Here is a 72,089-nt window from a genome sequence, read left to right as displayed (position 1 = left end):
TGGAAAAGCATTAAAAAGTTATAAGACTTACCAACAGGGTGCAGCACTATATTTTTTTGCATTTATGAAAACAGCTAATTTGAACTAAGCAGCAACAAAAAACTGTGATTCGCAAAGAGAACCGTCAAAGTAGGATTGTTTACAGTTATGTATTTCATTTCATGAATAATTTGTGATATTTTGCGAATTATTGATAATTTATTTTTCTCTATTGTTTAGGTGAAGTGGTAGAACATTATGGCTATGGTAGATGTGTAATACTATAGAATACTATAAATTAAAAAAAAAAACAAATTTTATCAAACTGTGTCCTCCCTCATTGCAAACGCAAAGCTTGAGTATAACTGCAATAAGCATTTTATACTTATATTCCAACCCCGTACGAAGGACGGGTACTCTGCTAGTTATTTCTAAATATTTCTTCACATAACCTTAAAGTTGAAGTTGTGTTGACTGTTATTGTGCAATGTGCATATTATATACATTTTCTCAATTTTGTATAGTGTGAGGGGAAATAGTGTTTGTACCATGGGCCGAAAGGGTTTTGGAGCTCTCGATCGTTTTAAATGATATGATTTTAAATGATCGAGCCGGCATAATGTAGTTAGTGAAATTGGTATTTTATGTATTATAACTGCTGCTATAAATCACTGCTGCTGGTAGCTGTTTAAACTTGCTAATATAGCCTAGTTTTCTTGCAACCATTTCAACTTGCAGCATTTTACCAAACAAGAAGTAGTGACATCTCTTAACGGCTGGTAACTCTGAAAGTTTATGCAGATCAAGCCGGTTCAAACTGGCCAAACAAGCAAAGTTTAGGCGTTTACATTGTTAACAATCCAATTACCTACCACAGTAAAACGTATTAAGCTAATGGCAGAAAAAGTATTAGTATATGTAAAACATATATTTAAGATGGACGAACGTCATCAATTAATTACAACGTCTAGTGTTTATACTCATATGTCATGAAGTATTTTTATAATCAACAATATAATAATAAGTTGTAAAACAGTGTATTTGTTTAAATACACTTATGTACTTAGTTCTAACATAATACTAATGTAATAATTATGTAATTTTGCTAAATTAGAGAAAGTATTATAAACAGTAAAACAAAATAATATGCTACAATGATCATCGTTATAATTGTATGTAAATATTCATAATTAATTATGAGTACCATCAAATATCACAACTTAAACAAAATAATACACAAACCAGTAACAAAATGTTATTGACGAAACTATTTAGGTCAAACGGATTCCCCTAAAGGTCGATCTATTTTATACAGATTTCAATCTAACTTTAATAAGACAATGTAAACGTATGGCAGGAAAATCTTAATGTTAATATTGAAGTTGGAAGGTATAATAGAGATGTCATAATGTATCAAGCTGTTATACAAAACCTAAAAAGTATTAGTAGAGTATAGTGAGCCCATCCCATTTATTTAGTAAAAATACCCCCACCAGGGCAAACCTGCAGACTAAGCTAATTTCCATTTCCCTGAATTGATTTTAAATTAAATTTATAAAAAATTACATTAAGCTCTTTAAAATGGTTTAAGAGAGAAATTGGAAAATTTTTTGGGGGGTAAAAATGAGAAAACCCTATTTTTACCCCATAAAACCACGGTGTGTTCCCGTAGTCCGATCATGCTGGTTAGCGAACCCATTCAAGCTTATCCTGCTTTACACCTTCAAACCAAATTTGACAAAAATTACTCAAGTTATCGCGTTCGCGGACGTATACATACATAAAATATTGAACGAATAGTGTTTTTGGCCTCTAGGGACTTAAAAATCAAAAAGTATATCGGTCCCGGCTCCAGGTCTTCCTACGGTAATAGCTACTTTCCTATAGGGAAATTCGCTAATATAAAAACGATAGAGATTTTCAATACAATGTCACCAAGTTGTAGAATTCTTAAACGGTTAAGCAAAAACATTCGTCCATGCGTTTTACATCCGCTTAGTTATGATGTCAAACACGAGGAAATTGACTCAATCAATATTATCTATCTATATCTATATAAGGCAATGTTTTTTGAAAACCTTTTTTCTCAGCTCGTCTGCATCGTAGGGAAAATCTACACATAACGTTAGAAAGAAATTTTCTTGTAGATGTGCAGAATCCCGTTATAAATTGAAATAGGCTCAAAATAAGCACAGAAAATGAATTTAGATTTTTTTTTTAAACATGGGACTTATGGGTTGCCATGATGGTGACAAAATAACAAAAGAATATAAACAGGATACCAAAACAAATGGAAGAAATTCAAGCTTGGGGTGAAATTAGAGATGTCTGTGCGTCTGTACATTAAATATTTTTGGTCGAGTTTTCGACCACTGGACGACCTCTAGTCTATACTATTATACAGAAGAGGTAGCGTATGTGTGTGTGTTTTTAAACAATAAACGCAAAAACTACCGAAACAACTGGGCTCAATTGGACAAAAAATTAAGCGACATCTCCGAGGATACATTTAGAACTATTCCCGCATATATATTGACCTAGGACTCTGCCCCGCAGGCTTTCAAAGTTTTAAGGTGAAAGTTTTGAAAGTAAATATTGATTGATGGTATCCAATGGTAACCAAGAACAAACCCACAGAGTTTAGATGTAAACAAGTGTCAAATGTATTTTGATTTCACAATTCCACACAGATGGTTCAAACATATTACATACTGCACGAATATTAGAACAGAAACTTATATGGATAATCTATACAGGGTGACAATTAAGTCTTAGGGCGAATTTATAACTTTAGAATGGAAAGGGATATCACAACCAAATTTGGCATATCATTACTGGTAACAGTAATGCGTTTTATAGTTACGGCATATGCAAGGAACCAATTGTCTCTTCTGCATATTGCAAGGCACGGGTATAGAGTTTAGTGTTTGATAATTGGAGTAATTGGAAAATATGTATATGTATCCTCATAAAATATGCACCGGTGTATGTATATGAACAGTTTTGTTCATGTACAGGAAACTACTTAAATAGGTCATGTCTGAACGGTTACTGATTACTGTGAAAGACCATACAAGAATTAATTAATATTTAACCGTCATAAACACGATGTTCCAAATGTGGTATTAAGATTTTATCAATATGATATTGTCATTTCATTCCTTCGAAACATCTTATAACAATGTACGAAATAAATTTACTACGAAATAATTTTTTTTAAATATTATTTTACAAAACCTAGCAGTTTCAATGTTATAACAACTAGGAGTTTACACAACACATGTCAATAGAATACTATTTTCAAATAGTCAGATAGTTTATGCATGTTCAAACCATACCTGGATACAAATAACAAAATTACTTTAATTTGAGGTTTAAACGAGTTAAAAATATACCCTCCTTCAAAATCTATGTTTACAAAGATGACATTTCCACAACAAGTAAAACTTCTGTCGTCTATCGAATTAATGAATATCTTGGAAAGATGAATTAGGTAATTTGTTGCTTTAGATTGGTTTGAAACTAGAAATTGATCGCAGGAGTCATGCGTGTGATTGAGTATTGATAACATGCCAGAACATGTTCATCAGAAGATGCTGTCAGCGTTAAATGTAAAGTTAGTCTCAGTTTAGTCCTCAAATAATCATAATGCAGAGTTATTAATTGCTTTTATTGGCGTATTTGTTATATTTTTCATACACATATAAGTATTACAAATTCGCAATTTATTGCGGGAACATCTAACTCTTAATAATATACGTGTGTAACTTTACTCGAATGCAATATTATTTGTAGGTGCTATTATTTGTGTGCACAAAATGATATGAGTGCATTATTATTTGGATTTGTGAGCATTATTGTAAGAATTCAGTGTTATTTGTGTATGGTATTATTTGTGTGTAGTGCTGTTTAAGTGTAATAAGCATTAAAATAATGTGTATAAATAATCAAACATGATAAATAGTAGGTAGTACCACGACTAGAATAAAACGTACTTTTGACCAATGTAAAAATACAAAGAATAAAACTACTAATTTCCAAAAATAATAATGTGTCTATTGAAGATCCATACCGAATAGAGTGATTTGACAACCTCAATCATGATACATTTACCAATAAAAATTCCTTTTTGATGCCTATATTGTCAATCTTCAATACACCGATTGATTGATAAAATAATAATATTAATTAATTTGTATAAACATTTCCACCACAGCTCTGTCTCTTGCTTGTAGTGGATGACATAGGTTTCGGCTTCTGTCAAGCCATAATATTATCCATAAGCTTAAACCCAGGCCATCTACAACAAGTCAGGATAAGATAAAATACCCCCGCCGCAGCAAACCTGCAGACTAAGCGAATTTCCATTTGACTGATTGGATTTACACTGAAATGTCTACTTAAAAATATAACATTTATTCTCGATTTAAATAGAATTAGTTTAACAAGTACTTAGGTTTGCTGCATCAGGGAGAATAAAACTGTTTTTTTTTTTATAAAATGTGAATAGTTAGTAAGAAATAAAAACATTTTCTAAATTTGATCAAAATATGTTCATAAACAAGCAAACTACAACCGTTTACTTATTCTCTATAAGAATAACATGGGAATTTTAAATTTACATTTTTTAGGAATTTTCTCCGTAACCATTAGGTGCATAATAACGCTTCAATATACTAAATTATTTGTTTTTTTAAGCTCTACAAAATGGTTTGGGAAGAAATTGCTAAATTTTATGTTTTTTGGGTCAAAAATGGGAAAAACCTATTTTTACCCCATAAAACCCCCCGTAAACCCCCGTTCCCATGGTCCGTTCATGCTGGATCGCGAACTCGTTCGAATAGACGTAGGTTTACACGTTTGTACCAAATTTCATCAAAATCGGATCATTTTTGCTCGAGTTATCGTGCTGACGGACACACACACACACACACACACATATATATATATATATATATAGATATATATATATGAATTTGAACGGATGGTGTTTTTGGCCTCTAGGGACCTCAAAACGAAAAAAAAATCGGTCCCGCGTCCAGGTCTTACCACGAGTACTACGGTAATAGCTTTACCGTATTATTCCCTATATGGGAAATTCGCTAAAAGTTCTTCAATATTTCAAAAAATACTCTGGTGACCAATCAAAATGCATAATAGTGACGATCTGGTAAGGAAAGCCATTGTTGTTAATCATGAGAAATCTGTTAGCAAACTAGTTTTATGAAAATAGTGTTATATTTACTACGTAATATTTTTCTAGTGCAGTACTTTTTACGGTATTGCATTGTTGATTGTATCAACTGTGCAGTAAATACTACGGTGTTATCTGGCAAAATGGCACCACGCCTGTATTGCTGTTGTTGCGTCGGAAAGATGTCACGGCACTCCATGGGTTAGTTAATACTAGATTCAATATTTTAGATTAGAAAAATCCATACAGGGTGAAAATTAAGTCCATAACTACTTTATAACTTTAAATTGGAGAGGGATATCACAACCAAATTTGGCATATCTATACTGGTAATATAGTAAACTACTTTTTTGTGTACATTGATCGGATGTCACATATGGGGAACGGCCCAAGTTGAAAATTGTAATCGTAAAGGTAGGTATAGGTTAACATTAAAAGTATTGTTGAACTAAAAACAATGCCACAATGGTTGAATAAGCTGGAAGCAAACAGCTGTTTTCTAGACTCAATCCTTTTGCGTGGGAAGTTCATTAAAACAGAGTACTGTAGTTCGGCGTAACAGTATTAATCTGTACTAGTGCAAGCTGTCTGGTAGCTGCTTATAAAGGACTTATTACAAACTAACATTACAATTTAAGACAAATGCCGACAAAAACATAATACAATATGCCTAATTTACTTTAATTGTTTATTGTGAAATGGCGATCACAGTCACACGAATGTAGGTATTTTAAGCTACTACTACACCCATTATTACTTATATCGGTATTGATTAGTAATGGAAGAGCTTTTATTAAACTAATGTTCAAGTATTTTTTGCTTGGAGTGTATGCCTGCCAATATTTTTTTACTACACGAGTTTGGGGTGATTTTAAAATCCAACTATTTCCTTAAATTCATTTATGAATAAGTATTTAGTGGAAAATATCTTTTAAAAAATCAACCATTTTATATTTTATCTCAGGTTTGTGAAAGGAGGAGGTGAAACCTTAAACAAAAACTGGAAGAAAAGTAGATACAATCACAGATAATATAACCCCTACTAGGGTTATATTATCTGTGATACAATGCTGTCTCCTGTCACTCCTGATTTTACAAATGGAGACATTGGAAACCTTTCTCACAAGATATATTGAATTTCGTTTTTTGTTTAGACTGTTTTATACACCAAAGTACATTATGCTATTGAATGCAATTAGCATGAATAAATATGACATGTTTACATTAAAATACTGTCCGCGAGAGTAAAGAAGTCCCTTGAGCCAGAGCGATACGCAGCTATGTTTGGAGGGTATCGCGCACTATTTGCAGGCGCTAAGCATCTAAATGCCTCGCCTCGATGTCTGTCTGTAAACATAATTACTCATATCTTTGTTTTGGTAAGTGGATTATCATCATGTGGTAAACAGAAACACATCATGTGGTTTGTTATTTTTCAGTGCAGTCTCGTATGATTGCGTATTGGAGTTCTGTTTTGTTTTGGACAGTCCTTGCAGCTATGGATTTATCAAAATGTGGTGCTACTATACTGTATATATTGTGGAGAGAGGGATTTAATTAGACGGGTGATTTAGTGTTGTGACAATGAATGTAAAGACAAAAAGTGATCAGTGCCGACAGAAAAGGCAACAGAACGTGCCGCAAACTATTGTAAAATGTCATAAAAAACTATTAAACGAATTAGAAAAGCCTGCAAACATACTCCGGAAAACTTTGTACACTCGGGAAAAAACGCAAGAAGGCTGATCATTATTTATAGACCCACTTTCACTCGTGTTTTTAACGTTACTTTCAGAAAATTTAAACAGTTGATAAAGCAATACCAAATATTGGTTTGTTTATGTAGGCAAAATCTAAAAAAGATGGTTAACACTCTTTTGCCGTGGTAAATAACGTAATGATGGATTTTCGCAGTTGATAAACATGGAACGAAAACAGGTTATTTCACAGTAGTGTAGCGAAAAAAAACTATTATCTGTTTTGAGAGAAAGGATTAATTTTAAATGGTACGAATGGGCACTTTGGCGTCTTTTCAAAGATATAGGGTTAAAGTGGAAGAAATGCGATTCCAAAAGAAAATGTTTGATTGAAAGGCCTGACATTATTAATTGGAGGTTTAAGTATTTGCGAGAGATGAGGAAGCTAAGGGAACAAAATAAGAAAATGTTCTATCTGAACGAAACTTGGATGGGCAATAATTTAACGTTCCAGAAATGTTGGCAAAGTGTAGACGTCGATGGTGTGTTACCTGATATGAACGCGTCATACCGCGTGAAGAGTGAAGACGGCTCTAATTGTCCCGCGAAACGTTCAAGCGTAACGCCTTCAAACTACGAATAGGCCGGAGCTCAGGGGACTTCTTTACTCTCGCGGACAGTATATTACCATATAAATGTCATATTCCATTAAACAATTGTTAATTATCTTTTAAAATCATTGCTGCTGAGTTGCTATTTTTAAATGTACAAATGCAATGATCAATTTATCTTAATCTCACTTCAAAACTATACTGTGTGTAATATCATGGGGAAATAATTTTAAACATGTTCTTTCTAAACTTATCTCAAGAATATACTAAGTTATATTGAAATAATTGTGCTTATTAAAAAAAATATATGGTTCTATATCTCCTCCAGAGGACTAACACATTCCAAATTGGTCAAAATTGTGGAAGTTCAAGTTCCTTTAAAGAGGCATACAAGAATTACCGTAGCCTGCTAAAACCCTAAACATCTTGGCTTGGCATGATGGTTATTCCCTGGTGTAGAATAACGTCTAATGAGTACTACAAATATCCGCAGTACTATTCTGAAAATTAGACCAATTCGTATCGTATATACCAATGCGAGGGTTAAGCTCTTGGGTTGGAGAATCTATCATGTATGTTATCTTAAGTAATGAGTGCCTTAAAGCTCCATTTACTCAATTTGCGTCTCGGGTTAAATTACGACCCCGCAGCTACGCAAGATGGAACAGGTAATTACACACACATATTGTGACAAGAGAAATAAAATTGTAAGTTTAAGGTTTTAAATCCAATATTATCATAACTTATGCATATATACAAAAAAAAACTTCTGCAAAACTCATGACTGCTAGCCTGACCACACTACTGGACCGAATTACACGCGGGTTGCAGCATAAGAAAGGTAATCGGTCCTATATGTGCATGTTTTATTTTTATTTTGAAAATATTCCTATCAATAGGCAAGCATGTTTTTTTAAACCTTTTTTCTCAGCTCCAGTGCATCACAGGGAAAATCTACGCATACTATTATTAGAAAGATATTTGCCTGTAGATGTGTAGAATTTCTTTATAAATTGAAATAGGCACAAAAAAGCACAAAAATGAATTAAAAATGTTAAAAAGGTTAACATGGGCCTTATGGGTTGCTGTGTTGGTGACGAAATAACATCAAAATATAAACAGAAAATCAAAACAATAAATGGAAGAAATTCAAATCACATGTTTTTTTAGCGTGAGGTGAAAATAGAGAAGTTTGTACAATACAATAGTTGAGTTTTCAAACACGGGGCTCTTTTTATTATTAAATTTCAAATAAAATGAAGAAAACTTGAAGTAGGATACCGGTGTATTCTTTCTTTCTATCAAATTCACTCAATTACATTAAAAAATAATACAAAAATATAGGATACAAGTTTATGTAGGGCGTAGGGTAGGTACTGTTATCTTTATGAACCCTGATTACTTCATATTGATTTTCTTAACATTTGTTGAAAACAAATTTTAAACTCAAATTAATTTTGGTGGGTGCTCAACCTTTCTCTACATCATCAAACACATATTTGTTTTTTGTTTTCATTTTAATATACTAGAACAAAAATGCTATCACTGCTGTATCATAAAACAAAACAATTGCATTCAATTTTATCTTGATATTTAATTAGAATCTACACCCTCTGATACTATGACAGTTTTGCAGTCAATGATTACTTTAACAACTCTTTGTATTGTTGGAATAACAACTTTCATCATTAAGAAAGATCCTCTCATCTTTAGACTTCAAATATCTGACTTTTCCGTTTTTTATAGTGGGAGACATAACAAAAGCCTTTTTATCTGTGGTCAAAAGTCTCAGGCTAATTAGAATTTACAGACTTCATTAATGTTACTTTGATGTTGATCCTTGATTCAATTTTATTGTTTTTTATGCCATTATCATTGAAAAAAACTTTTGTTTAAGGATGGTCCAGAAAGTAGTCTTGGATAACAATAGCATTAATTTATATATTGATGGAACTTATTATCATGAGTAATATAATGATGAATGATGAAATGATAATGATGAACAAAATCCAGAATCAAACCTACTTGGATTCCAACCAGCAACCTTTAGATTTAAAAGCAAACACTAATATTTGAACTGTGCATAGTCAATGCTATAAGTACTCAAATAACCAGACCATTGTTAAGTTAACATTAGAAAACAAATAATGTTATTCTTACGATATATACTTTTCCAACACTTCTTGTGAAATTTGTTTCACAACCATTAAAGACTTTTTCTTTTGATTAAGTTACCGTTAGAGAATCCTTCTGTAAAAAATGAGAAAAGGGTAAAATACGACCATAGTATATTTCACTAATAGTCACGAAAGTGACCCATTTCGTGGAGTATTGAGCGATACGTTTTTATCACAATGAAAAACTACTTCATCAAACTTATAAAATATCTGATATTTTATAATCTATTCATTTTTCTTATCTAAACACACTAAAAACTGGGACGGGTGGCGTTGTCCTGTAATACAGCTACTAAGAGGTTACGAAATGTGAATATTTATAGGCATGGCATGCACTGTGGATGCGATACTCCCTGGTGTAGAATAACGTCTAATGAGTACTACAAATATCCGCAGTACTATTCTGAAAATTAGACCAATTCGTATCGTATATACCAATGCAAAAATGTGGTTCGGATTCCACCATAAACTGTAGGTCCCTTAGTTGCCATTAGCTGTAGGGCTATTAATAATTAACAGCTGAATAAATCAACCTTAGTCACTAACCAGACTTGGGTACAAGATTGTGCCAGTCATTCTACACTCATCTCCATTCATACTTGGCTTAAAATACCTACTTTGTATGGTCCCCATTTCATGGAAAAGTATTAAAAGTATTAAAGTATTAATACAGCTGTACAATTAATTTTAGTGTAAAATTTAGCTGATTGAACATCAACAAACAAATGAATCACAATGGTTTGTTAACATGTTTCAAAGAATGTCTAACCAGCCAGATTGATTCTCCAAAAAGCGTTAGATGTTCCCGGGAACTTCATAGTTGTAACTTTCTTGATGTCTAGCAAAGTATTGTTTATTTAAATGCCAGGAAAATGGAAATTGACGATTTGCGAAGATCTCAGCTGTATTGAAATGGGCTATTTTAGAATACAGAGTGATGGAAAAATACTTTAGTAACAGTTTGATTAATGATTAAATGTGTATCAATAATGAAAAGGGTGGGACTGTTTACTTGACAAAAGTTAATAACTCATGTACTATAAAAACACAAACTAAACAATCCACTTTGTTGTAACCTTTCAATCATTATTGTATTAGCGTCATGTTTTGTCAAGAGTTGACTATCGACAGATGGTTCTAGACCTTTCCAACTTCTACAACAGGTTGTCCGCAGAAAGTTTGTGATGTAAATTCATCCCCAAGTCAGGTTATACAACCTTTGCCTTAGTTGAGGGAAGGTTCTGCAAATGGTTCTGGACCTTTCCAACAAAGTTTGGAGACAAGTTTGTTGTGAATTCTATGCAGTTCAAGTTGGTAGGATACAAAAGTTAGTCAAGCTGAATTTAGATACTTCTAGAGGTTACCTTTTATTCACAGCTCCATTTTGGCATGCAATATGTTTATTAAAATGTAATCAATGTTTACTTTATTTTTTGCAATTGTCAAATACACTTGAGTATTTTGTTATGAAAAATATGTTTTGACACGGTGACTTAATAATATCTTGTGTAGTAATGTTACACAAAGTAAATGCCACCTGTTAGAAGATTCGGTCTTAACTTGATTTGATGGAATTTTAACCATAAGTGTTAGTTTTTTAGTTTTTTTTCCAATTTATCAACCGATAAATCAGCATTACATTGCTATACAGGTTAGGTATAATATAAGAAACAAAATAAGATTATTAATTACATTAACGTAGGTAGAGGTCAGCTATGGCTAGCCCCTCAGGCACTTATTGTCACTGTTTTAGACTGTAAAGGGGCTGTCCACCAATGAAACAAAAATGAAAAAAAGTTGGTTTTTGATTTGTATTTTATAAAACAACGCTTTTATACTGTCAGGCCAGGCTTTTGAAGTTTCACAATAATTGTCACCAATAAAAGACAGAATCGTTGTACACAGTACTACTACGCTAGAGTGGCTGAGCGATTGTAGAATTACAAAGAATCTACTCATCTTGTGTTGCCTACTATTCTGGTCTATTCCAACTTCTTAGTTGCACACCAGACCTTGTTTAGACAGTTGAAAGCCGTTGATCAGACCAAATGATCTTTGAAACTAATAACACTGGTAATCTCAAACTTAAGTTAGTTGTTTCAAACTATACTCTCAGGATGTTTTTCAACTGGAAAGGCATATTCTTGGAGACGATACGCTTTAAGATGGGTTAAGATTGGTGGGATTGGGTGCCTGGGTTCATCCCACGACACATCCACTTAACATGCTTAATGGGTTTGGACCGCTTTCCCTTAAAAGCATTTGACTTAACTTCATTACAAAAATGCCCCCTGGCGTAAAGTCGAGCAAAATAAAAAATGTTTTTCTACCAAGCACCAAATCTTTGGGTAGTTTTAAGCTATCCACCAACATCAGCTTAGTTTAGGTGACTAAGGCTCCTTGTTTACTCTGCGGCCCGCCACACGCCGCTACGACTTGCAGCTTGGTAAGTGCATTGGGTTAAATGAGAGCCTTTATACTATAATAAGCATTGAGTTATATGGGAGCTTTTACTCTACGACTCCCCCCAGCTCACTGTCAAGTTCTGCCAACAAGATAATATTTCTCTTCAATGGAGAAGTTGATTCCTTGCAGTAATGCAAGAACAATGAGAAGAAACGCGTAAACTTCCTCCCAAACTATGAAAAAAGCTCATTAAACCTTATAATGGACCAAATAAAATAGCTGTGGAACTTGTATCATCCCACAAAAGTTAAAATATGTTTCAGAATGCATCATAGTTAGATCTCGATAGATTTGTCATGTAAAAAAATCAGTGTCTTTTTGTCTTTAGCTTCAACATCATATGCCACAGCACCTGGATTAGAAGCTCTGTCATTTCTAACTCATTTAAAAATCCCTATCCTTCTCATGGAGAGTAGAATTGCTAAGGTAAGTAGTTCTAACGACCCCACCACTGCCACAGCCGTTGCAAAAACAAGCATCATCCGCCATTGGTAGCAGGGGTGTGCCAAGATTGTAAATGAGCTTAATCATCATGGTTTTTAAATTTTTTAAGCTTTGAATAGAATGTTTGTCAAAGCTTGACCGTCTAGAAATGTTAAACTTGAATCAGCCTCTGAGGGGAAACCACGTTTAAGAATATTTAACTTAAATATATAATTTTGCACAATCTTAATTAAATTAAACATTTATATCAAGTATCCCCCTAGACAAAATCTGATCACTATGTTTTTTAACAAGTCCTAGGGTTAAGCAAATATAATATTTATGACCATCATTGGATTAGAGGTATAAGCTCCTGTGAATAGCAAACTGATTTCATAAATAACACGGAATGCACCACATTTAGAAATAGAGGACATTCTGTGAAATAGGATAAATTGGTTTACCGGTATGTAAAGAACTGACACGAGTTTCACTAATAATTTAATCTTACAATCTATGAGGATGAATTTTACACATACAAAAATAAGAACCCGTTCATTTCACAAATGCAATTCTTCACTATAGGGTACTGAATGTCTATGGGAGGATTTGTTCACTAGATTCTGCTCCAACATCTGCTCCAATGGTTGTCACAGCAGTGTTGGCATCCAATAGTAGCGGAGTTGACGTCAAGCTGTGGAGCTGAGTCGTATACACCCCTACAACCTGTCAACCAAACATCACCGTCAGTGGCGTCATTTCACCAAATCCTTGGGGGGGGGGGCAAACACCTGGGGGAATGGGGGGTATAGAATACCCCCCAGCAAACGAGGGGGGTCCGGGGGTTTTGCAGTTTTGAAACAAAAAAGAGGGGTTTCAGCTTATTTTAATTGTCAAAAACACTTCAAATGAAAAAAATTATGAGTAAAATTTATTTAAGTTTAGGCAGAAAATTAATGAAACTAAGAATTATTGACAACAGACAGAAACACATTAATTTTATGTTGGTAAGTTAGTCATCTAAGAAACGTGATCAATAGTTCCATGATGTATTAATATTATGTTTGTTATTATATTCATGACCAATTTCTCTTGTACAACATTTAGCAATGAATACGGTTGTTCATAGCCTATAACAATTCATAGTTTATGACAGTTTATTTTTTTTATTTTTATAAAATACAAGTATTTAAGAACTTAAAAGCAAATCAAATTTTATCACCAATAAAATAATTTGACACAAAAGTACAAAAGGTTCTATTTAACTATATTAAATTGGTACTCTACAATGTTTAAAAAAATTAAGTAAAATTTAAAACACATGTATAATGTTAATGCTTGAATAATTCATAAAAGTAAATGACAAAGCGATGTTTCTAAAAAATCTGAATTTTTATGTATAGGCCTACTCTATATAAACTATAAGTACCTAAGTGGTTTATCGTACAGCACCAAACAGAAAAAGTAAATGAATAACAAAACTACTAATTTATGTAAACTCAAAATGTGCTATCTAAGACAATAAAACAATAATAATTTTTGTTTCAAATTACTGTACAAGAATATACAGATTTTTGTCTGCTGTGCTTTTTAGGATTGGACAGGAGAAAATATTTGATTATTGGCTAGTACAGCATATTTTTTTCTCTAGCCCAGGATCCAGGGGGGGGGCAAATGCCCCCCCCCTGCCCCCCCAAATGACGCCCCTGATCACCGTTGAAATATGGGTCTTCTTAATGCTACAAATTTACATCTAGGCTGGATAAAGGTGTAAAGACTTTCATTCCAACACCCCTTTATATATCACAACAGATATACACTAGCTAAATTACAATTCTAAATCCAATCGTAAGACAGAAATATGGAGCTTATTCACTATATGGAAAATTCGCTAAAACTAAAAACAAAAACAAAACCACATTCACATGCTCTATTTGAACAAATTCAAATAATTAGTCCAGTCCAATAATCACAGCTTCAAAATCAATTCTAGAAACTACACAACAGCTAAAAATATAAACTATATTCTACAGAACATAAAATCCAAACACCCACCTTGCCTTCTAAGTCGACTGGAATGTTAAGTCTACAATGTCTATCTACAACGTTAAGTAACATTAAGTAACAGACAGGACCTGAACGGTTCCTCCAGCCGTGGAGACAAGATCGCTGGGAGTGAGCGAGACGCTTTGTGGAGGGACTAGAGGATCTTCTGTCAGCATCTGATAGTTACATGGCTGAGAACAAAAGCTGCGGTTAGCTGGTAGAAATGTTAAATGTTTTCTTAACAAACTAAACTACAGGAAATAAGAGGAGTAATCCACAAACAAAAATTATATTTATATCTTACTAGCTGTGTGCCTGTTCTACGGACGAGATCTTGCAGTCAGTTTAAACCTATTTTATATTCAAAATACCCCCGCTGCAGCAAACCTGCCGACTAAGCAAATTTCCATTTGTCTGAATTGATTTTCAGTTAAATATATTTTAATAACATTAGGTTTAACGAGTATCTAGGTTTTTGTTACAAGGAAACTAATAAAGTGTGTTTTTGAGTAAAATATTGATAGCTTAGTACAAAATAAATAAATTTGCCAAGTTTGATCAAAATATATCCATAAACAAGCGAACTACAACATTTGACAATATTCTCCATAAGAATAACATGGGAATTTTAAATTTAAATTTTTTTTAATTTTCTCCGTTACTAATAATTGAACAAAAATACTTTTATATACTAAATTATTTGTTTTTTTAATCTCTTTAAAAAGGTCTAAAGAGAAATAGGGGAAATTTTGTGTTTTGAGGGTCAAAAGTGAGAAAAACCAATTTTTACCCCATAAAACCCCCCATAAAGCCCCTTTCCCATGGTCCGATTGTGCTGGTTCGCGAACTCATTCAAGTTTATCCCGCTTGATACCTTTAAACCAAATTTCATCAAAATCAGACAAAAATTACTCAAGTTATCGCGTTCACGGACGTATATATATAGGCCTATATATATGAGTCTATATAAATATACATATATACAAATTTTAACGAATGGTGTTTTTGGCCTCTGGGGACATCAAAATGAAAAAGTAAATCAATCCCGGGTCTAGGTCTTACCGTGCCACCTACGGTAATAGCTACTTCCCTATAGGGAAATTCGCTAAAAGCAGTTGGTTTGCATATTAAGTGAGCATTTTTCCAGATATGCTGGCAAAACTATTATAGGAATACATATAAACCTTCGCAAAATGCAAATACATTATTTGACCGTTTCAAGCCAAAACAAATGCTTTGCCAAAAAAAACAGCTTTATAGATATATGAGGCATAGCACTAAGGTAGGTCCATAATTTAAAGCTACTTTCCACACTGGTTAAAAGTAGTTATAATACAACCTCAACCTCACCATTGCCTACTTTATTCCGGTTGAAATTTTCATTTACTAAGGTGCTCTTGTCTTTTCCACAAAATACTGAGAAATAAGGACATTAATGCGTTACCAACAGACATAAACACAAATACAGAATTGAATCAGGACATTTGCTTCGCTTTAACCAAAGCAAAGTAGATTAAAATTAGTATTTGAAAGATTTGTTAGTGTCATCAAATTTTATCATATCGTATTAACTTAACGTGCAGTGATAATACCGTCTGTAATGACAATTTATATTTGCTTAATCCGAAGATGACCTAAAATGGTGTCAAAAATCATGGTATACTATAAGAAATGAAGTACTAAAGACAATTTAAATCGGTAATTTAAACGAATTAGATCAGAAACCGTTATAGATCATAAATATGAACAAATTACGTAACTGGTCCGATGCATTGACATACGGTTTAGGTTTAGAGAGTTCCATTTGAGCAATCAATGTCCAATAATGTTTACTATTGTGCCAGTAACATAATTTGTTTATGATTATGATCCATACCGGGTCTGTTCTAGTATTCGTGGGTAATTTACAATACACACGCCACGAACTATTAATACATAAACAAAGTAAAGCGTAAACAATTCATGATAGTTTGCTCAAAAAATGTTTCACTTAAATGTGTTAACATTTTTATAGCATAAACTAAGATTTCAGAATTCAGACAGAAAATGCAAAAACTCATAGAGTAAAACATCAATTAAATTGAATATGATTGTTGTAAGTAATAAGTTGCAACTCTAACAGTAACTAAACTGTAAATAGTGATGTGTTGGTACTACAGACAAGAGACCACCATTGTGTAATGTGACGGAATGGTCTATTCTCTGTGGTTGGTACGTAATAATGATCCTCGCTACCACCGGTTCTAAGGAAAAGTACCAGCACCAAAAACCAACGTTGACAGTTAGTTAAGAACTTTAGTAGGCCTACTTCCAACCAATTAAATGCTTTAATCAAGTCACAAGGTTATTAATCTCCCTTTGTTTTTGGATTTTCTCACTAAATGTTATAGGAAATCAATGTTATTTCCGATTAATTGCATTATTTGTGAACAACTTTTAATGTAAACATATCAATGACAGATTGAAGAAACAACCTTTATCCGGACAACGGTTTGAATAAAAGATGATGTATTCTCAAAACAATGATTGTTATATCTATCTAGTCGGCTAATCATTAGGAGGAAAGGTGAAAAAAATTGCACAAAATTGGGGTTTTGGACGTTTGTAATTTTATTTCCTATGTGTAGCTTAGGCCATGTATTCTAGGGAAAAGCACTGGGTATCATCAAGAATCGTATCGAAATGTAGTTATGAATCATTGGGTAGGCCAACGTACTTTAATACTTTTAATTGAACTGGCGACCATACAAAGTAGGTATTTTAAGGTAAGCCAAGTATGAATGGAGATGAGTGGCGCGATCTTGTAGTATTGTACCCAAGAGATGCGCTTATGGTCCAGGAATTGCAGCACATAGGGGCGAGTATAAACCGAAAGTGACACTTTGGAAAAGCAAGTTTAGCAGCATCCGTAAACCTCTGTTAGGAACACAAGGAAATTGGAAGAATCTTCCGAGATCGCAGCAACATCCATCATCACCCACTGCAGTTGTGATTATTTACTTTACAATTCACACAACTGTCATTGAAGCACCGTGAATCAGTGGAAACCTTGTTTGTAAGCTAAAGGCGACGACAATGATAAAAATATGTAAGATTCCCAGCCCTATACAACAATGATTCAAAGTATTTTGCCTTGTTATCAAAACTCAAGTACAATTTGATAGGCACAAAATCTCCGGTTCCCAACCTAGACACTTTGGGATATTTTTGTATTGCTTCATAGTAGAAATACTGTTGCACTTAGTCAAGTGTCATGATTTTAGTCAATAATGTCAAAGATGGAACAAAGTCTCTTTGGAATCACAGGACTTAACACAATATTTTTCTGACTAGAGTAAGTGAATTAAATTATTTGGGAGGTTGAATGGGAAAAGAGAAAATCCCTTAAAAGACCCTAAAATATAAAATGGAAAAATTAATATCAACATCATTCAAAACATCACAATATCATAACAAGAACAAGTTATCTAAACTACTAAAGCCATAAAATGAACACGATGGTATGGTTAACCCTATGTTAAAGCCCAATTGTTATAATCTCAATATATACAATCAACCCTAACAAACTGTCATATTATACTGTAAAAAGAAGAATTAGAAACATATGTTAAAAGAACCAAAACAAATAGTACAAGAATTAGACTATATTGTAGAATAAAGAATTAAAATATGAAGTGAGTGTTACATTTATGTCTAACAAAAGTGTATTTAAAACCAGTTTATCAAAAACAACCCTAGGTGGATATCGCACGTAAATTTGAAGTAGGGTGAGTTATTTTTAGCGTCCCATACCCCCACCCCTTCAACCGACGCTACCCTCCTTCCAGCAGTGCTCTCAGCAGTCATTTGCCTTGTGATGGCTGCCTTGGTTGGGTCTTAGTGTGTTTCTTTATTTTCTTGCTAGTCGGTTTCTTGGATTGCATACATCAAACTTACGTGTCCAAATTACATATTGATACCCTTAGCGTCACACTGCATGACAATGTCTTACTGTATGCAATTCCTATGTGCGTCAAATTTACGTATTGATAATCTTAGCGTCATGCTATATGACGATACCTTTCTAGGGTTAAGACTGGAATATATATGCATGTAAAAGATGACTTCCACAGCTAATATACCATATAAGCAAAAGTACTCAATCATTCTCTCATAGGTTCAAAGAACGTGTATCTGGAAGATTGTGCAAGTGCGTTATCTGCAAGGGCCAGTTTACAGTTGGCTTATGCCTACTATTAGTAGATTCTGACCACAGCTACACAGATATACAGATCATTATAAATATTATTTAATTGCAGGATACAGTATATCAATATAAATACAAATAGGTACAGTTGAAGATTTAAAAATAGGCTAGATATCATCTTGATCACCTGAAAATTTTAACCGTATGCCCGACAAGATGAAGGGTAGTTTTTTTGTTTTTGTTTTCCTAGGGAGAGGACCGAAAATGAATTTACGCACACAGGTGGCCTGAGAGACTCCTGAGAGGACCAGACTACTCACTACAAAAACCCCTCTCTACTCTGTTGGACACAGACTTGGGATTTTTTTCTCACATTTTGTCAAGTCAGGCCAACATGTAACCTAAGCCCTAGGGCTCCCACTGTTTCTGGCATTCTGTTATTAATTTATTACTTATGCCACATCTCCATCAAGGTCGATCTTCTTGAGGCAGGGAATACCCTGGACGAAGTGTGACACACAAGTCCAATTGTCTTCACCCTCCGCCATCATTAGGATGACCGTGTCAACCGACAGCAGTTCTACATTGTATTGAACCTCCAAGCAGGGCCTTTCCAACGCAGACAGCGGAAAAGTGTGTTCCTCGTCGTCGGGAGTGCCTGGGCAGTAGATACAATTGGGTGACACAGCTTTGCCCATCCTGAACAGGTACGATCGAAAAAATCTGTGACCTGTCAAAAATTGGGTGAGGACCCAAGGTTGGACTTGGTGAATCAGTCGCATGGTTTAGCGTCCCCGTCTCTCCTTTCCCCAGCTCTCCTGCCAGAGCCGGTAGGTGCGCCGCTTCTTGCATGGTCCTCTCCGCGCCGCTGATATATTGCTTTCCCCTCTACCATCACAAGTTTGACAGGGATGATTCCAGCAACCACCAGGATGGAGTTCGGACACTGTTTGGTAGGCAGATACTACCCTTAGTGCTGCCTGACAATGCACTCGTGCAAGCTATATCCCGTAAACCTCCTCATTGAGTGCATCTGCCCACACTTCCCCACTGTGCAAGATTACGGACTACGGCTACGCAGGATTACGGAGACAACAGCCTTCAGCGACTGGATCGCGGACCTCCGACATTGGTCATTAACCGGCTAAGGGAAGAAACCACTTTAGCGGCCTCTTCCGCCATAGATCTGGTCCCGCCAGTTGAGCTTGCTGTCCACCATGACACCAAGGTACTTGACGGCCCAAGCGGTTCGGATTTCAATGGTCCTCACCCTCATTGATGGTGTCAATCCTTTTTTAGTCAAAATCAGAATGAGCTCAGTTTTGCTCAGAATGAGCGAGAGACCGTGGTCTGCTATACATGCATTAATGGTGTGCATGACTCAATTTAGTTTCAGCTGGGCAAGCTCAACCCTATGTGCAGCTTAAGTCGCAACGTCTTCTGTGTACTCTATCAAAATCATTTTATACACATCACTTACGTTACTTACATATCACAGGTGTAACTTACGTTTTGCCCTTCAGTCCTATTACGTGGGTTTCTACAGCCTCGACATTTACAGCCGACGCAAGCTTTGTTCTCTGTGTAACACGCACATCTTTGTCCGCAACAAGTCAATTTTCCAGGTATTGCCGTCGCATTTCCACACCGACATCCTGTCTTCACTGCTGATGACGAACCAGTTTTCCCTCTTGTTGGTTTTTTGACTGGTGTTATTCCACTGTTTGTTGTGGGCTCAGTAACTTGGCTCTGAAATATTAAATAAAGTAAGTAATCACAGATAAGTTAGGTCTACAGTAAATGTAATTTCAATATTTTTAGTTTATGTGCAATACATAGGCCTATGGTAGACTTAACGCTTACAGGTGTAATGGTCAAATTTTATTAAGGGGGTTACTTTTAATTATTTTAAGGCCGTGAAGGTTTGAGCGCGCTCGACAACAATGTCAAACATGTCCACGGCAAGTCAAGTCTCCTAGTTCGTGACTTGGCCGCCGCGACCTCGGGGCACTGACGTAGACGTGGTGGGGAGAAGCCGAGACCAGCGGACAGTGGACATTTCTTGGGACAGTCGATGGCGAGCGCTTGTTCGCCAAACACCCTCCCTCAAGACCGGGCAGTCGACGGTGAGCACATGTTCGCTACACACCCTGTCCTGAGATATATAGCGGACCTGCGGCGAGAATAAGTTGTGGATGCGATACGCAACGAGCGTGAAAATAAAGGCGATAACATTAAGCGAAATAAGTATTGACAGGCGTAAGTACTGCATTGTATCCTTACATTATTCGGATTATTTGACCGACACCGGTAGGCCTAACCTTTCTTTTGGTAGGTAGGCCTACCGGTCCAGGCTACAACCCGCGTGTAATTCGGTCCAGTAGTATGGTCAGGCTAGCTGTCATAAATTGTGCAAATGTTTTTAAATATTTTAAGATTAACCTATCTGAAAACATAACTTACTTTAGGCTACTTACCATAGAATGTTTTGGTGTTGGTGATAAAACTTTTACAGGAGATGGAGAATTTCTTTCCTGATTGTCATTTACCAACTCGGACGCTTTTCTTTTTATAGTTAACTTATTACCACTTCCAGCATGAAGCACAGAATACACGACAGCTGACCCATTATGAATTGATTTAGTAGTTTCTTCTTCTCCATTGTAAGTCAAAGGTATCGGTGCACTTTCAGGACTTGCTGCTACAGAAGCAGAGATAGTTTGTGTAGAAGTTGAAGCAGAGTTTGTCTGTGTTGATGTGGAGTTGGTATGAACACAAGATAGAGAAAAATTGGATGACTTAGAGGTTCTGAATTCATCAGCAAATCCCGCACCCTCTTGAATGAGATTTATAAGTGTTGGGTTTGAACCATCCAACAGATTAGTACTAACATTGTTTCCAGTTAAATTATTTACAGTGGATATTTTTTTATACATGGCTGAACTTATGATGTATTCACACAGTTTTTTGTAACATTGAAGCAATATCCTAAGTTGAACATTTTCAACGTATTTGTCATAGTCTTTACACCAACTACAAGACGGTTTCAGTTTTTTCTTCCCTCCTTTACAAGACTTACACACATGATGTTGACAGTTGGTTTCAGTAGGAGTGTATGGTTCAATCAACAGATTTCCACAAACTGTACAAGACAGGGACTGTCTCAGATAAGGAATTAACCTATATAAATCAGCCCAAGAAGTAGGGTCATCAGCATTTGCTTGCATTACTAATCTGCAAGTTGAAACATATAAGTTTGTGGCATTCATTATCTTTGGATTAAACTTTGAATGTTTTACGGGGAGGAGAACCAAGTTTTAAAAGCTGTGTTAAAACCTAGCCTAGGCCTACTGGCAGTTCACTTGTCAGAACAATAATGTGTAAAGTATCTGGGGCAAAAATAATCTGTGTGAGATACAATCTGACTATAATTCAATGATTATTCTAAAAATGAAGCGGGTCAATAGGCTACCTTCAACGTTTACCAGAATTATATCTAAATCTTTTAACTTGTCTGCAAGAAGAGAGGTTAAAATCAACCAACTGTCACCACTGTCCAAAATCAAATAACAACTATTCCTATCTATGGTCTGGTTTCACCTAGTATGGTTACCTTTAAACCATACTAATTCACTTCGAAAAATAACATAAATTGTGTTTTAAACTTAATTTTAAGAATCAAGAATACAAGACGCCGTGACGTATATACACAAATAACAAACATGAACTGAACCAACATCCAATGATCCAATCCACTCCACCCCCACCGCACTCACTCAGATTCAGTTCAGATTGACAGACTCACTCCCACTCAGTTCAGTACTCATATCAGCCAGACAGCTCAAGCACGGCCACCAACTCTAGGCCGCGGCCTGGTAGAATTGAAGACGTTGTTAGTGGTGTTGTCCAGTGAGACGTCTCATAAGATAACATGGCAGACAGGTGAACCAGCTCATTAATTCGCGTATTAATCATTTAAATTGAAATCTACGAACATCAATTTATTAAATGATTGAAAATAAAATATATAGAAATGAAAACCAAAACAATGTTTATAGATTTTAAAATAGACTTTTGTACATGAAATTGGAGTCAATATTTTTATAGCCCAGTAAACACGCTTTTGTACTATTAAAAAATGCACAAACTACCATTAGCCGCCTCCAAACAAAACAGCTGTTACAACCCTACTTGCGATGTTGCCACTTCGAAGGCCACGGCCTGGAGTTAAAGGTGGCCGTGGCTCAAGCATGACCACCTTGGCTCAAGCCACGGCCGCCTTTAACTCCAGGCACGGCCACCTTTAATTCCAGGCCGCGGCCTGGTAGAATTGGCTACGTGCAAGTGGTGTTGTTTACTGTCAGACGTCCCATAAGATAACTTGGCAGACAGGTGACACCCGCTCATTAAAGAGCAATTTATGCAATAATGGATAATTTTTCACAAGGTCATGACGAACATTTTAACTTATATAGGCTTACCTCCGTCAGTAGTCCAAAATTGGACACAATTTGATACAATTTTGGACTACTGACGGAGGTAAGCCTATATAAGTCATTATTCGTAGTCCAGGGGCTATCAGAATGAATAATATGAACATTTTAAGTGGTTGGTTTATGGGGGTGTGACTTGCAGTTTTCTCAAAAGTTCATGGACGCACTTTGGGATTTATATAGGTATACTATAGTATTAAAGCCGATTGGACGGATCACGAAATTGATGGTGTATAAACCTATTCCATGACATTCTACACGTATGTAGCAAGTTTCGTGGCAATCGGTTCAGCGGTGTCTGAGTTTATCACTGCCAAACAAACAAATATATATCTCTAATATATAAAATTCTCGTGTCACAGTGTTTGTCTGCAAACTCCTCCGGAACGACTTCACCGATCGTTATGAAATTTGGTGTGTAAATTCTGTAGGTATGCGAATCGGACGTAAACTATTTCCCGTTTCGAAATTCTTAAAAGGGCTCCGCCCCAGTGGCTCTGGAGTTTCCCATGTTAACCTTATGAGAAATGGAATTAATGAATCTTAACAGCTGTTTCAATTAAACAAGTTGGTTCTGTTCTATGATGTTCAATAGCATTAAAGTTACAAGGATTACCAACAGGGTGCAGCACTATTATTTCTTTTACATTTATGACAACAGCTAATTTGCAACCAAAAGGTGAGTGAGCGTAGCGAACGAACTTCAACCTGGAGGTGAGTTAGCGTAGCGAACGAGCTAACCTGAAGGCAAGTGAGCGCAGCGAACGAGCTCCAACCTAAAGGTGAGTGAGCGTAGCGAACGAGCTCCAACCCAAAGGTGAGTGAGCGTAGCGAACGAACTTCAACCAGGACGTGATTGAGCGATGCGAACGAGATCATCTTGAAAATTAAACGTAACGGTACTTTCTTTCCATCGGTCTGTCTTAGGGGAAACCTATAACTTAGGCGATACGAAGTTCGCCGGGTCAGCTAGTATATGTATACAAACATCCTCTTTTAGCGAATTTCCCATATAGGGAATAAGCTATTACCGTAGTACTCATGGTAAGACCTGGACCCGGGACCGATTTTTTTTCGTTTTGAGGTCCCTAGAGGCCAAAAATAGCATCCGTTCAAATTCATATATATTTATATATATATATATGTGTCCGTTAGCGCGATAACTCGAGCAAAAATGATCCGATTTTGATGAAATTTGGTACAAACGTGTAAACCTACGTTTATTCGAACGAGTTCGCGATCCAGCATGATCGGACCATGGGAACGGGGGTTTATGGGGGCTTTTATGGGGTAAAAATGGGTTTTTCCCATTTTTGACCCAAAAAACTTAAATTTTTGCAATTTTTTTCCAAACTATTTTGTAGAGCTTAAAAAAACAAATAATTTAGTATATTGAAGCGTTATAATGCGCCTAATGGTTACGGAGAAAATTCAAAAAAATTGTAAATTTAAAATTCCCATGTTATTCTTATGGAGGATAAGTAAACTGTTGTAGTTTGCTTATTTATTAACATATTTTGCCCAAATTTGGAAAATGTTTTTATTTCTTACTAACTATTAACATTTTACATAAAAAACACTTCAACCCTCCCTGTTGCAGCAAACCTAAGTATGTGTTAAACTGATTCAATTTAAATAGGGAATAAATGTGATATTTTTAAGGAGACATTTTAGTGTAAATCCAATCAGGCAAATGGAAATTCGCTCAGTCTGCAGGTTTGCTGCGGCGGGGGTATTATACTTATAGATAAGATAGATAGATGACTGTTTACTAAAGGGATTGTAAAGAAAAATAACACATGTTTAGTTTTTAAGTTTATTGGTTTATTAAATATAACATTTTGTATTACCAAACAAATTATATTATAACCTCTTAACTCATTCCACTATTATGGACAAATTACTATAATATATAGGACTTGGAGTTGACATAAGTTAAACAATTGCAATTCATAAACTCTACTAACAGTAAACATTTACATCTTTTAAATTCAATATTTAAATATATAAATTATTATACATAAAACAACATGAAAATACTGCTATAAATATTATAAAAAATACTTTAAACTTCAACATTTTTAAAATAAATGATTTCATAAGTAGCTAAGCAGTGTGTGCCTTATTTGTATAAAATATAAACAAAGAAAATAGTATATTTCATCACTAGAGCCTAAAGTGACTCTTTTTGTCCGTGTGGTGAACTATATTTTTCACCATATTGCAGCATTAATTAACAAACTAAGCTAGAAAACGAAATAATGTTTATGTCAAGATAACCTCTCAAAACGACTTCCAGCTTGTTTTCAATTCTGCTAAAGCAATTAAGCAGCTGTCAGCTTAAGTGATTCAATCATTTAGTCTATTGCAATTGAGTTACAGTACATTATACCTTCGATATTTACAACTGTTTACAACAGATGATTTTTACTCCCTAGAGAGTAAAAATGCTACTTTAGACCCATAGCACATGCATTTAAAACAACCTGTATTTGCTGCAATATGACAAAAAATATTATTCATTCTTGGTTTAGCATGTGATAATTTAAAAGTCTACTATTCCAAAACCTAGTGTGGAAGCAGGACAAAAAAGCTTTTGTTTAAAATGTTACAAAAATATATTGTTAGTTTTCAAACATTACCGTACTACAAAAGTAGGTCAAACTATCGAGATCCTAGATTTGGATAACTACAAAGCTACCTAAGTTAAAATGTTATTTCAATTTCTCATTAGCACCACATTATACCTTACCTCCTAACTAACTCATCCCTCATCTATCATAGACTTGTCAAAACTTTTATGGTAATTTTAAACATTAAATCTTTTTGATGATTTAATACTGGACCCAGCTGCCATAGATCGTTAACATTTTAATAAACAGCTGTGGCTAAATTAGCAACTAACCGAGAGTCAGTAACAAAGCTATCACTCATTCACCTATCACTCATATTTACAACATTTCTGCCAAACCTTACACATCCAGGTATGTATCAGCGTCATTGATAATCTAGTCATATCTGACCTAAAATTAAAAATAAATTATGTATTTTGTTCTTTATTATTATAGTAGAATCCCTATATTGACCTCAGGATAACCACCTCTGCCCAACATCTCTGATCCCGAAATTGGACTCACAAAAATACAAGATCTCAGCATAACAGACTTCCACAAATATATGTTCTGAGGATAATGGACTCCCCCAAATATTTTATCTGAGGATAATGGACAACCTCACCCCAAATATCTGATCTCAGAATAAAAGACTCAACCAAATATCTGATCTCTGTATATTGGACAACCCCAGCATCCCCATCCCAAATATCTGATCTCTGGATAACGGACTCTCCCAAATATTTGATCTCTGGATAACATACTTCCCCAAATATCCAATCCTAGGATAATGGACATTTCCTAATATCTGATCTCACAATAACCAATTCCTCCAAATATATATATAAACTCAGGATATTCATTACAGTACTCTCAGAATATCCATGGTGATGGTTTTTGGCGTCAACCGTGTCGGCAGTTGAATTTCACTGCCAGACGTTTCGCTCTTACTATGAAGTGGCATCATAGGCTGAGACTAAGTCAGAGAAGTTCGTCCAGGTAGGGTATACATATAGCTGGGGTGAGGTCATCGGCGCACGCGTGAAATGCAGGAATGCATACTTCCCTTGCTTGACGCCGCAAACCATTACTACGGATTTCAATGAAACCAGCTGCGAAAGCCCACACATGAAGAATACTCTCAGAATAACCTACTTCTCGTAATATCCAACCTGAGTTTCGCTCGCCTTCTGTCAACAAGTCTTGAAGGGCTCAGCAAGAGTAAATTGCATTCAGATATTTTATTTTAAATACCATAAATACATAGTGTATTTTTCCTACACAAGTTTTACAAGCCAAGAAATTGTATATACCATTAATTTAAAAACTGGTCAATACATTTCTGACCTTTATGCTGCTTAGTTATTGGGAACGCTTGTTTTTAACTTCTTATATTACTTTGCTGTAATTTGTGGGTTCCGAAATCAAGGTCCTAGGAATATAAGAGTTCTGCTGCAAGGTTACAGTCAAACCACCCTGACAAGGCACTTTGCAAATGGGGTGAAAACGCTGCACTATCGTTTAAGTAAACGTTGGGTCTTCCTTAATTTCAACCACACAAGGAAAGTTAATGTTAGCAGGGGTTTGAGGAGGGTAAGTCTCAGATAGCTGGTGGCTTGGTGACAAAACAAATGTTTTTGAAAGGTCATTATTTTCTGCCATAATAGACCCTTTCCTCTATATCCCCGCATTGGGCAAAATTTCCGTCTTAGGGTTATAATAAATTAGGGTTATAAATTGATGTCTTGTTTGACTGTATAATATTTTACATACCAGTAGAGAACAACATGTTTTACTGCACACAATACAGTTGTTACCTTCTGAAGAAATTGTTAACTATATTTTACTTAGCCCTTTGTTTTTTTACTGTCATTCTTTTTTACGCACTTATAAAACTTTTTTTGAGCAAACCTTTTCTTGTGACATGTCATTTTACTTAATATTAAAGGGATCACAGACTGTTACTGATGCTACATCTCAACTTATTTGATGCTTAAATCGAATGAAACACAAAAAAGCTATGATTGTAACCCTTTTAAAGAGAGTGTTATTTAAGATAATTATTAATACTCAAGAAATATGTTTCTTTTTAAGAAATATGTTTGACCCTATTTGTTCTAAGTTTTGTTGCTGAAATTTTAAAATAAAAGTCTTTGGTATAAGAAATTTGTCTAACTTAACATAAAAAATAAATAGTTAACAGTGTTATAAAATTATGCAAGTAATGATAGAAAAAAAAACATTAACAAAAATATTTCATATTTCATTGATTATAACAAATACAGGGTGACACAAAGGAACCGGACGTTTTTTAAACAGCTGTTCCATTGTTGTCGCACGTGGTAGTAAGATTGAAGTTATGTCATTACCTTCAGTGAGGCTTGCCATTTTTGTTGAAATGGCTCAGTGGACCCTAGACCATCGCGTTTTCGCATACAATACTTTGGTCCGAAATGGTGAATCCGTCGTCAAATCCAGCGGGAATTTAGTCGACATTTTGATATTGAACGCCATTGAACGGTTCCAGGCCGGAACACGCTATTAAGATGGGTTTCAGGGTTCCGAACAACTGGGAATATAACAAGAAAGAAACCACCCTTAGACCTTCGAGAACACCCGAAAACATCGCCAGAGTGAGAGCAGCATTGAATTAATGTTTCCTAACAAGGTGATCTCGCTTTGGTGACATACTGTGGCCGCCATGATCACGTGGCTTGTCCACTCGTGATTATATCCTTTGGGTGTTTCTTAAGGAGCGTGTTCATGGTCACAAACCACGCACTCTAGAGGATTTGAAGTTTGCAATCACAGAGGATATCAATGGCATTGAACAAGACCTCCTGACCCGAGTTTAAGATGATTTTCAGACCAGAATGAACATTTGTAGATAAGTACATGGCCACCATATTCATGACGTCATTTTCAAAAAATGACTGTTTTGTAACAAATGGCAAATGTTTACCTCACTATGTACAGTATTAAAACTATTTTATTCCTTTTAACTACTGTTTACTACTTATTTAAAAAACGTCCGGTTCCTTTGTGTCACCCTGTATAACAATCTTGTTTTAACCTTGGTTAAATCTGGTTTAAATCTTAAATCTTGTCGATCCAAAAAAGTAATTTAATTTGTAATCCTATGTTTAAACATTTAAAAAACTTCTTCCACTGCAAATACACAGTCTTAGACATTAGACAGGTTAAGTTGAATGAATACACTGCAAAGAACATCACAATTGAAACAATAATGTAAATTTGTTATTTAATTACTAGGATCAATCAGAATCATATTATTTTTACTAAAGACATTCAACTGACCAAACAAATCTGAACTACTGTAAAACTAGTAAATGAGAACCAATAAATAACAACAATAGAAAATATAAATATTAACAAGATAACAAACTAAACTATAGAAGCAGTTATTTTTAAACACAATTAATATTTCATTTATTTGTTCATCCTAAAAAAACCCTAATAAATGCCTTTGAGTATATGATTTTATTTTAAAATCCTATAAATTAATTGGTTTTTTAGTTATATAGGCTTACATAGAAAGGACTGGGGAATCTTGATAAACCTACCTAAAATACGTAGACTTCCAAATTTACACTAAAAACAACGGAAATTTATTTCTAACTTTTTTATTTTATCACGACTTGTTTTATTTTTACTCTTGATAAAGATCCTTTTAAACAAAATTAATTAAATCGTGTTTTGTGTGCTTTATTTATTTATCAAATCAAAATGATAAACCAGAGTTATCTTATGTTGTAAATACTACAACTAAAAAGATATAGACAAAACGTGAGAAAGATATATGAGAATTAGCTAGTAAACTTGTGGTTAGAAAACTCCTGTTTCTTAAAATATATCACAATTTACTAAGATTAGAAACAATTGAAAAAGCTATTGTTAACAAACACTGAGCTATTGCTAAAGCAAAAATGTTGGGCAATTTGAAGTTCACAAAAACAAATTTGTTGGAGCGAGTATTAAATATTTGGTTGGGGTGTAAGCAGTTGGTATAAATAGTTTTTGGATCATTCAGAAAAAGTTAAAAACAAACTCTTCTGAGAAATCTTTGGGACAGTTTTAATGGGAAATACTACTGGAACAACCAAACATAGGCCTAACTAATGATTCTGTCTAACAGTATTATGAATGGTTATACTTATAATCTCTTTTATTATTCATTCTGATAGCCCCTGGACTACGAATAATGGCTTACCTCCATCAGTAGTCCAAAATTGTGTCTTATTTCAACTAATGTTTTTCAAAGCTTAATGTTTCGTTGCACTGCAACATCGTCGGAGCTTTATGTCAAAAACATCAAATAATTTAAACATAGAATAAGGTAGACTTAGTCTACTTACAACCGCTGCCGTGCCGTGTCATGATAGCGCTATCGTGTTATTTCATGTTTAAATGTTCCGTGTTTTATTCTATATTATTTGATGTTTTTGACATAAAGCTCTGACAATGTTGCAGTGCAACAAAACATGTAAGCTTTGAACAACATTAGTTGAAATAAGACGCAATTTTGGACTACTAACGGAGGTAAGCGTATATAAGTCAAAAATCTCTTGTTGATTGATGGTTTCACCTCTAAACCTTAGGGATATTGTATAACATTTGAAATGCTATCAATACATAGAAAAAATTAAGAACATCTTGAAAGTCTTCTGCATGTATGATAGTAAAAGGAAAATTCTGCAATAATAATCACTTAATTAAAGGCTACCATTTTAACTGAAAGTATTAAATACTTATTGAGCAATCTTGGTATCCCTTTCCTCTGTGTGCTTCATAAATAAATGTGATTAAAAACCAAACATCTTGTCATGTTTTACTCTAATTATAAGAAAACACAAAATTTGAAAATGACTAGCATGAAGGTAATAAAACTAAATTTGTGCAACAAATCATACAATCTAATAATACAACACCCCTCACAACCGTACAAATTTTAGCTAAAGCTTGTAAACAATGAATATAAACTATTAAATAAACTCTGTCACTCTGTATACATCGTATTTACAAATTCATTTGGGAATTCTAAGGTAGAAAAGGATGTCTTAAAATACGAGAGAATGTTTAAGTTCTAGTAGGCAAATTTCCTAGGCTGATAAAGTTGTTTAAGAGATAAGAGATTTTTTAACGAAAATAAAGTCGTTAGCTAACCAATCAGGATGAGTGACTTCTGCAGCAACTACATAACCTTTGGATGTCATAAAGTCTCGGATGGAATCCTTACCGTCATTTACATGGACAAACTCCACTGACAGTGTCTAAAAAAAGAGATTTATGATTAGATAATTTCACTACCCGTGAACACAGGCAGTCTATTACTAAATACTTTTGGTTTGGTTACAATTACATTGTTGTGTGACAACAATATTTCCATTCATTAACGTATCCTCATCTCCATTCATACTTGGCTTAAAATACCTACTTTGTATGGTCGCCATTTCAATGAAAAGTATTTAAAAAAAAGTATCCAAGACTGCCTATGTAGCTCACGCCAACGGCCTAAAGTTAGACATTAGTCGACATCATTTTGTATATTGGCAAAATAAAAATTTTCAGTATGTCATGATTCAACAAAAAACCTCTTACTGTTAGAGGAATTCCGAGCGATTTTCATCCTTACTCTTACTGGAAAACCTTTTAAACACAGTCCACATAAATATTCTCACATGTCACTAGTGCTTTGCCCAAAACATTATTCTGTTTTTAAATTAAGATAAGTTTGATTTCACACCAGTTTCATTAACACTATAAACTGTAGGTCCCTTAGTTGCCATTGGCAGTATGGACTAATAATTAACAACTGTGTCGGCCTTAGTCACTAACAAGACTACAAGATCGTGCCACTCATCCTACAATCATCTCCATTCATACTTGGCTTAAAATACCTACATTCGTATGGTCGCCTTTTCAAAGTAAAGTAGGCCTATTAAAGTATTGTAACACTCACATTGTTGCATAATATCATTAATATCATTGTATGTTATTCTGTGTTACTCCTACTGGCTACTGAACCATTTGATTATTGGTTAACAAAGCTGGCACTCATTTATTCAACACTCATCTTCGCATTAAAATACATACCCTGGTGTTGAGGTGTCGTATACATCTAATCTCATCCAATATATTTCCGTTTAGGTTAGATAAGTTTATACCTAACAGGCATTACCATGAATTGTTCACTACCCAAAAAGGCCTAGTATAGTAATGAGTTCAATACCAGTATACTAACTACATCAATTAGTTTAAGTTTCCCCGCATTTTACTTGGGTTTTACATTCGTCATTTCAACCATTCATAACTCAAATTGACCTGCAGGCTCATATTACTGCAGCATACTTACATCAATGTCTACTTTGTCCCATGGAATCGTCTTGAGGACGTTCAGCTCATCCCCTTCCACATCCAGGCTGAAGTAGTCTACATGGGTGATGTTCATTGCTAGAAGGTAGGAGTAGAGTGGGAAACATTGAACATCAACATATCCTGGCCTCTCCTCACCTATGTTCTTGTCTGATATCCTTCCCACATTGAAGTCCTGCTTGAACGAAACCTGAAAACACAACTGGATGAGTGTACTATAAAAAACCGGCGATGCTGTGATGACTCGTGTAAAATGCAAGAGAGTCGGTGGTTCAGTTTACTTTTTAATGTTTCCTCTTTCCTCATTTAAATATTAATTCCTTTGTGCTTAAAAACACACATTAATTGTTATTTTGTCAAGGTATATCGGAAAGAAACAAAAACATCCTTTGAAATTGAACCGAAAATGTGATAAAATTGAAAAATCCTTTAACTAAATATGTCTTTGACGTACAGCTTAACTTTTTGGTTTTTAATACCCCGGTACTAATCCCATCTATATGCACTGATGTGGCTGGTTTTTTACTGAAAAAAGCTGCTAACAGTTGTGCTAAGTCAAAATTCTTTTTTCTTTCTAAGTTTTAGAAAATTTGATAGTTGCGAATGTGAAATAAAAGATGTCATAGTGTACAGTATGTATTCCTACTGGTTTGGCTTGGCTAAAACTCAGTGTATATGACAGTTATCAGTAACTGATGGTAGCCTACTCTCTCGGACAGCATTACTCTCCATTCAACTACAGCAGAACTTACGTAATCCTGTCACAGCTCAACAAATTTTGTCAAATGAGGACATGTTTTGGTGTTAAAACACCATCTCAGCTTCAGGTAAGTGTAGAGTTGATCAGTTGTAAACATCGTCAGAAGGTAAACACAGTACACAGAGTGTGGCCCTTGCTAACTGTGCATTCTGTCAACTTTAGTTAGAACAAACCTGTTTTTAAATGTTTCAATGTTTCTTTTAGTACTTTTTCATAATTTTGTTTGTGCTTATCTTGTGTAATTTTGTTTGTGTTGTGTTAATAACTGTGTTTATCTTTTGACGATGTTTACAACTGATCAACTGTACAAGTACTTGAAACTGACGTTGGTGTTTTAATACCAAAACATGTCCCAATTTAACAAAATCTGTTGAACTGTGATAGGATTATGTAAAGGCCTACCGCACACGAGAGACTTTTTGTCAGGCAACTATTTTGTCATAGTCGGGAGTCAAAGTCGGCCCCATAGTGGTAAATCTGAACGTTCACACGGACCGACCACAGCCAGAACCCGCACACTGGCGACTAAAAAGTCTGTCAGACTGCGTCAAGTGCAAGTGTTTTACAAGACGAAAAAGTTGATAAAGTGGCACGGCCATCCAGATCTTTATAAAAAGTCTTTGTAGGAGTATTCAGACATAATATTAATAACTATCAACACTCATTCGTGAGTACATGAACAATTTGTTCTGATATTTCCTCAAATCTGAGTATAAAAGTTAAATTGGCCTTTCAAGGTTCTCAGACTATGAATTGGATGGACCCAGTATTTTCTTTTCTTTTACGTTTTCATGCACAAAATCTGATAAGAAACACACAATAATATGAGAGCGGTTTCTGTCATATACATCTTTTTAACACTCGAAAGACGACTAAACAGTCGTGGCCGCACCTACAGTAGACTCCCTCTTATCCGGACTCCTCGGGACCGAGGCCAGTCCAGGTAACAGTTTTTCCGGTTAAACCGACGTCCTCAAAAACTCGTTAAAAAAACGTATTTGACTTAATTTTTAGGAGAGCATTGTATTTAGACACGTGATCACATGGTCTCAAATCTTTCTCACGAGTACAGTAACTTCAGCACCCCCCACTTCCTGCCGATCTAGCCCGGTTAAACCGATGTGCTGATAAAAATTGTACGGTTAAAGAGATGTTATTCCCGCTGAGTGTAGTCTGGTTAAAAGGTGTCCGGATAAGAGGGCGTCTACTGTACAGTCAACGACCAAACAGTCTTGACGACTTTTTCGATTGTCCACCCAACTCCAGTCAGACAGTCGGCCAAGAAAAAGTCTGTCGTGTGCGGTAGGCCTAATTTAGTGTTACATTATCTCCAACAGCTCAGGGGCTACAAACGTGAATTTTAATGAAACTCCAATTATCGTAATACCAATCAACTGGATTCTCAGTTATTTGGATCATCTTAAGGAGAGCTTTTTAGAGTTGCAGTAATCCATTCCATAACTTCTTCGTCTGCCAATTGTGTCTATTGTATGAAAAGTCTATCGTGGCATGATATTGATTGGCTTGTGTAGAGCCAGCTGCCTAGTACCACTGTATTATAACTAGTATTTTATCCCGTGAGTCAGTGATTGACATTCACTGAGTTCTACTGTAAGTTACTTTAGTCCAAATGTTTTTCCTTAATGGTACAACTTTAACTTGGGATTGTGATGTGTACTCTCTAATGTTATTTTAATGACATAGCCTACCACTTGCGGATGTGTTGTCTTGCTGAGGCAGGTCGGAGACAGCCAGGCTCGGCGGTTCTTATGAAGCATCTGGCTGAAGTTGAGCGGATCTGCCTCTATCAGCAGTCCTGTCCAGTCTAGGAACCTCTCCAGGTAGAGAGTGTTGGAGCGAGTCTCACCATCCAGCGCACCACACTCTATGAAGAACCCGTTCCTCTGATGAGCAAACAATTGTAATTATTAGTTTATGTGGAGTATCTGGCTAAAGTTGAGGGGATCTGCCTCTATCAGCAGTCCTGTCCAGTCTAGGAACCTCTCCAGGTAGAGAGTGTTGGAGCGAGTCTCACCATCCAGCGCACCACACTCTATGAAGAACCCGTTCCTCTGATGAACAAACAATTGTACCAGTAGTTAGCATTCAGTCTTAAACTCTAGAAATGCTTGATAGTATTAGAGGTGTAATAAAGTACAGTAGCTGATTAATCAACAAAACAAGAAATAGAAGTGGTTCAAATTTAATTAGTGTTAATTTAATTGATTTTAGCAATCTTTATGATTGGTTAGTAATTGAATTAGCCAAGATAGGTCAGGTTAGGGTTCTTTAAATATTTGTACATTAGTTACTCTATGAATGAAAGTTGGTCTCAGCTGCCCCGTATCATTGGGCTTTTAATTAATGGTCTTGGCTAAAGAATTAGATCTTTGCTACAAATGACCAATGGTAGGGATTTTTAATTAATAAGAGTGTGACCAGTGCTGAACTTGTATCCTCCGTCTTTTACAAAACTGATACCTGGGACTATTTATATAAAGCCCAATGATCAAGAAAAGCTGGGTTCATTTTGTAAAATAATGTAAATGGACTTTTTCATGATTGAATCAGCTACCTTGATGATCCACTCAGCTGCCCAAAGATTAATTCAACTAATTCAAAACCACCCTATCTAGTGTGGTTAACCTGTTCGGGGTCATAAATTCTCAGCTTAAACTGGAAAACAGTCAAACCAACAAACAATTATAGTTCAACAGTACTAGGTGCTTAAGTATATAGGCATTAATGATCAGATAAAAAGTTATCTAGTCATTAAAGTTGTTAAGATAAATGATTTCAGTGTTTATGATACATGTAAAATTGATAAGACAAGCCCACAGTACACATACTATTATATTATTGAGTATTTTGAGGATCATTGGTATAGCTATCAAATCTTTAAATGCGACAGTTAAAGAATATTGTGAAGAAACAATTAATGCCAAATAATTAGTCTCAGTTCAAAGGCAACTAATACAACCTTGCACGGGTGCACTGTTCTGCTCTGATTCCTCTATGTATAAGTGGTATCAGGCTGTCAAACAACTGTGAAACATGAAACTAATGTTGTTTTTACTATAGCGAAACATTAATCTTTTTATAGTTATTTAAGTAAAGAAACCTGCACTGGTGCACTTTTGATATCACATTTATAAATATATTTGAAAACAAGGCAACATTTAATTTTCATCTCTGTGACAACTACTTGGTTTTTTTTACAGGATTTTAAGTCCTATGAGAAGTATAGAAATGTGAGTGTTTGGAGACTGTTTGGCTGCCATAATATGTCCTGTTAAAAGTAGGCCTAGACACAACAAAGTAGTTCTATTGTTTATGTTAAATCGAGTGCACGATTTGTATAAAAATTAGGTGACAGAACTATAACCTCTATTTAATGTGATTAGTACCTATTTATGCCAATATTTCTATCTTTCTGAAGAGAGGTACCGGAACTGTATTACGCCGCGTTCCCCTGCAAATCGAGCACTGGTTATATATATGTTAGACTAAAAAAAAACCTTGTTCCTCAAAGCTGGGTGGATGAGGTCAAAATGGGTTTTAATAACATTTTGTAAGAAGAAATTGTTTTCTGCAACATATACATAATTTTCAATTACGACCGATAATCCATGTAGCCTAGTTGGCTGGTTTTCAAGTTTAAAGAAGGACTTTTAGCTCTATATGTGAGAGTGCCTTGTAAACCGTCTCGGATATGCACTTACCAATGTAGGCCTAATTTTAATACTAGTTTTAACAGTTGCTACAAAAGGTGTGTGACGGTCTGGTATTTAGAAAAAACTTAAATTATGAATATCTATTAGGTAGCCTACTAGCCCAAAACCAGGTTTTGGTAAATTTCAGCATAAGCTACCCAACACAAGTAGACTTCCCATCTCATTGTAAATTAATAAGCTCGTTTTTGGTGTCTAGTACCATGTCTGTCTTGCTAGTGTTGCAAAATATTGTTTCTATTATTTCTTCCAGGGTGTCCACAAAAAATTTGTCATTAATTTCCATGACTTTCCATGACTATCCATGACCATTTACCATTGATTTCCATGACTCACGAACTTTACACGCAAATTATAATATAACATACACACACAAATATAACTGCCTGGACATGTTATTTTGCAGTAAATACTGAAATATGTAATAACAGATAACAATGGAGTACAATAGGTACAACAATGAACTAAAACAAACGGAAAACTCATAAAATAATACAACTGTAATAAATTGAATTGTCGAACATTTGTGAAAAATCGTGAAAAATGGATCTTTCATCGACAACAGTCCGGGTTACAGCTGACTAGAGTATTGAATGCTCCCCTGAAATCCATCCATAATTGGAAATTTCCATGACTTTCCATGACTTCTTGCCTATTTCCCTGACTTTCAATGACCAACATTTTTTCCATGACTTTCCATGACTATCCCTGACTTTCCAGAATGTGGACACACTGTAAAGTTAATTTAATGATTTTTGCTTTACTGAATGGTTATATATAACTGGAGGATGAGTTAGTTATTGTTTACGATTATATAGTTTTTTTTTGTTTTTTTTTTGTTAACAGGGTTTTAAATTAATAAATAGGCCTAACAAGAAACTAATTGTAAAAAAAAAACACAACCTCTACACTGCACCAGACAGAACTAACGATAAAATTGCCTTTGGCTTTTCCATAAGGATGGAAAATCTACTAAGGGAGTATGTTTAATCTATGATTTTAGCTAGTTACAAATTAAATGTTATGTTTTTATTTTATAAGTTTACTTTTTCTACCCACATGTTTTATTTTGACAAATGCTTGTGATTAGTGGTTGATAGTTGAGGGTGTCATGGTTAGTAAAATCAATGGGAGTTTGTAAACCAAAGAGCATGACTTATTTTATTAGTTAAGAATTTAAATTGTTCAATTTTGAGCATTGGTGCCCTCAACCTCAAAATTATCCAAACGACAAAGAGTTTGAATCAATTGGAAATGCATGGTAAAAATATATGATATTTAACCAAGGAAGAAAAATTGGTTGGAGACAAGATGCCTGCTACGGTTTTATCACCTCTGCCAAGCTAGGAGATCTTGATCAATGGCTCGCTTACAGGTTTAACTGAGTACAATCGTTTTCGACTGAATTGAATGATTATATGGACCTAGAGAATCTTCAGACGACAGAAGTCCCTGTCTGTAAAAGCGGAAGATATGATTTCAACCCTCTATTGATACATCCCGAGAATGTAAAAGAAATGTTAAATTTGCTGGGAAATCGTTTCGGAAGACAAGAAATAATTAAAAATAACTTAATTGCAAGTAGGCCTAAGAGAAGTCGCCCACCTACAAAAGACTACAAGCCTGACACTGATGACTTTCAGCAACATGATGCGAAATTCATTGTGGCTTCGTAGGAATTTTGTGGCTGTGAAGTTCTTGAAGCAGTATCACTATCGGTTCACCCACAACTGATAGAAGAATTAACGGTATCCACCAACATGAAACTTAACTGGGGAAAATTTGCTACAATGCTTGATGTTTTTAAAAAAATTATGCCATTTCTGCAACATCGGTGTTGATCTTTGCGCTGATATCTTGCACAATTTCATGTTTGTTTGCTCTACTCCTGAAGTCAATGTGACATTCCAAAAAATTTTCTTTATAAACAACGATCAAGTTAATTTCTCTGTTTCTAAATCAGTCCATTTTTTACTGTCATCAGTCACTGCATTAGTTTGAGTTGCAGGAACAGAAGATCTTTCTTCAATAGGAACATTATTGTAAGCCATGGTTTACACGTGGAATAGCAAAATGCACTAGAGCCCCGTAAAAACACTGGTAAAAATACTCTGTTTACGACGCTAAATAACACGAGCAATTTTCACTTTTCGACAGAAATCTCGCACAATCCTCCTCGTGTTTAAACATAGCTAAAATTTTTATGATTAACAATTTAAGAAACTAGGCTATCCATTTTTTACCCTATGCGTTAGCCTAATCATATCGATAAGTTTTGGTTATTGTTGTTTTGTGCATAGAATATATTTAGATTTTGATTGAATACCTAACTTATTTATACGTCACTAACATTTAATAAACACCAATAAAAATGTAAAGAGATCATAACTTGATTCAATATTTAACTTAAATCGAGAAAAAAATTTAAGAATTAATTTATCGAACCGAGTATAATCCCTGTATATCGATATTTAAACCGATAAAAAGTTACTGGTTCTCTGCAGGCTGAAGGCTACCCACCAATGATAGTGTAAGTTAATGCTGAGTTAACCAGAAGTAGGCCTAGGCCTTTCCTAAAAATTGTACGTTCAAGAAAACTGAAGACTAGATGATCGGCGGCTCAGTCGATAGGGCAACAGACAGCGAAACAATGGCAGCAATTTAATGGTTACCTAACTTACACGCCACTAAATTTTAACAATAGGCAGTAGTAGGTAATCTTAGTAACTCTTTGCTGTAGGCCTATACGTTCCATTCAAAGGCCCTAGGCATATAAAGATTGACATTTTCTTAACCTAGATAGCATATTGCTCGATGTAAGGTTACGGTAGGCCTACCTAACTTACCTTATTGTTTAGAACTTTTCTAATCTGTTCAGCTTGTCCCATTGAAGTATCTTTAAGCTTGGGATTTTCTAGGTTGTACTTAAATTTAGGTCCTACTTCAGGAGGAGGCACTAAGAAATTGCTTGCTAGCCGCTTTATCACTTTAGTATCATCTGCTGCAAGAATCTCTCCAGTCAGGAATTTCCCTGTTACAGGTAAATAAAAATTAAATGCTCTGTTAAATTAAAATCAAGCTCTATAAGCAGAAAGTTAGTAGGCCAAACTGGATCCATTGGTTATGGAATGGACTTTAATTATACTTTGCTTTAGTTAGCCTAACATAACTTACAGCAGCTAGGCTTTCAAAATTAAAGGTGTGTACAGTAACTTAATAAGCCTAAGTACAATTTAATGAAAATGTAATAAAATTGAGATATCAATTCTCCGATATGTAACCTAACACAGGTTGGTAAATTTAATACGAGACAGAACAAATAAAAAAATCAATGTCTCAGGTTTGTAGCAGTGATCCAGGCATACATGGGTAACCTAAGCTAACGCTAACAAACTAAATGAGGTCAACTTACCAGCCCTGAGAATCTCAGGAAATTTTACTGTAGAATCATATACTTTGATTCCCAAATCATTTTGTCTGTTAAACAAAATCAAGGTGAAAATGACCATACTACTGATGATCAGACAAATCCACAATCTAAAATTTTTAAAGAAAGTCCTTGATCTAGGTTTGATTGCATAGTTCATCATCCTTCTGATATTGGAAATACGTTATAGTTCAACAAAAAATTCCATAATTGTTATTGATGTAATAAATTCAGTTAGTTTATACAAACTAATTTGAAAATAAAGATTATAACTTAGACCACAGACTAAGCAAGCATTACTTAACCTCTAAATTGTATTTGAGAGATATAAAAGCGTGTCTATACAACATTAACTAAACAAACGTGGATAAAATATAATTTATGGTGGCTTAAAGTAAAATAAAATATATATAAGAACTTAAATGTTGCAATTACGACATCCTACAATTTTAACGTGAACAAGGCACGATAAGTTTTCGCTTGACACTTCACTGTACTGTATATTTTTTAAAGCCCGTTCCCGTTTGAAGCAGACAGCTCAGCAGACTTCACTGACCTGAATCAACAACAGCTGTTTCTACAAACAAGTTAGCCACTACTTGCTAACATTTACTACAATATTTTCAGACTATATGGGTTTTCATACATATACAATGAATATAACATACATAAACCATACTCCCTTGGATAAAAGGTTATAAAGCAAAACCCATTTTAAAGTGTTAACGTATGAATGCATTTTTGTATAATGAATGTTTAATCTTCATCTTTAATTAATATGAAAAATATGAAGTTTTCTTGGTGTGTGTCCAAAGTATGGTATTGTTTGAATGCGTTGCCATTGATGTAAACTAAAATCAGTTCGTTTGGTCTAGTGGAGAACTATTGGCTTAAAAATATATTATTAAATACAGTCTCAATCTCAATAATATTTTAATTTAGAAAATAGTGAAAATATGGCACTTAACGTGGTCTTGTATTTTAGTGACCACTTAACAAGAGAAAAACTAAAGAATAATTTAAAATGCCAGTAATTGGTTTATACAATGGTTAGTAAAAGTCCGAAATGAAAAACGGATATATATCTGGCGTAGGGAAATAATGACTTAATGACCCTAAGCCATCCCACCTTCGACTTAAACACCTAAAAACAATGTTTGGGTAGAACGGGCTTGGAGCCGCACTCTGATAGTGGCACGGTCTATTGGTGGCACGTACTTGGGGGTGGCATGTTATAGTGGTAGTACGGTCTGAGGGGAGGCATGGTGAAGTGACGGCGCTGTGGTGTCGGCTCGGTTGTGATGGCGTAAAGAGATATCGCGGTGTGTTGACATGATCTGATGGTGACACGGTCTGGGGAGTGGCACAGTCTGTATTGGGGAAAATAATTGTACATTTGTATAACTATATTTCATTTTAATTATTCCTTCCTATTTGATTCTTTCAAAGGACTGGGTAATATCTTATTTATGGTTTAAAACATCTCTAGTGCTGGCACTGTCCCTGGTGTGGCACGGTCTTGGGGGTGGCAAGGTATAGTGGTGGAACGATCTGAGGGGTGGCATGGTATGGTGGTGGCACGGTTTGGAGTATAGCACTGTCTGGGGTGGGGCACAGTATTGTGGTAGCATGGTATTGGTGGCATGGTATAGTGGTGGCACGGTTTGAGGGGTGGCACGGTAGGGCGGTGGAACGGTCTGGAGTGTAGCACTGTCTGGGGCGTGGCACAGTAGTGTGGTAGCATGGTATTGGTGGCATGGTATAGTGGTGGCACGGTAGGGTGGTGGAACGGTCTGGAGTATAGCACTGTCTGGGGCGTGGCACAGTAGTGTGGTAGCATGGTATGGTGGTGCTACCACGGCCACCCTTAACTCCAGGCCGGGGCCTGGTAGAATTGGCAACGTTGCAAGTAGTGTTGTCTAGCGCAAGACTTCCCATAAGATAACATGACAGACAGGTAATACCAGCTCATTAATTTGCGTATTCATTTTAATTTAAATTTATGAACATAAATTTAATAACAGATTGAAAATATAACATATAGAATTGAAAAACAAAACAAAATTTTAATTGATTATATATTTTTGCACATTTAAAGAGGAGTCGAAATTTGCATAGACCAGTAACCAAGCTTTCGTATTCTTAAAACATACACAACCATTAGCTGCCTCAAAACAAAACAGCTGTTACAACCCTGCTTGCGATGTTGCCACTTCGAAGGCCGCGGCCTGGAGTTAAAGGTGGCCGTGGGTGCTACGGTAAGATAGTGACACGTACTTGGGGTGGCATGGTACATAGTGTTTGCACGGTCTGAGGGGTGGCACTGTAAAGTGATAGCGCGGTATGGTGGTGACATGATCTGATGGTGACACGGTCTGGGGAGTGGCACGGTCTGTATTAGTAAACATAATTGAACAATTGTATAACTATATTTCATTCTTCAATTATTCATTTGATTCCTTCAAAGAACTGAGTAATATCTTATTTATGGTTTAAAACATCTCAATTGTGTCAATTACAGACAAAGTGATTGATGTATAGGCCTACTGACCTAAATCTGTTTTAATGTGAGATGCTATCTCATGTCCAATCTTGGTTATCTGCTAACTTGTATTCGATTATTAGGCGCATAACAACGCTTCAATATACCAAATTATATGTTTTTTGAGCTCTACATATGAATTATATATATGAATTTGAACGGATGATCTTTTTGGCCTCGAGGGACCTTAACACGAAAAAGTAAATCGGTCCCGGGGTCCAGGTCTTACTATGAGTACTACGGTAATATCTAATATTCCCTATATGGGAAATTCGCCAAAGAACTATAATTTGACTTTAAAATGTAACAACATAAAAATATTTTTTTTAGGATAATCTATATTTATAAAAGAGTAAATTAGTATATATATATATATATATTTGAACATTATGAGCTCAGACACTGTTGGACCGATTGCCACGAAAATTGGTACATACGAGTAGAATTTCATGGAATAGGTGTATACACCATCAATTTCGTGATCCATCCAATCGGCTCCGCCCCAGTGGCTCTGGAGTTTCCGCATGTTAACCTTATGAGTACTTATATTTAAATGGAATTAAAAAATCTTAACAGCTGTTTCAACTAGACAATTTGATTGATGTTCAAAAGTATAAAAAAGTTAATAGGTTTACCAACAGGGTGCAGCACTATTATTATTTTTTTTATATATGACAACAGCTAATTTGTACCAAGCAGAAACAAAAAGCTGTGATACATGGAATGGATGGATTTTTTTACAGTTATGTTTATGTAGCCAGTTAATACAAATAGTAAATTAATAAAAGTCTATCCTCATACAGCAGGTCTAGGGAACATAATAATTGTTCTATTTAGCGTTCTCAAGCTGCTTGCTATCATTTTCAAGAAACCAAAATTGTTTCTTTTGCATCCCTGTTGCAAGGCACGGGAATAGCGGCTAGTAGTTAGTAAAAAGTAAACACTGCAAAAAAACCCTCGTACTTAAACATTATCAAGAATCTATGCAAATATTTTATGTAATAGCATTGTAATAGTAGTTTTAGGCAAGTTAAACGCCAGTAAAGAATATAAATTGAAAACAATAAATTAGTTTAATATGGAAACAGAAACCAATTATTACGACTAATAATTCCATTTTACTTGGTTGGCCAAATGCAAAATTAATTAGTAATTAAGTTTGGTAATTAGTTGCTTTTAATCAATATTAAAAACAGAGGAAATTTAAATGGGGAAATAATTTCATTAGTGTTGCTATTATAACGTTCGCACTCAATTAGTTTTTCGAATAATGTATTGTAATGTACATGTGTTAATTAAAACATCGCGAGTTTTTCACCATTAAACTCTATCTGTACTTGTTAAAGGAAAACATGTAATATTTATGGCCATTATTATTTCTCATTGAGATTTAATGGTTTCGTGATACTGCTAGGAGAGACAATGAAGTAAAATTATAAAAAAAAAAACTAAACAAATTATAAACTTGACTTTGAAATAGTTCAAAGTTTTTTGTTTAATGACCACAACACGTAAAAATATACCTGTAGATTAATGAAGTTTTGTTTTTCTCAAGCATATGTTTTTCACAATGCACATATCTATAATCAAATAACAGGTCCATTGCTCTGTGTGAGCACAAATTGAATATAATAATGTTTTTAAATGCAATTTTGTGTTGTAACAATGATATTAAATAACCAATAGTAAAATAAAATATTTGATTGTTGTTATTGAGACATCATAACAATAATTCATTTAACTTAGTTTGATAATAAAAATCAAGCAAAACAATCTATTTCGCTTTATACCGACAAATGATTCAGTTAAACAAAATAAGGGGGCTTATAGGTTTTTATTAAAATTTAAAACTGTGGTAAAAACCATTAAAATGGTATATCCATATTAACCAGGGTAGTTTAAATGTACTTAGCAGTGTGTGCACGATATGTATCTTGCACATTAAACTTCGCTATCTAGGTCTAGTGCTTTCTCATAAGCCAACACTTTACCACCTCACCTGTGCGATAATATGATTACTGTAGTTATCTTCCTCCTCATATCCTGTTCACATCCATCTTAATTCGATAGCTAAATACGAATAATGCATATAATACAGGGTGTCGCGTAAGTAAACAGACAAACTCCTTTATTTAGAATTTAAAATTTGCTATCAAACGAGACCAAGCTCAAAAAGATTGATTAAAAAATAAATGAAATATAATTTTTTTAAATGTTTAATTTAATAATTTTCATGTAATTTGTTTCATTACATGTTTTAGACTGTGTTTTTATTATTGTTTTTAATAAAACAAAAAACTATTGCAAATTATAGATGTATGAAAGCTTTATGTTGTTTACCTTCTAAATAAATTAAACACTATGAGCAATGCTCGGTCTTATAGTACTATATATAATTTATTATATTATATAAGCTTCGTTCCCTACAGCAAACACAAATTTATCACATAAAATATTTATGTAAACTTAAATTTTTAGAAATTTTATAACGTACGTAAACTCAAAACTCACAAAACTTAAGTATTTTAAAAATACATTAAATCAACAAACTATAGAAAAATAATTACATAGCCTATTATGTTGTAAAAATAATATTTTTAACTATTCATACCAAAAGTAATCAACATATCCCCATATATTTCTCTGACTTTACCTGTATTCTGTTGTAAAGAATTAATTTTATTAAAAGTTATTTACTAAACGTTTAAAATTGTATTCTTTTACCAACACAAAAAACTTGTTGTACCTTAACGTGTTAAAATTTTGTTTGGTTCTTCAGTACATGTTATGACGATAATAACACTTGACAAACAAAATAATCGATATATAAATCCCTAAGTACCCATAAACTTTTGAGAAAACTACAAGTCACACCCCCATAAACCATATACTTAAAATGTTCGTCATGGCGAGAAACCTTGCACAAAACTATCCATTATGTCATAAATTGCCCTTTAAGGTCGTGATTCCTTTTTAAAGGGAACTTTCCATATACCTAATGCTAAAAATACCTTAACTGTATGTACTGTCTTTAAATACCATATTTAATTGTAATATTTATCAGCTGACTTTTTGTTTGTTTTTGTTTATGTGATGAGTTTTTGGAAATTGGTATTAAAACAGGGTTGATCTTATCTTGGTTTTATTTTATCTTCAAACACTTACACTGTACTTATTTGTTTCTTATTATTTCAATGTATTACCTTATTAAAATCAGGTGTGATTATTTGTTTGTAGGCTATTACTGTTTTCTGTTTCGTTTATTTCAGTTTAACTTACCCAATCAATAGTTTTATTAATTTATGAAGTGAAACAGGGTGAAGGCCGTGGGTAATAGCTTACTAATTAGGATGTCAATAGTTGACTAACTAAAAACATCTGTTTGACATAAATTGAAATACAGTAGTCAGTAGACGTCAATAAAAGACATTAAGACATTCAAGTTGTCAATATAAACCAACTTATACATTTCACGCAAACATTGTAAGTTAATCATTATATACGTTTTCAACACGATTAGTCTATAACAGTGCATTAGTAATTTTGAATAGGTTCTAATCCAAAGAAAAACATATGCATTAGGTATCGTTCTGCATGGTTTGAGAAAATAACGGCTTAAACTATCTTTCAGAGTTCGTAGTATTTTAAATAAATGTATTTTCTGCAATCTCCTCACAAGTACAAACGTTTCTTTGAGTTGAACCGCATGAATAATTTATGTTATTGCCAAATGCAACCTCACATGCGGGGCTTTCCATAGATTTTTGAAAGAGAATATATATCAACCGTGGTAAAATGCCCAGGTAACTCATGCATTTTAAATTGAAGTTATCGCCTACTCAAAATAATCAATAAAACCATCATGCAGATCTATGAATAATTATGTACACATTTGTGATTAATTTATAGAGAACTAGCAGAGTACCCGTCCTTCGTACGGGGTTGGCATATAAGTATAAAATGCTTATTGCAGTTATGGGTGAGGACATGGTTTAAGAAAGTTTGGTTCTTTTGTTCTACCACTGCCCCTGAACCATTGAAAAAAGTAAAGGTCTCATTGTGTACCACAGCTTTTTGTTGCTAGTTGGTTCAAATTAGCTGTTGTCATAAATGCAAAAACATAATAGTGCTGAACCTCTAGGTAAACCTTAAAACCTGTTAATGCTATAATAGAACTAACTTGCGCAGTTGAAACAGCTGACGAAATTCTTTAATTCCTTTTGGATATATTTTTATCAAATTTGTCAAATTTATTTATTCTATACTAAGCTAATAGTATTTTCCTACAATCACGCTACGTAAACCTGCCTGTAGCAGCATAACCTAGATACTCAATAACGTAATGTTATTGAATTAGATTTAATTGAAAATAGACTGCAGGTGTGCTGCGGCGGGGGTATTATGGAATTGTAATTTATGTAGAAATAGACTTTGAGGTAGTACATGATTAGCTCTAAGTTATATAAGATACTAAAAAAATCAATCCCGTCGGTCCCAATTAGTAGCGTCGGTCGCTTAAAAATTTGACTGGCGCTACTGCAACCAGCGCTACTATTCGTATTCGCTAGCAGATATACCCGTGCCTTGCAACGGGGTCTGTATGCAAAAGAGTTAATGCTGGGTCTTTATAAATGCCAAATGGTTTCATTCCCTACCATTTATTTTAGAAACGAAATTGAACTGTATTAGCCTACTTAACTTGATAATTGTAATAGGTCTAGTACTTTTTATTTACTCAACTCATACAGTGAATACTTATTTAGGCTACCTAGGATACAAAACCAATGATATATTTTAAGGTATAATAAAATAACCTGTTTAATGGTTTGGACTGTAAACGAAAAGCTATCACAATAGTTCCAAACCTGTCAATAGTGTAGTTTTCTAACATATTTTAGGGAAATGACAATCAGGCAAATGGAAATTCGCTTAGTCTATAGGTTTGCTGCAGCAGGGATATTAAATTACTGTTTACACAAAAATAAATCCAAAACATAATACTCATACAACTCAGGATAAAGGCCTAGGTTGATACGGCAATGATTGTAGAATCTTAATTATTTCCTATATCTATAAATAATTTCTTTTTACAATGAAATATTCAGTGTAAAATATTATTACAGCATATCACAAATATTATAACGGACTCAGTATAATTGATTATAGACATAAACAAATTATGTAACTGAAAGAATCCTATTATAATGAAATTACATTAACACATGGTTTGACAGCTCCATTTAAGTAATGTTTACATTCAGGCTAGTGACGTCATAATTTTAAATATGATCCTTACCCTCTCTGTTCTAATATTCGTGCAGTATCTATACTTATTTAATACGCAAGCATGTTTTTTGTGACAAGTACTCCTCCGAAACTACTGAACCGATTGACATGTTTTTGGTGTAATTGGAAAGAGCGTAACGTAAAGTTGTGCAGGAAACTTTTTTTTAGGGAAATAGTTAGGGAGTGAGGCCCTGAGGCCCTTTAAATTTCAAAAATTGTTATAAAACTCCAGCTGTTGTCAGAAGTTTAAAGTGAGAAGAAGAACATATGTTAATTCTAAACATCCAATAAGTTTGCTAATACAGTTTGTTACAAACATTTACTGACTTGGTTTAAATGAGATCTATTATATCATTAAAGTGATACAATCAAATTTTATGTAAACGGTTAAGGCAATTTACCAAATAAAAATAGAGGCATATGGCATATCAAAATGAAGCTTTGAGTGTGTAGATTTGCCGAAAAGTATTGATATGGACGAACTCCCTAAGGGCTCTGTCCCACGGGCTGATTTCCAAAGGGCTACGCCTTGCATGTTTTGGAAGTTATTATTCGATGAATTTAGTGAACAACGGCTGGCCAATGCAATTGACAATATAGTTTGTTTGTTTAAATTTTTGTTTACTTATTTTATTATTTACTTTTATGTTCTTAAAAGAAGTGCGGCGAATGGACAGTGAAGCTATTTCTAGCTGTTACATACAAGTGAGTGATTAAAGGTGATCGAAACACAATAAATATGGGATTAAAACCATGTATGTTCTTCGTTCCAAGCGGTTGTCACCGATCTTTAACAGGTCGCAATTTCATTGAAAAGTATTAAAGTAAAGTATTAAAGACGTCGTGAAAGAGAGCTGCGTTTACAGGTACAACATCGGCCAACCTTAGGACGTAAGGTATGAAGGTTCCACTGCTTTTAACACCCTTTCAGATGACAATTTCTCGAACTTGGGCCCTTTAAATGAAATATAAAGTCAAAGTTGATTAAATTAATGTAATGGTGCCTTCTGTTCGCCCGTGAATTCGCGGGTAGAACCTCTTGTTTAAATAAATGTTCGAACCTAGCGAAATCAAAATGCATTTGACAGTTTAGTTCTGCTTGTTTACATTTTTAAACGTTGTAGGTTTGTTCTTTGTTACCATCAATCAATATTTACTTTTAAATCTCTCACCTCAAATTTTTGAAAGCCCATGGGGCAGAGCCCTAGGACAATATCGAAGTGGGAATAGTTCTATATGTATCCTCAGAGCTGTAGCTTCATTTGTGTGCAATTTGAGCCCAGTCGGTTCAGTAGTTTTTGAGATTATCTCATACAAACACACACCCAGACACCACCTCTTCTTTATAATAGTATAGATAACAACTTCAATTACTAGGTACTAACTATCTATTGGTTGGTTTATTCCCTGGTAACTAATGTCTGGAATGTCAAATCGGTAAGAAGTCTCCTACCTTATTATACTAATACTTGGTATACTTATACTTATACAGTTATTATACTTGGATAATTCATCAGAGTTTTAAATGTAGTGACATCCATTCAATGTATACTATAAAACTACAACAATCGTGATTTGGAATCATTGTGTTGATGTTTGAATGGCTAGTTTATGGCCATGTGGTTATCATTACTAATCCGACATCAAACTGGGGATAGTCTTTTTCATACCCATATTGACTCGTACATCAACATAAACACACTAGGCAAGTCGGACTGAAATTTGAGACGGGTAACGGGAGTGATTATCAAATATTTTTTTAAGTTGAATGTCGCCAACTGGCTTCTAGACAGTAATGTAAGAAAAGAACGATGAGTTGTAACTGGTTATGGACCTCTGGAACAAAGATAAAATTAGTACGAGGCTTCTTAGAGCCTGAATTTAGAAGGCTTGACTCAGTACTAAATGAAACTGTTGGTTGAATTCCGTAAATGCGTATCTTTTAATTGAAGAATAGTAATATCGAAAACTCTTCAATATTGAATACAATTTTGAATATCCAGAATATTGTAACAAAATTTATCTGACGTCAGTTAGAATCCACCCTGAGCAATTCCTCAATCCACTGAGGCACCTCAACTATTGCTTACCACAGCCTAAGTTTTAAAGTTTAAAGTTTTTAAGTTTTTTATAGCAAGTTTTGTAAATATTAATATAGTGACGCTATCTATCCGAGATACTTCGGTCAAAGACAACAAGTATTCAAGTAAGTATTTAAAATAAGTGCGATTTTAAAATGTACATCAGTCTTGTATGGGACGAAATCCAAGTTGCATACCGCTGATCAAAAAATCCTGTTAAAAGCTTGGTCATACAAGCTTGCTTTAAGCTTACTGTTGAATGGTTATACTGTAATTTCAAATCAGTTTTAAGTCATTAACCTCAAGCTAGGGATAGCGAAGCCCAAGCTCATACCAAGTTGAAAAAGTGTACACTTTGAAGCTTAAAACAAACCTAATTTAATCTATGCTTTACCCAAGCTAAAGCTAAGCTTGTAATTTTATTACTCTAAGCTTGGAACAAGTTTGAAATAGGTTTCTTGTGCTGTGTGGGTATGTTATGCTATAAAAGAGACTTCGACACATTTAAGTAACTTCACAAAAAATGTGTTTTGCATTTTAACCCACAAATAAGTCTACTGTTTTACTTAATTAAAATGCTATGCTTTTAATTAAGTTAAACCTTTTTGATGAAAATTTGCATCAACTCAGGTAATAATAGGATAATTTAAATAAAATAAAATTCACATAAACCTGATAATCACGTTCTATTTAGGGACAATCAGATTTCATTAAATTAATCATATATAGAATAACTAACATGTTTAAGAGATAATTACAACAAATGACAGTTCAATGTAACCATCGATAGCTTTAGTTTCCATTTTTCTTAATTATGGTAATCGTTTTCATTTACAAACAATAATCTCGTATTAATTATCGAACGATCATTTTTATCAATTTCCTGAACACTAATTAGGTTTATAGCTAGGTATAGTTTTACAAAAGTATTGAGCACTGTATGTGCTTATTTTCTATATAATATCGATTTTATAACCCAGTTAAGTAATTGTATATCGAATTATATTCCGACAATGGCACAAACTTTATAGCTGCAGATAGGGAACTTAGAAACGCTGTTAAGTCACTCAACCACGAAAAGATCCAAAAAGACGTTGTGAACCACGGGATAAAGTGGAATTTCATTTGCCCGCGAGCACCACATATGGGAAGCTGCTAGGAAAGACTCGTGAGGTCTGTAAGGAGTGTTATGCGCTGCCAGTACCCAAATACGAAAAGCTTCAGACATTCATGGTTCGCGTTGAATTTAAAATAAATTCTAAAACTACAACCTATTGATTAATAAAACATATTTACAAAGAGACAGCTGTCGACAAAGCATAACATTTTTTTGTCTTTAATTCTTTATTTGTAACGGTTTAAAAATAGTAAAATAAAAAAAATATAGAATATAAAACAAACAATATTTAGCATAATAAAAAATAATGTAGCCTACGTTCTATGCGTATATTTTTGGTCCGTCAATTTCTAGCGTATGAATTTTACGACCGTAAGAATGTTTCCAGGTTAAATTTACTACGGACCTGCAACATATTGGCGCTCTACCTTGCTCAGATATGTATTGAGGAATGCAGGCTCCAGCATACTGACCATATTTAGAAATCGATGTTGATATAGCTTATATTTTGCCGTCTGAATAGATACCTATCTAAATCTATTATAGAAATTGTATTACTCAAGATTAAAGTCTTAAGAACCATTCAATCAAAATTTGTTTGTAACATGAATTTTTGAGTAGAATAAAAAAATTTTTCTCATAACACTAACACAACAGTAAAACATATACAGGGTGAGTTTTAATTGTCCCCCCCCAACTTTTTTCTACATTTTTTCAAATATCAATCCCAGACCACTTCCAAACATTGTTGGGTAGTAAGTACTTCATTTTGACAAGGTGGTCATTTCCGGCCGCCATCTTGGATCCGCCATATTGGATGCAAAACTTTTTTTTACTGTAAAGGTGGGGTTGTGACCCATTATTTCGAACTACATTTTTATCCTGATTACAATGCCGCAAACCGTTTTTAAAAATCTTGATTCATTCTAAAGTTACGAGGGCTTTTTAAAACTTTATTTTTAGCCCATTTTAACATTGTGCATTTACAAACTAAGACCATAATCCCAAAATAGTGCTAGATAATGATAAGTATACACTACCAGTAATTGTCCACCTATTTTCACTTGGTTATGACTGATGTATTTTTTTCGGCCGCCATCTTGGATCCGCCATTTTGAAATGTGATAAATTATTTTAAATATGAAGGGGGTGTCGTGACCCATCATTTTGAACTACTTTTTTAAGCTAAACTCAATGCCGCAATCCATTTTTTGTTATCATGTTTTATTTATTAAATATTTAAATTTTTTTGTTGAAAATGTAAATATTTCAAAATCAAAAAATGAAAATGAAAAACAGATTATGGAATTAAGTTCAGCTTAAAAAGTAGTTAGAAATAATGGGTCACTACACCCCCTTCATATTTAAAATAATTTATCACATTTCAAAATGGCGGATCCAAGATGGCGGTCGAAAAAAATACATCAGTCATAACCAAGTGAAAATAGGTGGACAATTACTGGTAGTGTATACTTATCATTATCTAGCACTATTTTGGGATTATGGTCTTAGTTTGTAAATGCACAATGTTAAAATGGGCTAAAAATAAAGTTTTAAAAAGCCCTCGTAACTTTAGAATGAATCAAGATTTTTAAAAACGGTTTGCGGCATTGTAATCAGGATAAAAATGTAGTTCGAAATAATGGGTCACAACCCCACCTTTACAGTAAAAAAAAAGTTTTGCATCCAATATGGCGGATCCAAGATGGCGGCCGGAAATGACCACCTTGTCAAAATGAAGTACTTACTACCCAACAATGTTTGGAAGTGGTCTGGGATTGATATTTGAAAAAATGTAGAAAAAAGTTGGGGGGGGGGGACAATTAAAACTCACCCTGTATAATATAACTAAGTGAAATGTCGTATATAAGCCAACATAAAATGTAAGTTCTAGATTCGACCACCAGGTAGGCCTATATTCTCGTTACAAATTAATTAATGTGGTGCCCCTGGGATTGGTACCTTGACAACTATTTGTGAAGAACTCTATGTTTTGTAAGAAGAGTATAGTTGTCATAGCTATTTTTACTACATTCTTTCCATGTTTTTTTAACATTTTATCTGACAGGACTTAAGAAAGTCAGTGAATGTTTGTGTTTTGTGCTAGGCATTAACAATAATTCCTAGCACTCACTTGTGATGTATTAATAGCAGATTTTCTTTATCAAAGGGTTCACAAAGGTAGGTATGATTCTTCATTAGGGTCTTCAATAAGGATGTGCTGAAACTATTCAAAACATGGCATTTGCGCAAAATATAAATACCTACAACCCAACGAGGACAATTAATTTTGCTTTATAACACTTAAAACATATATTTACGCTTATATTGTTACTCACAAGACGGTAAATATACAAAATACCCCCGCCGCAGCAAACCAAGTTCATGAAACCCATTCCAGAACTAGAGTAATTATAATATTCTTAAAACATGATTTGGACCATTTACAACAAACCTAAAATATACTATTGGTTTTAAGAGTGAAAAGTTGACATCGTAAGCAAGAAATTTAGGTATTATCAATTTTAAATTAACCCGAATTAATTATCCTACATGGTACTCAAATTTATTTACCAATCTGCATAAGCTGTTTTTCTGAATGACTGTTTTATTGGTCATGTTATAGGAAGAAATATTATTGATGATGATGGTTAAAAAAATATTTGTTTTCGTATATCTCAACAACTACGTGTTAGATGATAAATAGAAAAATAAAAGACATTCAGATTCCTCCTTATCTGTAGTCTTCCTCCTCAGACATGTTGGGACAAGAATCAGTTTCTAAGGGATGTTTGATGTTCTACATCAGCAGCTCTCGTCATTTCCTGTCTCATATCTTTATGTCCTTGGGCAACCAGGAGCTCTGCGATATCAAAGTAAACACTCACTCAACTTTAAATAAGGTTCAGATTAAAATTCACGATGATTCTTATGTAATATTTCCAATGACAAGTTATGTAAAATCTGGAAATCTGTTTTTGACTCTAACTCAAGTTGTTTAGTTCTACATAATATGTTATAAACTAATTATAACTGTTTCCTACTCTATGTTTTCACTATGAGAAGACTTTGTGGGATTTTCTTTTACGATTATGGAATACGCTGAATTTGTGTGAAGAAATACATTATGAAATTTCTTAGTAATTTATTTGTTGATAAAATAACCTCAAATACGTAATATTTGTTGAGGTAAATTGTCCGGTTATAAATCTATGGTGATCTACGGTTACATTGATATTTAATAGGTGTGTAAAATGAAAAGCAGCGAGGATTGAAGTTGCGAAAATATTCCCTCCTATCTTTATATTAAAACTGCACATCGGATAAAACACGAAGTCCTCTGACGTGGTTTTATATTGATGAAATAATCCTTTACAGTCCGAACAGTAGCAGACAAATCCCCAACATGTGAACAACTTCTATTCGGTTAAGTTTTATTTTTATTTTCCAATTGTGTTCTTTTACAAAACACCTTGCAGTAGTTGCAGTATAGATTCCAGGTACAATTTAGCCTCTGTTTACTAAATCAGATTCAACATTCAATTTAAAAATAGGATGCATGGGTAGATTTTTAACTGTAAAATTCAAAATGAAAGGTATAAAATATGTTAACTATAAAACAGTTAAACAAATGTTTTATAGAATGTTGCCCTATTCAATTTGTAATTCAAAATTCCTCACATTATAGACCTATAACATAAATTAATATCTGTTTTAATTACCTTTTAGGAACTTTAAATAAAGTTTTTCAAGTTAATAGTGGGAATTTATGTTTAATAATTCTTCAATGAAAACTGCGAGAAAATGATTTTATATAATATAATAAGTTTTTATGCTTCAATTCGCAAGATCCAAAAAATGGTACAACTAAAGGTTGCAGTTAATTGAAGATTTTTAATGCGTCTAGATTATTTTAGATACTATACATCTTTGAATAGAATACCCTACCACAGCAAACCTGCAGACTAAGCGAATTCCATTTGCCTGATTGGTATTTGCCTGATTTCGTCTTCTGTACTATAAAGGCAAAATTATGGAACACACATAGAGGAGATAGTTGACTACAGTTTTACTTTTCTTTATTTCACAAAAGTGGATTATAAACTATTTTAACAAAGGCCCTATTTTTTATATTTATTTCTGTTGTGTGATACATTTATTTGACTCATAATGTTCACTTTTATTAAGTCCAAAACCCTTCATTTGTTTACACTCCCTTGCAGCTTCATTCAAAATTTGATTCAAGTTTGAGAACACCAAGACACTATATTCCAGATTCAACCAGAACACCAGATTCAAGCTTATCTGTTTACCAAAAAAGGTGAGAGTCAAATCTTTCTAAAATATGAATTAATCGCTTGAAAATGGAGGCTTACAAATTACAGTAAGCTTGACAATGGCGTGGAAACTCCAAGTACTACGTACTTTGTCAAAGATGGCTAGTTATAATAATCGTAAGTTAATGCGAATCGGTGGTGAAAAAACCAATAAATGTAAAAAGAAAAATCGGGGTTCTTTCTAATCTTTCTAAAATAGTCAAATCTTGTTCAAACAGTGAGTATATTTCGTAGATACATCTTCTACATTCAATAGGCTCATAAAGTCCAATCAATAAAAAAAGCTTTACACGAATTTTAACTTACAAGAGCAGGAAAGTTAAATTTCTAAATGGCTAGGCCTACATACAGTATAGGATGTGTACTCATATTGAAAAATCTGAAACAAAAATATTCAATAGGTAAATTTATATTTACTGCCATTATTTTTCAATTACCTACCTGATTTAATCTTATTGTTAGTAATAATAAGATTGGTATTACAACAAATCAACACCTATTGCGAAAATTTAATTTAAAAACTTAAAAACCTTTAAAAATAATATACAAAAATATGAAAAAAATCCTTTTGTATGTCTTAGTATAACATAGTGTGCATGTTCATAAAAAATACAAACAATTCATTTCCAAATATAACTCTTTATAAATAAACAATTTCCTGCTTGGCTTAAGGAGGCTAGGGAGAAAGAAATTGAGTTGGCACCGTATTACTAAGGGAAAATGAATTCAACAGTTGATTAAAAGAAAGGTTTCAAGATGATTTCCCAAGAGGCACTTTTTAAATCAGTTTGCAGACCCGTTAAAGGCACTACAAAATTTTCCACAAAGAACTTAATAAAAAATCTATTATAAAGGCAATCAATGAATAGAATTTTTCGATCAGCCTATTGATTATATTTACGTAGATTATTATATTCATCGGGTAAATAACTGTATTTTTTATTTGTTTTTTTGCACACTAAATATATCTTTTAGCGAATTTCCCATATAGGGAATAAGCTATTACCGTAGGTCTCATGGTAAGACCTAGACCCGGGACCGATTTACTTTTTCGTTTTGAGGACCCCAGAGGCCAAAAACACCATCCGTTCAAATTCATATATATATATATATATATTTATATAGTTATATATATATATATATATATATATATTTATTTATTTATATATGTGTCCGTTAGCACGATAACTGATGAAATTTGGTACAAACGTGTAAACTTACATTTATTGGAACGAGTTCGCGAACCAGCATAATCGGACCATGGGATCAGGGGTTAATGGGGGGTTTTATGGGGTAAAAATGGGTTTTTCTCATTTTTGACCTTAAAAACTTTAAATTTCTAAATTTCTCTCTAGACCATTTTGAAGAGCTTAAAAAAAAAACAAATAATTTAGTATATTGAAGTGTTTTTGAATGTTCATTGACTACGGAGAAAATTTAAAAAATTGTAAATTTAAAATTCCCATGTTATTCTTATGGAGAATAAATAAACTGCTCTAGTTTGCTTGTTTATGGATACATTTAAATCAAATTTGGCAATTTGGTTTATTTCATACTAAGCTATCAATATTTCAATTGAAAAAAACACACCTCAACATCTTCCCCGTAGCAGCAAACCTAACTACTCACTAAAATTAATGTAATTTAAATAGGAAATAAATCTGAAAATTTATAGGGAATATTTTAGTAGAAATCAAGCCGGGTAAATGGGTATTCGCTTAGTATGCAGGTTTGCTGCGACGGGGGTATTTAGCTTTAACTCTGTAAATGGATTCACACAAAGTGACAGACATACAGGGACAGTTTTATTCATCGTATTAAGCAATGGAAGTACTCGCATTTAATATTATTGTAAAGGACTCACGTAAGTAACACATTTTCTGATAAGGAATCACTGACAGGATATATATGTTATGTAATATAAGACTAAATAAAAAAAAAACATACTACATTTAATATTTAGTATTTAAGACTTGTCCGTGGAATACTTCGAAAGTCCTATGATAGGACATATATTTGGAATCCTGCTTACTGTAATAAAATTTTTTTTTTTAATACAGCTAGAACATTTATTACCCGTTATTTAGGTATGGGATCGTTTATTCAGAATTTTATAATGTTTTACGCTTTAAATGATATGTATTTTTATTGAAACATTTTATGGACAGAAAACACGTCAGATTAAATAAGACTACATGGGTGGGTAGTAAAAAGATCTGCAATTGTTTACAAATCTTATATAGACGTTTTTAAGAGCTAAGACACCCAACACTGGATGGTATTAACTTACCTTCTATTTTATAGTAGGTAAGTTAAACAAATAAATTAATTGACTTAAGACATGGACAGATATAAAAGAGCCAGCAATCAATTATAGCCACTAGCCATGGTACTTGAATCATATTTTTTGTACACTCCAAATGTGTTAAACGCAAAAGTACTGTTTAACGTATGAAGCACAGAAACGTAATGTATTTATCCAGATGGTAATGTCTGATGCTCTCCCACCCTTGTAATTTCCGGGATCATATCTTCATTGCTTTTGGTGCATTTGTGAAAGATAACAAGAGTAAATGGTGTAATCTTGGTTTTTACGTTTTATTTGAATAAAGAAGAAATGTAATTTAATGTGTTGTACTTCGGTAAAAGAAATAAAATAAAAAATCTTACAGTCATCTTAAGTGTTTTTTTTTCATTGTGTAGCCTACGAAAGAAAAAGTACTACGGACACTTCAAATAACTACTCATATAATATAAGATAAATTGTTCGAATGTATAATATAGATTAAATGTATAGTAAAGACATTTAAAAAAATCCTTTTAAAACGTCTCTATTGCACTAGAGAATAATTTGTTACTATGTTTAATGCATATATTTCGTAATAAAGTTATCATACTGATATTGTTAATGTTCTAGACCTTACAGCTTAAAAAAATACTATTTTTTATTTAAATCTCAGACTTAGCCTCCTCCAGATAAGAGGTTAATTTGTGAAATCACTGTTGAATATAAATAGCTTATAGAAGTCTCGATAATAGTGCAAATAGTTTTACATAATTACTGTTTATGATAGGTTCATACATATATTATTAATTACGTTGACAAATTCCACATTATTGTGATGTATAGGCTATTATTTATACAAATATACACTTAAGGATATGATAGAGTACTATTTGGCATATTCAAATAGTTGAAATTATTCCCTCCTTGTGGAGAAGCTTGTAAACATTCCCTACCACAGTTTACACGGCCATCAATGTGTGGGGCAGAATTATTACGGACCAACAACATTTTATCCGTGTTCTCCCCTCACTAAATAATACATGAAAGAAATGCAGCCACGTGAAGTCATAGACTTCCTTAATCAATCTTAAAAATCTTAAAAAAGCTTTTGAGCGTTTGTAATTTCTCTTATAAATGATTATTGTTACTCTCACCGCTTCCTCACGATACGAGTTTTGACAAGCTAATGTTCAAAGTATGTGTCTGATTACTGAATCTGTTTATTTTACGTAGTTTTAATTAGTTAATATAAAAAAAAAACTGAATGTTATAATATTATTGAACAACATATAGCACTTTCTTATAGTAAGACCAATAGTTAGCAACATAAAAAAGAAAACAAATTTACAAACAAGCTAAATAATTCGAAATACGCGATTTGTTATTCTAATAAAACGGTCCAGCTGCTCTGTATTGGCGGCAAATGGGGTGGAACTGAGCGACCCTTCCACCTGAACAACTTTACTCAATGGTTTACTAAGATTATGTAAGACGAGGCAAATCATAGCTTGCGTTTCAATGATAACTTGAGACCAATCAAGAACAAGTACAACGTACACCATACAGTCTGATCACAGATTTAGCATTGATTGTGAGAGTACACTTCATGGAAATGTCTCGATGAAAACGATCACATTGTTCTTTTAAGTTCAAAATACGGGTTCCAATCAGCTGTTTCTAATTTCTTTTCGTCCATTTCAGTGCGTTCTACAACAGGAAAGGTGAGACATTTTTTCATATCCACATATATGTTCAGTTTTTCGTAACAATTTAAAAACCATAGTTAAAAAAAAAATCCGGTATTCATCAGATGTTGATGAGGTGTTATGGAACATTCATAGCTGAGTATCTCGGTGGTTATAGTGGTTGACTAGTAGTCGAAAGTCGACTGCCAGATCGATCCTGAGAAAAGTGAGTAGCTTTTTGATGATTCGAAACTGAACTCAGCTGTCCTTAATAATAGAGCTAAATAAATGGCCCTGGTTAATGAAACAGCTGATCTAAGTCGGTAAGGTACACAAAACCTCACACTCCGTTCTATACTCATCCTTCACTCATATTTGGGATAAAATAAGCACAACTTCACCGATATGGGGGTTCATCTTGATACTTACCAATCACATATTTGCAGCTAGTTACTCAAATAAAATATCAATCCGATAGAATTGTCTAATTTGCCTAATATTTTTTTAGCGTTTGGGTATCCGAACAAGGTAAATAATTTTTATCCTTGCTGAAGTTCAAACACTATATATTTACTAAAATTGTCTTTAAAAACACTAACACTCTTTGGTTCAACCTGTTTGATATTGTCTACATACCCACAAATACTAAAGAATACTGTGAAATCTGTAAATAAATACAGTGTTTCAAGAGTGGGCTATAACAGATGTATGTTTTATAAATTAATATGAGTTTTACTAATATTAGTATTTAAGATGCATATAATAAATATGATATAATAAATTTTAACATTCAATTAATTGTAGTAGTAAATTAATTATGTCATAGGATAGTTGCATTTATCAATAATAATGACATTTTGAAAGTACAACTATAACACATTACAGTCTTTTATGTGTCATAACAAAATAAGAAGAAACACATTTTGAGCATAGGTTTCAAGAAAGTCTAAGATAGTAGGCTTTATCCCTAATTGCTCTAAGGTTTATAATTACGTCAGGGACTTGTTAAGTTTACATTAGCGCGTCAGCGAGGTTGATAATCTCAGAAACCAAAACGTTGCCAGGCTCAATTCCCTTGTCTCATAATCCCTTCAGAGACTAAACCAATAATTGGCTGTTCTCAAGTATGGCACTTTGAAATTGATACAACTTATTGAGGTAAACATACTGATTAATGTGTGTAGTATAAATAATAACACTGTTTAGGTTCGTGTGTTCTGCTGCTACATGTTTGCATCTTACAAGAGTTTATAATTAAGCATGTTATATATTTACCTGCAACTGAGCGAGATTTTGTCAAATGATGTTAAATCATGTTCAATAGTTATAAACAGTCATTTTCCGTGTATATTTTGCAAAACTTCAGTATACAATATTCGATGATAAATGATTTCAAAAGATGGAAACCAATCAAAAAACTTTTACGTATTACAACAGTTCATTATTAATAGATGTATTATTTAGTTTTTATCTTTTTTACATTAACTGTTTGGGTGTGTGATTTCTACAATTATTTTATAATATTGGTGTAACAAACTAATATTTCATAGCTCTAAGAAAATTGTATTAATGTTAAAATCTACTGTTGTTTTTATTGTAAATAATAATTACAAATCGACTATTATATCTACATACTTAATAAGTAATAACGTTTGAATGTTTGCCTTTAATCAAGCTTTTCAATCAAAGATACAGTTCTCTTTGATTACTAGAACTAATTAATTTGGTAAAATCCATTTTACAAGGGTTTAGTTTATTTTGTTTTATCCTTGATTATCAGTTCAAAATCAAATATTTACATAATTTAAATTGTGATTATTTATCCTCTTTAGATGCAGTCTTCTTCGATTACAAATCGTTCTCTTCACTATAAACCAAATTCAAATTTAACTCACTCGCATTCTTACTGATGTAAAATGTTAATGGATGCACTGTTGATTTTTGAACTTGAATAGTTATTGTTTTCTTAACCCAAGTTTTTGAGAGGGTAAGAAAGTTTAAAATATTACATCATTTTTTATTCTACTTAACCATACTCATGGTGATTAGTTTTGACAATCGGTAATCCAAATAAAGGTTTCGCAATTTTGTGAAAACCAAAAACTGTATTTACAATTTTCAACAAAATATTCCTTCACCCGTTGCTAAATATTTAATCCCACGACATTTGATATTTGAAAACTAGCTTAAACGTTATACGATACTACTATTCCTACAGGTCCCCATGAGTGTAATCCAGTAAATTAAACCTAAAATAAAAATTTCCTAAAAAATTATCATGAAACGATAATGCATATCTTGTTTTGTAGTGTTATAGTGGATTGGAAATTTGCTCATATGGCAACTTACGTAATTTTGTCTAGCTGAATATTTTTACAACGTGTATATTAAAGACGTGCATTGTTTGAATAAATATAGTTTTCACAACAATTTGCAAGTAGTTTCTTCAAAAATATCTTAAATAAAACATATTAAGGCTTTTAAAATATCAATTGAACCCTTATTTAAAGTTGAGTGAGTGTTTACTTTGATAACGCAGAGCTCCTGGTTGCCCGCAGACATAAAGATATGAGACAGGAAATGACGAGAGCTGCTGATGTAGAACATCAAACATCCCTTAGAAACTCCCTCAACATTATCTGCTGGGATATGTTAAACACAGGTATAATGCAAATACCAAAATACAAAATGACCAACGTTTTATGTGTTTAAATAGAGAAATTTCATATTAGGAGTTTAATTATAATATTTTTCAAACCATCCAATACTTACACCACTATTGGCTTCAAACCTCCTAAGTTAACAAAAGGGACTTTTCAGAAGAGTGTCGTCACTATTTAAACTGTGGAAAACGCACAGATACGGTTAAGATAGGTTATATAATATCGTTTCCATTCATCTTTGACTCTCCTGGTATGGTACTCATTTGAAAACAATTTAAACCGTGTTGGAAAATTTTAAATAGTGGTGGCTCATTTCTGAAATAGACCCTACAACTAATCACCCGAAAAGAAATATTTTAATTAAAGGTACAGCATTTTCAATAATCATTTTACGAAATAAATTTCGTAATAAATTTCGACTACATTTGCTTGAAGTCGTATACGCTGATAAATCGGATAAAGTGACAGTTTGTAAATACTACACAGTTCTTGACTATTGATATGTCCAAATGCTCTTTAGCCACTTAGGTGTGTCAGTAAATGAACTTGTCACAGAGACACATTCAGAATGTTAATGAGTGTCAAGCTGTGACATTCCAACTTTACATCAGTCAACCTGACTGAGGACTAATCATGCTACTTCGATGTTCGTGAAGGTAATTTATTTTATTTATTTAGTAATATAGGCTATTAATTCTTTTTTTTATATTTTCATTGCACCTTGTCAAATGAATATTTAGAAAACCAATCATAGCACTATTTATCATGGTCTTCTTGTTATATACATTTAAGGACAGTGATTAACACATTAAATAAGTATCGTTTTGGTACTTTTGCAATGTATGAAATTTAGATATCAAACTGTAAAATTTGACGTAAGTGAGTACTTATGATTTTAATATGTATTTGCTTGAGTAGAGTTTAAATATATCTATTAATCTTTACATTAAAATTCCTCATTACTCTATAGCCTAATTTGTATTTTAATAAAAAGAAGGAAATGCTATAATACACCCCCTCTTACCTACCGCCCAACAAGCCACAACACTTGTTCTTAATATAATTAAATTCCTTACTCTCTCAAAGTTTGTTTTAATTTATACCTACTAGGTGCGAACCTGAACACATTCAAACTACTTTGGTACAAAAACTAACCAGTCTGTATGCAACCACATCATCAATTCCATGTCATGTTATCTACTTGAAATCCGACCAAAATATCTTAAAGAACTAATTAAATTAAAATCTCAAAGAACTAACTAAACTAGTATTGCTGAGGTAAGAACCTGTATTTAAAGGAATTCGCATTAAAAAACTGCTATTTATTAATTTATCAATTTGATAGGGTTAAATAAAACTTATTTTTAGTTTCCCTAAATAAATATAAAAAGAACCTATATGACTGTGTAGTAAATATTTAATTTTTATTATCTAACAAATACTATCACTATGGTGTTTATGAGGAACACTAAACATAACTAGTTGATAGAGATATATGTAGAGAGAATGTGTTTAATTATAAAATTATAAGGCTAATGTAAATGTAACGAGGGTTTCTACAATCTTGAGGTCGTATTCAAGATGACTTCCTTTGTGACTTATCAGGACAGATTCTACTGTTACGAGAGCTCAGGAGGAAATGTAACTGGGTTGTAATGTTGTGTGAAATGTCTGTTTCGAGATATACAGAGAGCGTTCAATAAAAATAACAAATAATAAAACAAAAATACTAAGCATTGATAATAACCTGTAATTCAAGTTTCAATACATCGTTAAACAATATTGTAGAATACATTTTAACTTCATATACGCACAATCGTGTACACATGCTGTTTGTATACTGCTGTGTTTTTTTGTATCATGTATTATATTATATTTCTGGTAAGATAAAGATTACAAAAGATAAGATAGTAATATAAGTTCCAAATTTTACGTGTTTTCATCTACCTTATTTAAGATTCAAACGTGGAAATTCGTATTGATATGAAATAGTATAGGTCAACACAATATACATAACTGCTTAAAGATATTCTGCATTAGCAATATAAACTATTAATTATTATAATGTGACCCATGGTTGGACAAAAATCGATAAAATACGAGTATTACCTTATCCAACCACAGTTGTTGGTGTGACGACTAGTTTCGTTCCTTGGTATTTCGTCAGGTATTTTTTTATGCAACAACATCATCAATGTGACATGTATTGACGTCGTCAATACATTGTGATATGTCAATAGATTCTTTATAACAATATCACAAGCACAATAATTAAAACTTGTCATGTTGATAAAATAAATTAAATTGCAATACAAATTGTTTAAACTGATTAAAACTGTACAGGCTGGCCAGCTCTGTCTTATCGCAAACAGTGATTAAATAAAACTCAAATTATTTAGTATATTCATGAAAATAAGTTTTATTTAGTCAGTGGCAGTGATACGACAGTGCTGGCCAGCCTGTACGGTTTTCATCAGTTTTTTAATTTTTTATCGAATTTAACTATTTTATCAACATAAATTTTAGCAATTGTGATGGTGATAATCTAATAAAGAATCTATCGACATAGATCTACCACAATGTATTGATACATTGATGTTGTGGTTGCATAAACATGACCTTACAAGGTTCTAAGGAACTAAATTAGTCGTCATACAAACAACTCTGGTTGGATAAGGTAATCATTTTATTTTATCAACAATATAAAATCATTTACCCTCAATTGTTTAACGCTTTAAACCTCTAGCTTTATCATAGCTTTAAATATATATATTTTTTTAATTCTGTTAAAAATAACAGGCGTTACATCATATCAACTTTGTATATCACTTCTTTTTGTAATGCTAAAGATATTTTGTCCTAACAAGACAGGTGGACAAGATATTTTATGTATTCTCGGCTGAAAACTAGCAATTGACCGAAGTAACTAAGTGTAGTGATCAATTTAGTTACGAATATAAAATGTAAACTAGAATAATAACTCTTTTTGTATCCAACCATTATTTTACATTAATATTCCTAGAAACTGATTGATTGAATGTTATCCAGGATGTCCGGTCAAGAGGAAGGAAAACTCAACTTCTGGTTCATTTAACAGGAATATAGAGCAGGTAGCACTTAAAACTTAGACGGAATATGGAATTTTCGCCAAAATCTTTGTTTTGTTATTTTTCTTAATCAATCAATGCACTAAAATATAAAAATATTTAGGGAGCTGAAGTGTGATATTTTCAGCTATAATTTTAGCTATTATAAATACCCCCGCCGCAGCAAACCTGCAGACTAAGCGAATTTCTATTTGCCTAATTGGATTTACACAAAAATGTCTCCTTACAAATTTCACTTTTATTCCCTATTTAAGTAGCATTAGTTTAACGATTATTCTAGGTTTGCTGCAACAGGGAGGGTAAAAAAGTGTTTTTTTTTTTGTAAAATTTTAATAGTTTAGTATGAAATAAATTCATTTTCCAAATATGATCAAAATATGCACATAAACAAGCAAACTACAGCAGTTTACTTACTCTCCATAAAAGTAACACTGGAATTTTAAATTTACAATTTTTTTGGAGTTTTTTCCGTAACCATTAGGTGCATAATAACGCTTCAATATACTAAATTATTTGTTTTTTAAGCTCTACAAAATAGTTTGGAAAGAAATTGCAAAATTTTATGTTTTTCAGGTTAAAAATAACCAAGTTGACCAACATTTATGGAATTACTGATTATGAGCTGTAGCAACTGTTATGACCCATCAACTTTGTTAGCAACAAAAAATTATGTAGAAAATATTGTTTTAGACACGCATTCTGTGACCGGCTCATACAACTAAATGCTTTTAATAAAATAAACGGTATCAGCATTCTGACACATACTTTCTCCCATAAGCTTGTCAACAACCTTTATCATGTGTAAGCGGTGAGAGTAAATATACGGAAATGGGATTTGTACAATTTTCTTCCGAATTTAAAGGACTATAACATACTAAATTTTTATCAAAATCGTTCGAGCCAATTTTGGAAAAATCTGATTTTCCGTTATTTTATGGGGTTTTTATGGGAAAATAACATAATTTACAATAACTTTTGAACCGTAATTTTTACAGAAATGGGATTTGTACAATTTTCTTCAGAATATAAAGGACTATAACATACTAAATTTTTATCAAAATTGTTCAGGCCATTTTTGGGAAAATCCTATTTTTCCGTTATTTTATGGGGTTTTTATGGGAAAATAACATAATTTACAATAACTTTTGAACCGTAATTTCTACAGAAATGGGATTTGTACCATTTTGTTCAGAATTTAAAGGGCTACAACATACTAAATTTTTATCAAAATCGTTTGGGCCATTTTTGAGAAAATCCGATTTTTCCGGTTTTTTATGGGTTTTTATGGGAAAATCCCCATTAAAAATCAAAATTTCAAAAAAATGAAAAAAACGCCTGGAGATACCATGGATTAGAACCTACATACCAAATTTAATCGAAATCGGACCACAGGTGTAGTCTCTAGCTCTGTACACATCCAGACACACACACACACACGCACAGACATCACTTCGAAAACCACTTTTTTTGGGTCCAGGGGGACCCAAAACGAATATATCCACTCAAAACTCAAACTCGAAAATTTTGACGAAAACAATACTTTCTCCATATACTATGGTATAGGGGGAGAAAGTAAAAATGGCGACAGCTGGTCCATATAGATGGGAGATCTACTTCAGTATCCAATAGTCAATGCGTGTACATTACATAATTTTGGTCGAGTTTTCGACCACTGGACGACCACTTGTATTTTTAATTTGCACGTCTTTAAACATTTACTTTAATTAATAATTGGCTTTTACTTTAAATTCAAACGTACATCCTTTCCTTTCTAAGTTAGTTATGGGATCAACGATATCGACAGTTAAAAGTTGTTAGTAACTAACTGGTGCCATTCGCTCCTTGATAATCCTATGGCCATGTGGTCTGTTGGTAAGGAGCTTTAAAGAGCTTTAGTACATTTAGGTGTGTATACAGCTTACGGTGTAGCAGATTTTCTAGCTGTTAATATGTTTGTAAGCTGTAGTTTAGTGTACTTTTAAGGTGGCTAATTGTCAATTCCAAAAGTATTTTAAGTACTAAAGTAGTTTTGGGGAGTCGGTGGCTCAGTCGGTAGCGTCACGGACTGCGGGCCCAAGGCAGCGATGTAGTGGGTTCGGATCCTGCTTACTGCCGAAAACATTTCATCAGTACAGTTCACATTTGTACTGGACCGGCTCACCCCTTGCTTTGCTGGATACTTTCCACGCACGGGTAGTTAGTCTATGTGGACGGGCATAGACAAGGTTAAAAGAGGCCGCCAACCTCTTTCTAACAACAACAATTGCAAACATAATATTTAGACTTAATATAACATAGGTTTGTCGTTGAAATATTTATATATTAGAAAAGCTCAGATATATTTTTAAGTTTGATTAAATTATGTACATAGCATCACATGTTTTCAATTTATTGACAAAAATGTAGAAAGAGTTATAGTCACTAGAATTACCGTTATTAACAAAAAGTTAGGTAGGTGTTACTAAACTTGAAGAACTAAGCGAACTATGACAAAGTATGACTAATAACTAGTATTTGTATAGTGCTTGGCAAACGAAGCTAAAAAGTGTTGCACTTTATTGATCTTTTAGAGGGGCATTTAAGTACCCATAAATAGACCTACAGTACTAAAAGTTTACAACTTTGTAAATGTTTAGTGAGTCTAACGTTTTCGTCCCCGATATCTTCATGTCGTTTTGTATGATGTATACACAATGCTTTGCAAAAATTCATTTCATTTCCATCCAAAACGTATTTAAAAATCAAAATATATTACACTGATATAAATAGGAATAAAAAAAATCTTTTCATCAAAGCAATTGTGAAGTTCTCGTTATTAGTATGTAATGTGTTTATATACCACAATTATATAAAATTGTGATTCACATAGTTACAATTTCAAAATTGTAAACTGTATAAATTCAATGATCGCCTTTTTGGTATAGCTAAAAGATAAAATAAATAAAGCTTTAATTTTACCACAGTAAATTGGCCTTACTATAATAATATAAAAATGTAAAAAAAATAATTAAACTATTTAACTATTTGTACGACTAAGCAATATCTAGTTTGAGCCATGCAATAATTTTATCGTAAAGACCATGACAAAGCTGAATGAAATAGTATTATTACGCGCGATCTGGTCTTATTAAATACTGATTGACATCAAGAATGTGCATTAAAAGGTAATGTCTCCATAGTATAAAACTTATATTTTATGTTGTTCCTCACCAAATACTAATTAATATTTTTGGCTAGGTTAATTTTAAGAAATTTTCTTAAATTATTGAAATTAAATTTCAATACATAATAATAGTTTGTAAATGTTGGTACTGTACCACTAAATCTTTTAAATGAAAACCTTTGATAAAAACTACAAGATTAAAGTTAATAAGGCAGTTATAAATGGCCATTTAAAAATTATTTACAACAAATGTGAAATGCATAATTGCATGAATGTAAAAGCCAATGAACAGTTAATCAACGTAATTCTTAAATGCCGATGGTTAGTAAATTTGCTTGATAAACGAATAACTGAAATCAGAGAGCACGAACCAAGAAACCAATACTGAAATACAAGATTGCCGCTTCAGCGACTCAGCTCGGCTTTGTCATTTTAATCTTGATTTTACTTATCTGTATTCAGGTAAATTCTATCTCGGGTTTTCAATAACGATTGAAACCATGTAATCTTATTAAAATGTTCAGTCGTACTTTTTATCATTAGATACTTGTGATATTTTAATTTCTAACTGTAGAACGTGATTGATGTATAGAATTGGAAAATAATTTTTCAGTTGTTTAACCTAAAGTTTGTATGATAAACTAACCTCAATATTGTACGATTATAAGGTTTACATACCTTAACCCTTACAAACAGTTATCGGCCTGTATCTACCATTGCCTAAAGATCGCAATGGTATCGCAGTTGGATGAAGAAATCCATGTCATTGTTTAATAATAAACGTACATACACACATACACGGACCGGACGAAGATATCCTATGTGGATTACTGCATCTAAAGTCGAAACGCTATGCCACTAGAGCTGCAGCTGCAACGTTGCCGATAATACAACAGCCAAGATGTTGTCAGTTTAAATCCTCTTACGTCACGGAATATGTTCAGCCCCTTAGAAACTTTAGTCCTGTTTTGTGTATAAATTGCTGGAGCACATTTACATTTGTAGGTTGTTTTTTCAACCAAATCCTTTCGTCTTTAAGTTTCGATACTATAGGATAAATTTATGAACCTTTGTTTACTCGGTTCCTGTATTACAGTCACTATTTTACTAACTGATTGAATTTGCCACAGATAATAAAAGTGCTTGGCAACTATACACGCCAATATGAACCCTCATTTTCTCATGAAAAGCGAGTTAGCTTGTATCGTAAAATGTCGTTGTTTTATCGAATATGCTAGTGCAGATGCAGCTTCTGTGGCAGTGATGAAGTTTGAATCCACACTATGAAACAAAAGCAATGACAATAACTGTATGGAGTAACTTCATAGGCAATGACACCGTTATTAAAACATAATATAGCACAAGTTTTACAATCTGTGATTTATTTAATTTAGTCTAAAATCAAAATCTTCAAATTTCTCCTAATCTATTTATCAGTAATCAACCGGCCAATATTTGAAATCATATAAAACTATTTACCTATTAGAAGAAAACTAAAGATAACTCGAAAATGTTTTAAAACCTTTAGAAACTGACTGACAATGAACTCTACGTGCAGCTTAGTTATACAACCAAACGTGTTAAAAATAGCAAACAAAATGTTTAAATTTGATTTTTTATGTTAACCAACAATTGATTCAGTATATCGTGACTTTAGAAAAAATGCTTGAGTTAATTCTACCAAGTAGCTCTTTAAATAAAGCAACGGTAAAACAATATTTCAGAAACAATAAAACAACTCGATGTTATACCGAAGGAAACTACTGAATATTTTGTGGTTTTATGACAATAATAAAACAAATAACCTTAGCTCGTGTAATTGAAACATTTCCCTGCGTTCAAGGCAAGGTCAAGGGTCAAACTCAGCCCTGGAGCTGTCAACCTACGCTTCAGTACTTGTATCCATGTAACTGTTTTGAAATGTAATACTTGTTCCGAGAATAGCTCATGGGTTAAAGTGAATGTTTTATCTAAGCTTAACAAAGAGTGGTATTTCTTAAGCAGTCTGAATATGTTAACAAAGCTTTTACTGTACTGTCATAACCTTCCAGAAGGGTTAGTTGGTGGTGAACTTTTAAAAGAGTGACGGTCTTCAAATCCAAATATGATGTCGTGGGTTCGCTTTTCGTTGCCACTAAGTTTAATCTGTACAGTTCATTCCTGCACTGCAACGACACACCCATCGCTTTGTTAAATACGTTCCACACAGGTCTGAGGACTTAGTAAATTGGAAATTGCAAGGTTACAAGTGTCTTCTAACCTCAAAATGCATTTTCAAGGAGGATATCTTGGGGGAAACATCAAATAAAGGGTTATAATGTTGTTCTATTAGCTATCCTCACTATAATTGCCTCCAAACTTCATACCATAAGATTAGTCTACGGTTCTGAATAGCACTACTTTTCTTTGGTTGACCCCTTAATCTTCACTGCAATGCTCATATGAGTGAATTGGTTCACTTAACATGGTTAGCTGAAGAAATAGTTATTTGTGTAAATAGTGCGCGAACTGGTAGGCCTACTTTGCGCTCGCGTTACACATTATATTATTTTGTATTCTTTCACTTATGTTGTGATAGTACCTAATTAATTTAGTTGAATATCGTGAAATTGTCTGACGATAAAACATCTCAAATGATATCTATATATAAAGCCAAAAGTACCCATGAACTTTTGAGGAAACTACAAGTCACACCCCCATAAACCATATACTTAAAATGTTCGTCATGACGAGAAACCTTGCGCAAAATTATCCATTATTTCTTAAATTGCCCTATAAGGTCGTAAATTTTTTCCAAAGGGAACTTTCCATATACCTAATGTTAAAAATACATCAGCTGTAAGTATGTTTTGTTTATTTCAGCTTAACCTAACCAATCAGTAGTTTTATTAATACTTATGAAGTCAAACGGGGTGAAGCCCGTGGGTAACAACTAGTTTTTTTTTTTAACATGGAATGGTAAAATACACTTATTGTTGAAAGCTATGTCACATTTTACGGCAAAATGTTGGAATGGAAGCGTGGGTTTATGTATGTATGAAACATGTGAACATGAAAACGTAAGCGAATATACACCCTTAGGATGTCTGGAGATTGCATAATAACAAGTTGAAGAGGACACGACAAATTAACACGCGTAACAATACGTTTAGGCAACAACACAGATTTAGTTTACCTTTGAATTTACCGTATGTTTGAACTACACGATATAGTAAAGTAAAAGTTTTAACATCATTTATAATAATTTAGGTGGATTTATATTTATTATTTGTCAGCAAATTAAAGGGTTCAATTCGGATTAAACTTGCTACTTGTTGATTATAGTATGCTTTCATGACCTTTTTGCGTTCCCGCAGAATACATATTCACTGATATTTTAAGTCGATCATTACAGAACTTCTCCATTTAAATAAGATATAATAGTTTTATAATTAATTTGAGTAATTGAGGTCAAATAAGAGATACTCTTAGGAGTCAAAATAATTTTTAATTATGGACATTTTATTGTGACATTCATTCACGCCGACGCATTATTTAAATTACATTATTTTAAATGTTTTCTTATGATTAATATTAACCTAAACTGAGATTTGAGTTACTACTTGTTAAGTATACTTTTCATACTA

At 33.5% G+C, this 72,089-nt stretch overlaps 4 protein-coding genes across 5 annotated transcripts; all 4 read right to left on the bottom strand.

Moving 5' to 3' along the window:
• Positions 1-13,035: 13,035 nt before the first annotated feature.
• On the bottom strand, positions 13,036-22,478 carry LOC128994802 (E3 ubiquitin-protein ligase MSL2-like). Of its 2 annotated transcripts, none has more exons than XM_054419590.1 (4): positions 21,257-22,478; positions 20,289-20,528; positions 14,683-14,784; positions 13,036-13,273 (listed from the first exon to the last, which is right to left on the bottom strand). In XM_054419590.1, exons 1-4 carry the CDS (start codon positions 22,046-22,048, stop codon positions 13,145-13,147), a joined length of 1,263 nt encoding a protein of 420 aa, XP_054275565.1. In that variant the 5' UTR covers positions 22,049-22,478; the 3' UTR covers positions 13,036-13,144. The 2 variants fall into 2 exon arrangements, 1 of the variants encoding a protein (XP_054275565.1); XR_008490919.1 differs by having other exon boundaries at positions 13,258-13,273; positions 14,603-14,784; positions 21,257-22,476.
• Positions 22,479-25,106: 2,628 nt separating this feature from the next.
• Positions 25,107-34,932, bottom strand: LOC128995107 (protein Star-like). Its single transcript, XM_054420009.1, has 4 exons — positions 34,747-34,932; positions 32,258-32,467; positions 31,069-31,175; positions 25,107-29,102 (listed from the first exon to the last, which is right to left on the bottom strand). The coding sequence occupies exons 1-4, from the start codon at positions 34,813-34,815 to the stop codon at positions 29,069-29,071; spliced, it is 420 nt and encodes a 139-aa protein (XP_054275984.1). The 5' UTR covers positions 34,816-34,932; the 3' UTR covers positions 25,107-29,068.
• A 33-nt stretch (positions 34,933-34,965) lies between these two features.
• Positions 34,966-40,687, bottom strand: LOC128994248 (uncharacterized). The gene is made up of 3 exons (XM_054418655.1): positions 40,181-40,687; positions 39,615-39,799; positions 34,966-35,109 (listed from the first exon to the last, which is right to left on the bottom strand). The coding sequence occupies exons 1-3, from the start codon at positions 40,356-40,358 to the stop codon at positions 34,966-34,968; spliced, it is 507 nt and encodes a 168-aa protein (XP_054274630.1). The 5' UTR covers positions 40,359-40,687.
• Positions 40,688-41,669: 982 nt separating this feature from the next.
• LOC128994247 (uncharacterized) lies at positions 41,670-42,035 on the bottom strand. Its single transcript, XM_054418654.1, has one exon. It carries the CDS (start codon positions 42,033-42,035, stop codon positions 41,670-41,672), a length of 366 nt encoding a protein of 121 aa, XP_054274629.1.
• Between the last annotated feature and the right edge of the window lie 30,054 nt (positions 42,036-72,089).

This window comes from Macrosteles quadrilineatus, unplaced genomic scaffold (assembly GCF_028750875.1).
Source record: "Macrosteles quadrilineatus isolate MER2022 unplaced genomic scaffold, UCM_ALF_1.0 Scaffold_5__1_contigs__length_97177068, whole genome shotgun sequence".
Classification (NCBI taxonomy): Eukaryota; Metazoa; Arthropoda; class Insecta; order Hemiptera; family Cicadellidae; genus Macrosteles; species Macrosteles quadrilineatus.
This window is presented reverse-complemented; position numbering and strand designations above follow the sequence as displayed.

Bases quoted from the DNA above. Each gene is read 5' to 3' on its own strand.
- LOC128994802 (XM_054419590.1), bottom strand. From the start codon at position 22,048: ATGAATGCCACAAACTTATATGTTTCAACTTGCAGATTAGTAATGCAA. The intron at 20,529-21,256 runs GTAAGTAGCCTA...TTAATATTTCAG, and splicing joins CAACACCAAAACATTCTATG to AGCCAAGTTACTGAGCCCAC. The intron at 13,274-14,682 runs GTCCTGTCTGTT...TTTGGTTGACAG, and splicing joins CGGCTGGAGGAACCGTTCAG to GTTGTAGGGGTGTATACGAC.
- LOC128995107 (XM_054420009.1), bottom strand. From the start codon at position 34,815: ATGCTTCATAAGAACCGCCGAGCCTGGCTGTCTCCGACCTGCCTCAGC. The intron at 32,468-34,746 runs GTAGGCTATGTC...TTGTGTTTTCAG, and splicing joins AGACAACACATCCGCAAGTG to GTTTCGTTCAAGCAGGACTT. The intron at 29,103-31,068 runs GTTAGCTAACGA...TGTTCTTTGCAG, and splicing joins GAAGTCACTCATCCTGATTG to TGTATTCATTCAACTTAACC.
- LOC128994248 (XM_054418655.1), bottom strand. From the start codon at position 40,358: ATGATGAACTATGCAATCAAACCTAGATCAAGGACTTTCTTTAAAAAT. The intron at 39,800-40,180 runs GTAAGTTGACCT...TACCTGTAACAG, and splicing joins TCCTGAGATTCTCAGGGCTG to GGAAATTCCTGACTGGAGAG. The intron at 35,110-39,614 runs GTAAGTTAGGTA...TTTGTTCATCAG, and splicing joins GAAAAGTTCTAAACAATAAG to AGGAACGGGTTCTTCATAGA.
- LOC128994247 (XM_054418654.1), bottom strand. From the start codon at position 42,035: ATGCTACCACACTACTGTGCCACGCCCCAGACAGTGCTATACTCCAGA.